Genomic DNA, 72,089 nt, shown 5'->3' on the forward strand with positions numbered 1-72,089 from the left:
GGGAACAAGAGGGAACACAAGAAACAGATTGTATAATCAGCCAAGCCAGAGAGGGATTGATTATTTTCAGGTTCTGTCATTGCATAATAAATTGTCAGCCAAATAACGCAATTCTTTTGCTATATGCAATGCTACTTGTCAAGCCTTAGATTCTGCTGTAACTAATGAAATATGGAATGGGGAAATTATGCCAGCGAAAAAAGACTACATTAAAAATAATGTCCTGGCAATGACAATGGTGGAAAAGTCCAGCATTAGCAATCTCAAATACAGCAGTTTAACAAAAGGGCAATGATGTTTTCACACAAACCACCAAAGATGTCCGTTTCACTAATCCCAAGATATGTGAACTTCATTGGGTCTTAAATGCAGCTTAGATTCTTGTCCTCCTCTTGTCATTGTCATCAGTTGTCAGAAATTGTATGGTGAGGCTGGATGAGCTCCCCAGATCATGACAATGATTAATAAATAATAACGGTGAGATCAGGGGGACATCGCTGAAGGGCTATTTATAGCCCGGGAACAAATTCAACCTTGACCTCCTTTCGCACAGTGGCCACACTTGCCTTCCTCAAGCCAAGACTCAAACATCATCTTTTCACACTTCACCGTCATCTCATAACTCTGACTTGGATATGAAATATTAAAATCCTGCACTGCCTACTGTGTTAGGCGGTGCTTTTCCTCCTCAGGAGCTTCACAGACTGTGTGCTTTGTCTCAGAGAGAGCTTGTCGCTAGCACCTGTGCACTGTACATACGGGGAGTGCAAAAACACCTGGACACTCAGTATAGTGTGTGCCAGTGAGGGGCTTCATGGGGCATTTCATAGTTTGGGTCATACTGAATCTTACTTGGCTTTGGGCACAACCTGGCGGCATGTGAGACATCTCTGAAAGGTGCAAGAGTCTCCACATACTCAATCTTTTTGGCCTACTGTAATGCCCTGGCCAGCGTTGGGACTAAAATTGAATCTGGGCCAGAGTATGATGTGCGTGCATGTGTATATGTGTGTGTCTGCACAGGTGTGCAGAGGGAGCAAGGCAGGCAGGAAAGCAGACAGGCATACCGGGTGCCTGTGAGGTCAGGGGCTAGGTGGAGTGTTAGCGGGAACGACACCTGACAGCAACTGGGTGGATGCGCCCTGGCAGTTCTGTACGTTCGTGTCACTACTGATAAAAGTCAGCACCCGCTGAGCAGGAGAAACTACAGTGCCAGTGCCACCGGGTCCTCCATACAGGACAAGGGGAGGAGGATGAGAACACTTCCTTCCTCTTGTCCTTCCCTGTCCCTCCAATGCTCACTGAGCAGACACGTCTGGACAGCTGTGATGGCCATTGGTTGGGCAGAGGTGAAGGTGCCAACCTTGTCACTGCCAGAGGTGGGAGCAAAGCTGCTTGGCACCGCCTAATTTGGGCATGGAATACAAAACCTGGGTCTCTCTTTTGGTTGTGTAACAGGCAAGGGCAAAGGCATTTCTACTGAACTTTTTCTGTTATTGCAAACACAATGGGATAGCAAAGTGTGTTGTACTGAGCAGAACTAAACAATCGACTTTGGGGGCTGGACACTTTTATTGAGATTAGGACTACATTGGCTGAAACACCAGCAGTGTTGGTGCTGAGTGTGGAGAGAGTTCAAGACTATATTGTGTAGATACGGTGGCACATGGTGGCTCAGTGGTTAGCACTGTAGACTCACAGATGCTCCAGGTGCTCCGGATTCCTCCGATTGTCCAAAAACATGCAAGTCAGATGGCTTGGAGAATTGAAATTGCCCCTGGGATGAACTGGCAACCTGTCTAGAGTGTCTCTCTGCCTTTCTTTGCTGGGATAGGCTCCTGCCCCCGTGACCCTGAAAAGGATTAAGTAGGTAGAGAAGGTGAATGAACCCAAGAAGTCATCAGATCGGACCCTTGAGTGGCTTGCTTACTTCTTTTACACCTTGCATGGTACAAAGGCAATGACAAACACAATTTTGTTTTATTTGTAAAATCCTAGGGGTTTCCCCTTGAGAGGGTCTACACTGAAAGAATGTCCCCATCCCCCATCCACCTTACCCCCCACCTACACACACACACACACACACAAAAGATACCTTATATTGTTCTAAACCTAAGTCTAGGCAGCACAGTAGAGTGCCAAAACTCATTCCCTCATTCTCGAAAGAATGAGGGAAGCAACTCCTGTCTCTGTGTATGGAATATAGAATAAACATAAACAAACAAAGGCACAGGGGCCAAAAATTAAAGCCAAAACAATTAAGATCGGATGTACCTCGGGCTGTCTTGGCAAGCCTCAGCCCGTTCAAAAAGATCTGTTTTGCCATCCATGTTCTGACTTGACCATCTACGAGAGTCAGTGAAGAAAAAGGAACAACTGCCCTCTCAAACAAAAAACACAAAACAAAAGCAAAGCACACCACAGCACATCCCAACCTGGGTTACCTGGACCTGTACAATATGTCAAAGTGCACCCAAAACACCCCTGCATAATGGCATGGTTAGGAAAAAGCCAGATACTGCCACCTAGTGTTCATGTGTTGGTACAAAGAGGGAAACCCCTTCACATTCAACTGCTGCTGTATTTACCATTCTGCAAATGTAATCTAAGTCCAAATTCAAAATTAAAGTTTAATTTGAAACAATGGCAGGGACTGGAAATGGTGAATTCAAATTTCTGCTTATATATGATTTGTATGCACGCTTGCTGAGTGCAAAACAGCCCTACACATTCCCTCTCTTACTTTCCCTTAAGAAAGAGCTGATCTGCAACTTTTCCGTAACCCAGCACGTAACGGAAGCAATTGTCCAACGGGTGGGTTGTTTTTCCACCATTTCGCTTCTCTAAATGACTGCAAATGAGGGCCGGCTCCCAACACTTGGTGCTGTAAGCAAAAACAAACTTAGCATCTCACTCTGTGGTTATACGGTGTGGAAAAACTCACCTTCAGGAGGAGGAGTGGGGCTGTGGAGGGAGGGAGGAGGTGAGAGTGTGTGTGTATATGAAGGAGAGAGGGGGTAGTGGAAGAAGAGAGAGTGTGTGTGTGTGTGTGTGTGTGTGTGTGTGTGTGCGTGTGTGTGTGGTGGGGAGAGAGGGGGGGTACAAGGAAGGGAGGCAAAGTCGGACGCATGTGCTGTGAATTAGGCTTTCGCGGGCAGCCCTTGTGGTGGGAGTAACCAAGGAGACTGAGTGCGGGTGTTTCTGCATGGCTGCAGACTGCTGCGCCTTGGGGGCTCACTGACCCGGGTGCGAGCGGTGGAAGAAAGACAGTGAGGCTGAGACCAACACTCGCAATTTCCCTCTTTCTTTCTTTCTTTCTCTCTCCCTCCCTCCCTCGCTCTTTTGCCCCATCCGTGGCCCCTGGGGAGCCCTTGCACGCACCTCCAGCCAGCCTCTGTACGTTCACTCCCCATGTGTGAGTCTTCAATCTCTCTGCCCTTATATAAGGCCTCTTTCCCCCCCTCTACATATGTTTCAGGCCCTCAATCTTTCTTTCAGCCACTGTGGAAGGCCCAGCTTCCTTTCTCTCTATGTGGGAGTCCACAGCTCGCACTGAAAACAAGCCACATATACAGTATATACCTCATTTTCAAAGGAAGGTATTCAAATATCTTCCAAACAAGTTCTCTTGATTCCTAGGTTTTTTAGTTTTACTTCTCCCCTTAACTGAAAAAAATGTGGATCTCAAATTTAGGTTGGGGATGTCTGCTTCTTCCAATTGATATGAGGAATTTGACATGTGAGGGATTTGACATATGTGGAAGCTACACTGAAGATAAAGTGCTTGAGTAGACCTCCGCAGGGGCATAAAATCAAACTTCATGGCACTGAAATTCTTTCCAGGTCCTCCATCCTTCCCTCTCTTGACAACATACAGTATACACACAGCTTACATATGCATACAGTAGTGTTAGTAATCAGGACAGGATTGAAGGGCAGTTTGACACTGATTTGAGTTTATTCACACATCACATACTACAGTGGGTAATGTATTCAAGAAACATTGAACAGCGCTGCCATATATGACACAGAAAAACAAAAGACGTTGAATCCTTTCTTCGCCGTTATATAAAAATAGTGTTGCTACAAAAGTATAAATTAGGCTTACTAATAAGACAACTCAGATCTGAATCTACACAAGAATCTGCTGCCAAAGTGCGATAAAAAAGACAAATCAATAGAATCAAATAAATTTTTTGCATTTTAGCAGAGTATAAAAGGAAGAAATGCCTGTAAAATAGGATGAAAGCAACACTGATTTCTTAACCTGATTTGATAATACAGACTATAATCCATACTAAAACATAACAGATCTCCATGTTAGCATTCTTATACCATATTTTACACTTTTAAGTTTATTATTTGAATAAGTTAAATCCTGAAACAAAATAAACCTTAAAACTGAATTCAGTTTTCTAATAACAGTATCTAGCTTGAGTTTTTATCATATCAAAACCTTTTGAAATGCTACTGTAGAAAAAAGAGGTATGGTGTTATTGGTGCTCCCTATCTCTGAAATGAAGGCGCCCCCTTGTGGCATAAAAACAGCAGTTCTCTTGTATTTACACAATGCATCCTCTGAAAATGGATGATGTCACCCCATAAACACCAACCCAGGATCAGTGTCGCTTTCCCCCTCATAAGGTTACAATTCAGACCGGGGATGCTTATCTGATTGTAGATGAGATCTACTTGTAGATGATCATCTACTCAGAGCCAACATGAATCACTTCCATTTTATAAGAAACACTCTGGCTTATAACTTTATAGATCAGTACTCTTATTAAAAGCATGCATATCTTAGTTATAATTCTCATTTCACCAACAAAAGAATGTTATAGGTAACTTAAGTTGTGTTGACATCATTACGTCAACAATGGCATTTTGTCCCAGAGCATATCCTATTTGAAATACTAATTTAAAAACTACAATAAAAATCCATTCACTTCAATTCAACACTTCAATTGAGGACCATTGCTAAAGCCCAAAACCAATGTACAGCATTTTTACCATTTCTGCGACCAGGCTTAAGTTTTGTATTAACAGCTGAATTCCAATTCATGCTAAAACCGCAATATCAATCCTGTGTATTGATAAATGCCTCTCACGACTGAGGTACAACATTTGATCTGTAATTTAAAATCAAGTTTAAAACAAATGGATCATTTACAACCAATGTTTACCAAAATGTAAACGTGTGATATTAATCAATTTCAAAACGTCAGTATACATCTTGACTTCAGGACTTCAAATTATCACAATGCAATGATGTGTATCTTGGGGCAGCCTTTTGCTATTAAAATGTTCCTCTGAATCAATAGTCATTCTTCTGCTTCACAGAGAAACATCAGATGAGCAAAATATAAAACTATATTTAAGTGTAACCAAATCAACTCACACATCAAGAATTAATTCAGTGCATAAATTAAACTACAAACAGCCACATGAGCCTAGCTCTTTTGTCAATTTGATTGTGGATATTGTAAAGAAACTGTAAAAAAAAAAAGGAAAGAGGGGGCATTTATGACACATTAATAAATACAACATATCAGACAGATTGAACATAACAAAGGATGCCTTTTATATTCAGTATTAAAGTACGCTTAAAAGGACAGTTCAAGTTTTCAAGAAGCCTATTTGATATTTCATGAAATTAGAATCCTTTAGGTCCATCCAAAAAGCATTTCCATTAGTATATTTGGTCATTTAGATATTGTAAGCAGGAGTTGGTTAGCACTTGTTAGCAATGCTAGTGGAGATCAAAGGGGGTTAAATCAATTTATCAGAAAAAAAACCCCTTCTCCTACATAGTTGTGAAACAGGAAACGGTTTGGACCTTGCAGTCTTTGACTTTTCAACTGACGAAGTTTGTTATCGTAATAATCAACACAGCTGCTTTTGGGTGGACTAAAAAGATTCTCAGTTTAGTAAAACTGCAACCTGTTCTTGACTTGACATTGCACTTTGTTCACTGGAGGTCTAATCCTATCAAGTAGTCCTTTAATTTCCAAAGTGCATATTCTTCTGACTTCACAACTCGTATAATGTATGTCCGCACAACCGAAGTTATACTGCGACCCTGATGAAGACCTGCTAGACTGATAAACGCTTGTCCGGTTTTCAATCTACTATGGAGCCAGTTCAATACAGGCTTTACACAGTGGGCAGCTGTGCCTAGGCATTTTATTTTGGAGGGTCAAGATTTTTTATTTTATTGGTTTTATAAACCAAGAGTTGACTTCAAAGCATGCATACCTTTCCTAAATTGGTTAGGTCTCTTAAAAATCTGAACTATTCCTTTAAGATGGATTAGGACCACATTTAGTGGTATATTCATGTATAAGAAATTGAAAAGTTATTCTTAATGTTTGCTTATTTTGAGTTTGGATTCTGGAACTAGTAATTCCCAATCACAACAGAGCAATGTTATTTTTCAGTTTCCCCTTGGCTATATATGCTTCATGCTTAATAACAAGCTCATACATAAAACTCTATCTTAAATGTAACTTTGGGATAAAAAGCATTAGTCCAATGGCACAGTTGTCAATGACTGAAAGGTCCACATTAAACCACCAGAGGACACTGTTTCCAACTGCCAGCCATAAGTCCCTTTAGGTCTACAGGAAAAAACACTACTGTATTGTCAAACAACTACAAGCTGTAGAAGAGATTGTGAACAGAAGGCCATTAAATAACAATGTAAAGGCATGATGTTGGTTCTAACTGTAGGGATCAAGGTGATCACGAGAGAGAGCGACTTAAGGCCCAATGACAGAGATGACAAACTAGTACTTGACTAACTAGTACCAGATGCAACAAACAAATTCACATATTTTGATGCAAGTCATTTTAAGAGCTACAAGCTCAGGTAATTTTATTTTCATTAAATCAATTCCTAAAAGGATAAATAACTTGACTTCAATAGTATGTGTCCGCTTGGTGAATCATGTAATGACTGCATAACTGTTTTCCGTGTCCTAGTTTATTTCTGAAAACTGAAATTGTTAAAACCTCAGTGATCCGTTTTTGGTTTGTTGCAAATGGCACTAATTGTATTAGGGGTGGAACGATTCACAAAAGTCACGGTTCAGTACATACCTCGGCATTGAGGTCACAGTTTAGTACGTTTTCGGTACAGTGGGGAAAAAGTGTCAGTGCCTGCTGGTTGCGCTCATTCCTGAGAAAATCCCCATTAATTTGACTAACAGAAAATAATTTTTAATTAATAATTAACTGCAGGACCTTTACCAGAACAGTCATTTTTGAATAGATAAGGTTGTAAACTAAAACCTACAATAAAGCTTATTGCCTTAAAACACAGTGAAAACTCAATTTTAAGTTGCTCGCATGAAGGAAGACTATTTTAATATGGAAATAATGGGATATATATTTTCAACTTCCCTATGGACAAGACAAGCCTTTTCTCACCGAGCTTTGAACACAACAAAAAGATGGCGACTATGGAAACATTTAATGCAGATATCAGTAGCCTATTTTCTGTTGACACCACTAGCTCACACAAGTGATGGCTAGCAAACATTACTTTTCATCTGATGGCACAGCACAGGGAAAACATCTTCAGTGGTACAAACAAATGAATTTACTTAGACTGTGCTGTTTGCGTGTGACAATTTAACTGCTTATTAATATGCCTCTATTCACAAAGCTGATTGACATGGTATTTCTGAATTACCACGCTGGTGAAGAAGGCTAGCAATGTTGTTTAGTTGACCTGGAAGCTTCCACCGAGCCAGCCCTAACAGCCTCATGTCCCCATTATCATAATGTATTTACTGACATAAAGTATATTAAGGCTGAATGCAATCAGTGTTAAATCTTGGAGGATATCCTGACAATGTGTCATGCAGCAAAACTCGGCAGGTCAAAAACTGACTCTGATATAATGCCTTCCTCTTTGTGGATAGAAAAAACAACTACTGTATATGTAAAGAAAGTCACTCAAAAGTTGGATTTTGTTTTTGTCCCAAAATTAACTTAGTAAGTCTTACAACATGGACAGCTTGGCCATTCTTTGCAACTGCAGCATTGACCAATGCTTGACTTACATACCTAGCAGTCTAAGACTTACTAAGTTAATTTTGGAAATAAATCAAACTGTTGGGTGACTTTTCATACATCCAACATACATCCAAGGAGGAAGGCATCATGTCAGAATCCACTTTGGACTAGCTGCTTTTTGCCACAGTGTGATTGGATTCAAGATGTGTCAGTACATGCAAATGAATAGCAACTATATTTTGAGGCCCTTGAAGCTACCACCAAACTGGCTCCCAGTTATCTGCTCAGTCCTCATGGCCAAATATCACACATGGGGTAGAATTATAATTCTCAGTGGTGCATGGCAATGAGCTTTCACTGCTTGAATTTACTGCCATACACCACTGAAAATTATAATTCTACCAGATGTATGATATTTACTGCCATACCCCTTATGGCAAAATATACACAATGTTACATTACAATGTTGCCATGTCATGAAAATAATAGCATATAGCCTTAAAGTAGTTAAGTTATTAGGCTGGAGTTATTCAAATCTCTGGCCATTAGACCGAAAGTTATCCTGCTCACATGTGCATCCCAAACCGAGGGTGGCGTACCAAACAGGACAATTTTTTGACAAATACCGTTCCACCCCTAAATCTTGTCCACAGTACTTTATGATTATCCTTGCCCACATACAGTATTTAACTAGCCTTATTGTTTTATGGATGTTTGCAACCTCTACAGTTTGCATTTTCCTGTAAGTATTTGTCTCGAGGAGTACTCAATGTCCATACACATTTATGTTTACAGTTGGTCTAAAACCTATATAAATATAAATAGTCTTGAGTCATTGGTTGGAGGTGGATGTTTGGTTAGGGTTGGTTGGTTCTCTTCTAGCCCATGTTGGAGCGAAGGAAAATGAGTTTGTTCATCTCCTCAGCCGTTACCTGCTGCCTCCTCTTCATAACCAGGCTCTGCTCACACACAGTCACGCACTCGCTGCGTACTCCCACAGCAGGCACAGCAAGTAGCCACAGTGCCAGGCGAGCTAGCTTAGGGAACTTCTCACCAACTGCTGAGCTCCAGTACTGGAAGAGGTCGGGTGTGCCCTGAAGAAGAGGCTCAGCCAGGTACTGAAAAATCTCTTGTCTAACTTGGCTCTGACTCTCATCATTACCAGACATTGTGCAAGATGATGACGTGGTCCCCCTGGAGTTCCCGCCATTGCTTCCGGCCCCATCTATGCGGCCTCTTTTAGGAGTCGCGCGGCCATCGGCATCCCGCTCTTCGCCTCCTGATCCACCGCCAGCACTTATACCCCCGTCCCGGGTTTCAGTGGCCATTTCGCACGCACGGGAGATGATGTCCTCATGCTGGTAGGCTGGCACTGAACGCAGCTTCAGCTGTGGGTCCAGGACCATGGCCACTTGGTGGGCTCGCTCCACCTAGAGACAGAGAGACAGATTGAAAGTGCTTCCTATCTTAAAATAGTTCTGGATATGCATTCATTGTACATCAAGGTCTCCTTACAAAATGAAAAAAGTGGAATATTATGAAGCATTTTTTGTCTCTTAACATAAGACTGGTTTAAGAAATCAGATAAATGCAATTTTGTCAGTGATGTTCTGAGGTTAGATCCAATTATGTGACTAAATTACTAAACATGACTGAACACTTTAATACCTTGAAGTTTTCCTTGAGTGCTTCCAGGAAATAGTGGCAGAGTTTGCTAGCAGTGCCAGTTCCTGCCTCCCCAGCTTTGGATGTGAAGAGCTTCTCCAGGCGTAGGTAGACTGGCAGCACCTGCTGTAGGGTTGGTCTCCTCTGGCTGCTCAGCTCCAGAGCTGCCAGGCGCAGAGGTGCCAGCAGACAGGCCAGCGTCCCCAGCAGGTGCTTGTTAAGACCTTGGAGGATTGGAGCTGTGGCCTTACTGCGCCCATAAGCCTCACAAATCTGTTCAAAGTGAGCATGTACCTGCAGAAGGGCTTCAGCCGTACGATCCCAGCAAGGGGGTGTGGGGCATTGGGCAGGAGTGCCCTGTGTACCCTCCTCAGTTGCGTTTGTGGATGTGTTGGTAGAATGTTCCTCACGAAGGGCCAGGCTGGTGGAGGAGGCAATATCTCGGCACGTTGACAGAAGCTCAGCCAACTCATGGAGGCCCCGTGCCTGGAGGCTGCGCTTCCCGAGGACCGCCTGGACTACTGCACCAAGTGAACATCCTGCACATCGCAAGCATACCCTCCCCCGCCCACCACCTCCCAGTGGTGAACCCCCAAGTCCCGCTGCCCACACCCTGGGCTCTGACACGTACACTGTGCGGATGTCTGACATCACAAACTCTGACAGCACATTCTGCACCCAGTGGTGCACCTGATCAGGCCCCTCCCTTAGCTCAGCCTCCCTGACACCTAGCACATAGCGCTTCAGTCTTGACCCCTCCACCTGGTAGGCAGTTAGCACATAACAGGCATCTGGCCCCGCTGTCTGGGAGTGGCAGGTGACAGCGATGCCAAGTGAAGCATTGGAGCCTAGGGCACACGTGACCTTGACCTTGACCTGGTTGTACATGCGGGGCAGCTGGCGCAGCGCCAAGGCACTCATGTTGCCAAGGGCATCACGGGTGGAATAGGCACCATGACGAGCACCCGTATCCACCAGGGTCTGTGCCAGCTTGAGGAAGTCCTTGCTGTTGAGCACATTGAGCATGCTCAGATCTGAGCACATTACCCGCAGGAGGCGCTCTGCCACCTGCTGCCGCTCCTTCTCAGGTAGTCCGTTATTCTCTGTCAGCAAATATGGCAGATGGATGGATGGATAGAAAGAAAAAAGAGAAGAAACACACATTACAGGGAATTGCCTTTATAGAATGTGATAATGGTAACTTATACATTGACTTTTTGGCATCTACATGGGGTATTCCCATCATGCTGATCTCAAACAAGATTGGAGTCCTAATGAGAAAAAAAACCATGTTAATTTTAATGACGTCTAACAGACAGGTGTTGCAGAGAACATTTTCTTCTTGTGCCATCTATAGCAAATAGCTTTTATTTGTGTAAAAAATGTTTCTCACTACTTCAAGCTTTATGCTACTTATTAATGAGTAGAAAGACTGCAAATAACAAAAGACTGTATTGCAGAGTTTACTTGAAAAGATTATAGCCAGTCCTGTTGTTCTGTCCTGCAATATGAATTGGTTTCACTTTTTTTGCCAGCTTGGGGAGGCAAATAGTATTACAGCAATATTTTCTTTTGCTAAATCATTAGCACTATTTAGCACATTTATGTGCTATAAGTTCAAGGAACATTGAACCACAAATGGACTCTTTCCCAAAGAAAACATATTCAGCCACAAGCTTCTGTGCATTTTCTTTGCTCTGAATTATCTCCCATTGTTTGAAAAAGTACTTTAAAATCCATGTTCTTAACACAAACTGTACGACTACAGTGATTGACGTCCTTTTATCAATGTATTTTATATATTTGTGTTTTGTAATACTTTGTAAAAATTATTATTATTATTATTAGTAGTAGTAGTAGATGTAGTGCCATAATAGTAGTAGTAGTAGTATTGTTAGGTAATAATTTATTGTTTATACAGTGCAATAATACCTGTAGTAAGGGCCCATTGTTTGTTTGCATGTTCAAAATAGAAGTTATAAGTAGCCTATACCAAGTTTTATGAAGTGACCCTGAGTTATAAGAACTGTTATAGGCCTTACCTATGGAGGCTCTAGTGTGCCTAGTTCAGCGATTATTATCAATAGATACATTTAAAATTTTATGAAGCGATTCATTACTCGGGTCTCCTGCTTGAGAGTCTGCAGTCTAACTCCCCGCGGGCCACGTGACCATAAAGTGGTGAACAGAGCGACCAACCAACCGTCTATACCATCCATTGAGCCCCTGCTGTCATGGGGTCTTTTGTCTACTGCTCTACTATTTACACTTCATGCTTGGGCCACGCTTTATTTTTAGATGACCAACAGCATTAGAGTAAATCCAGTGGACGGTAAGAGCTAGCATTAGCCATCAGCTGGTGGTAAACTTTAGCTTGCCACCATTAATTAGCTTATGAGCTACCTAGCTTCGACTAGCACATCAGCAAAGACCAATTTCTCAAAAGAACCATCTATAAGATAATTTCACCCTACTGACTTACAATGGCCTAAATTTATATTACTGCTAAGAGGTTTTGAGAAGCTGGGATTTGTTCAGTATGCTGGTAGTAGCTTGACAGCTTGCAAGCTAATCTCTGGTGGTAAACTAAAGTCAACCCTGCTGCTATTGTACAAACTGTGGTAGACATTAAGGTAAGTTATTGATAGGCCACACTCTCTCTCTGGTAGGCATATTGTGGATCCCTGTGGGCCTGTTTCACTTTTAATGAATGCCAGTCCAATTATAGAATGTACAAAGTTTCATCAATATAAGATGCACTGTGTTGGTGTTGTGACATTTTAAACTTTTCAAATTTTATCTGAAATTGCAGTGCCTCTATGAGGCCCGTTGGAGTAAAGTAATGGTTCCTTTTTGTTCTACAATCCCACTAAATTCACTGCTGTATTGAACAGTTTCTAAGACATTTTAGTAGATGGATAAACAAGAAAACACCAACACATGCAACGCATGCAAGCAAACAACAAACACAAAACACCTCTGCAGATGTGGGACATAATAGGCCTAAGCAATGTGTGATGTCGTGAAGCCTGCCTCGTTTCTCTTTTTTATACCACTTCATGCCCTCACACTCACTAGCATTCAAACACTACTCTGAATACACCGCATACAAGTCTGAGGGCTCAGTGCTCTGGCCAGAGGCTGGACAGTGAGATTCCATCTTTTGCCTTGACTTATTCTGCATAGGGAGCAGGTACAGCAGTGGTCACGCGTGCCGCTCTGGTGGTCAGAGTACCGCATAGCAACGCAAAATTGAACAAATTGAACCGAAATTTCATTGAAAGTAATTCTAAATCACATTTACCACCCCGTGTGATGGGCTGGCGACCTGTCTAGGATGTTTCCCTGCCTTCCACCAAATGCATGCTGGGTTAGGTTCCAGCCCCCTGTGACCCTGAATAGAGATATGTGGGGAAAGAAAATGAATAAATGAATGAATTTACCACCCCTAAATTATTACTTTCCTGTTTTGGCAGCCCGAAATTACACTTTGATGACCTACATTCTACATTCAACATTCTATTAAAAAACACTTGGCTATAGTATCAGCTGATGCTACGCATCCCATCAACAATCTAGCCATTAAACTATGTGACGTCTGGTCCCTTAAGACTTGGGTTCTTTTTATGGCTTCTTTTATGGTTCTTTTTATATAAAGTGAGCCATGTGGCAGCTCACTTTTCTAGCATGTGTACTCTTTGCCATATAATTTTGGCATATGAACTCTTGCATCAACAGATATTTTGATTGTTCACCTTAATTGGACTTGTGTGTTACCATGGGCAGTTCTACGAATGAGACTTGGCCCATTACCATGTTAGGTTGTTTCTGCCTATTATGTGTTCGGTTAGTTTGCCATGTCATAGCATTTTGGGTGTCTGAACCACACTATATGTTTCCTAAGGGACCCCTTTGGAGTTTGTGGCATTTTGGACAAAAAAAAAAAGGACAATGAAGCTTCTGTACTCTAATCGGATATTCTTCTGACAGTTTCTGACCAATCAGTTAACAAGATCTAAGGAGTATTCTGCAATACAGTTCCTTTAAGTCACAAACTTTTTTCAGCAATAGAGGTGTAGTTTTTAAACTATTTTCCTGAGCAATGAAACTGAACAGAGTGATAAAGAATGTGCAGAAGATTGTGGCTTAAGTTTCCATGGGGCAGCTATTTCTGTGGTTCATTGGAAAATTAAATATCACTTTTAATAACATGAAATGTATTACAGTTGTACTTTTGCTTGACCAACTTTTGACTGGCTAGATTAGCTTTTGAAAGTGTTAAACTGGAGCATGTGTGTGGTGCAGGAGCGGTGTTTGGGCACATGCAGCAGAGCAGAGAAAAGAGAGTGTGTATTAAGCACAGTGTTAGGAGCTAGTTAACTACATGTGATTTAACTTCTACTTTCACTACTTTGCTACAGTTTAGTGGTAGTTTAACTAAACATGAATCTTATTAGTTTGTTTCTCAGTAGTCAACTACTTCTAGCCATTTAACTTATGTAATGAACTACCTATTATATTTTCCTTACAAAAGTACAAATATCATGTACAAATATAATTTGCACAAATACAGCATCAAAATTACAGATATTAATAATGATTGAGTATGTAGATGTTTTACACTGAAAAGTAAATTCTTAAAAAAGTTTCTCAGTCCTGTTTTATGTTTCAGAAGTACATTTCAGTGACGCAGTGATGCTTTGGCTTCCGATGTGTTCATTTTGCTGTATTTTTATCACTTAAAAAAACATCACCAAAACTTCCCCTTACATATGGGATTGTGCTTCCTGCCACTACAGGTGAAAAAAAAAAAAATTGGGGAAAACAATGTGTATCGAGACTGGCTAACACATGAGAGCCAAAGACAGATCACTATTTTTGTTTATGTTTAGTGGTGAAAAGTCGGATGGCACTCTGAGATCGGTGAAGTTCACAACAGTACTTACGGCTGAGGGTATGGTTCCTCTGGGGATGACTATGAGTCTGGACCTGTAGCTGAACTGAGGAGTGGGCCTGGGCCTGGGCCTGGGAGCCTCTCCACAGCGGCTCCTGAGGGCCAGAGGCTGGGGAGGTTTTTGGAGAGTCCCCTTTGGTGTGGTTCTCATTGTCCGCTGTGGAGACACAAAGATGAATCATGAGCCACAGGTGACAATATTGTAAGGTTTTGGCGGGCAAAGTGTATGTGGAATGTTTTGAATGGAGGAAAATGTAATCAAATTAGAAATAAACATAAAAATACATAAGGTTAAAAAAAACAAAAAGCCAAAGAAAAGATGAAAATACACTGCTAAGCCTCGCTCCCCATGTCTCTTAATATTTTCAACAAACTGTGCCATCAAAACCGGGTGTGAAAACTTGCTAAGGGAAGACCTTGAATTGAATTATTACCTCAGTGTTGTTATTATATAATGGAAATTTAGTAACCCCCACAACTAGGAAACTGACGGCCGTCATCCATTTCCTTGCTCTAATCTCACGGCAGAGTCCTTCTGTGTCAGTAGTCAGTCAGTCAGGAGATGCTTAACTTGAGTCTTGCAGGGTATGGCATTAAGTGTTGGTCGTCTCACAGCAATAATTCCGAAAACCAGCGCTTAAGGACAATGACGAACAGCAAAAGGTGATTTATTGACCAAAGTATTTTAAGAGATTGTTTGGATGTATGATTGATGATTATGATCACAAACAAGGATCGCCAACATGACTCCTTGATTTTTCCTAAAATTGCTGGTCTGTAATAGGTAAGCGTTGCAATACAACAAATTTCCTGACAAACTGTAATTCAAACAATGTAGTAGACCTAAAACTCTCCAAAAACAGCATATATACAGGCACAGATGTGATGCTTTTGAAGCACACAAGACATTTCTCCAGCAACCTCAGAACCAGACCAGCTCCCACCTCATTACAACACTCTATTGCTTGCAACTCAAACAGACAGAAGATTACAACAGATAACAGATGAAGAATTTATAAAGCCTGCCTATGTAGTTGTAGCTCTCAATCCCTTGACAAACCCCCCACATGGCCACAAAAAACTGTTTTGGCCTTGGGTATTCAGGCTACTATGAATATACTCAAAGTCAAAGCGCATGTATTTTTGGAGTATTTATTGCCATTTATACCTAGCTAAACACGCATGCTTCCTGACATAGAGTACAGCAAGTGTATAAAACGCCTACACCTCAAAAAACAGAAGGATTATGCAGGACCACCGTCATATGCACTGGCGCCACCGTGGGTCTGTACTCGTTTGCCTATCTAGCTTAACATGCATCTATGTGCAGCGGACTCACCAGCGTGGGACTGCATGTGCTCCAGCAGGTTGTTGTAGAACTGGAACTGGATGCCACAGGCGCCACAAGTGTAGGGTTCTAGAAAATCACAAGGCCCAGAAGAGGGTTCACTTTGTCAAAGGCATTCTACAAAAATGCAGAGACATCTGTGGATCTGCCGACCCTGTATCCCCGATTTGTACTTGATCTAGGCCAAATGCAGCAGCTATAACAAAATGTTTAATTCTAAATATGTGACTTAGAAAAAAAAAAAAAATATGGGCACATTTCATTTTATCTCTTAACACTGGGATTTTGAGCCTATTCAATAAAATCCTACCTTTGGTAACTATAGCATTAAGATAGTCATTTTGTACTTAAGCCTGAGGAGGTTTGGTCGTGAGCCATTAAGGAGACACTTTCCTTAAAAGTTCGTTTGACAATTTTTTTTGTCCCACTCGGTCTATATTTGCAAAAAGAAAATTAATGTTTACACTATTGAATAAATGGGTTTTGATGTCTGCCAGCAGCTTTTCCAACAATCTTGCTCCCCTGAGACAACAAAAACGGCTTAGAAGAGTATCAGTCGGTAAATTTCCAGCAGTCAGTCATAACGGAGCTAACCATATCTAAAAACTGTTTAGACACACGATGAGCCTAACATTACCGAGCCTGGGCGGAATTGTCCCTGCAATGCTGCAAATAATTAAATGTAAAGAAAATTATCACACCGAACAAAGAAAGAGAGCCTAACGAAAATGGCAGCATAACAGAAAAAAAGGTGGCATGAAAAAAGGGGGCGGAATGTAAATAATTTTTTCAGCAGGTGGGTGGGGTTGGACTTACTCTGTGATGTGGAGAAGGAGCTCGCCACCAGAGGGCTTGGAGTTCCTGTGGGCAAGACGATGGGAGGAGAGTAAGACTCCAAACACACTGTCTGAAAGTACAAGCACATTCTCTATTGCTTTTCCCCCCCTTGTTTATCCAATCAATGCCTTTAGTGTTTCATGTGGGTTTTTTTATTTTTTTATTTATGCAACCAAAAATGCTTTGCAATAACAGTGCTTACTGTGGATTTCCATTATTTGCCATGGAAAATTGCAAGCCCTCTAAGCAATTTTGATCACAGTGGATGGTGATGGTGAGAATTGAGTACCGTCCATTTGTCAAAGTGATGTATTTTTATATAGTAACACAAAAACATGTTGATTGGTGAATATTTCCTGCACCAGTCCACCAATTTCCGCAAGAATATCATGGGCCTACTGATGTATATGAGAGTGTCGGTAGGTGCAAACAAGAGAGAGAAAGGTCAGTCCGTTAAAAAAAAAAATCCACTCCTTTCTAAGTCTTTATATGCATCGTATCTGGAGTTGTTGGAATATGGGTTTTATACAGAAACAAATGATGCAAGGCAGGTTACACAAACCTCTTAGCATGCCATACTCTACTCCCCATCTATCTGCATTTTCATCCCAGGCATCAGTAGCAAAACATTGTCTACAGAAATGCCTTCTCCATGTTTATTGACATTCACAAGTGATATACTCGCAGAGTAGCAGAGCTGAAAATAATTTTCACTGTGGGAGCAGAAATGATACATTTACACACACAGACACACACAAAACCCACATAAAATAAGAAGTGCCTCACTGCTCACCACTTGAATTCTGCGAGCTGTTCGTGTCAACCAGGCTAGACTGCATCGCACTCTCCATTTTCCGACTGAAAGGACTGTCTATAAACAACAATAGAGTAGAAACAATAAGTGACACGCCCATGCTAAATAACAGATATGATATCAACACCATTTTTTTTATTCAAAATATGAAACTACACTCAACAGTCAAGCTGGAGCTATATCAGTGACATGCAATTTGCACTTCATCATAGCTTGTGTCATTACACATCCATCACACTAACAGCGTTGACAAAGGATCCAAATGTTCATGTTACATTTGAATATGGGCCTAATTCCTCCTCTTCATTCCATCTTTTTGACCCACTTCTAGGATGTGAGTGTGTGCCATGCTTTAAATAGTTCTTTATGGCAGGCTGCTCCTCAGCACAAAGATGGAAGGGGGGGTGATCATGTACCACAAGATACCACAGTCAGGAGAAAACAAAGAAAAGGGATTGATTTGAGATAGTTGTGAAAAAAAGTTGTCGTGGAGCAATGGAGTAAAATGATCTAAAATGATTTATATTATTAGCAGTATTTGTAAAACGTTTCCATAACACAGGCTTTAATGCAAACGCTGAATCTGGAAATCTTCTTCTGCTCAATTTCCATTTGATCTATTATTTTGTTAAAAGACATATAAGACGTATTTTTGATTTGAGTTTTGGGTCACGAGGGAAATAATAAAGCAATAGACGAAGATCATTTGTGTATGAAGGGGCACATTATTTTAAACATAATAATCATAATTTCAATGTGGTTTAGGCCCCAAGGCAATACAAATCAAAAGAAAGGGCAAAACATTCTCAGTGCATTATCCCTTAAAGCGTTCCATTACCCGTTAAAAGTCAATATTCTTCACCAAGGTTGCCACAAACAAGTAAACAGTAAAGGGACCTGGGCTGAAAATGGACACTCGTACCCAATCCTCTGGGTTCTCTAACAGTCAGCTTTACGACTTGAACCTCTTATATGTCAGCAATATGTAAAATTCAGAGTTTCTCAGTAGAGAACGATTTGTGGAAGATGCCAATTCATTCCTTCTGAAGTGGCCCAGTTCCTCTCTGTGCAGCAGCTCAAGATTTTAGATCTTGAAGAAATCATAAGTTCAAGTCTCAGTTCTCTGGTTTCTGACTTTCATGTTCATGTTCACTAGGCTTGGGCCGATTTCTTGTTTCACCAACATCAATCTGAGCTCAGAGTTGACCCAATTTTATTTTTCTACACACCAACGATGCCATCATTTATCATTATGAGATGAGCGGCCAATTACCAAAGTATCCTAGTCCTACATCAGCTAAATTCTATGAATATACTTGAATTTAAAGTATGCAAATAGGGCAAGAATATGTCATCTGTGAAGTTCATAGTTGGCTCTGAGTACAAGAGAAGGATTCACTGCTCTAGGGCTACTTACAGTGCTTTCAAGGTGCAAGAGGGGTGTAGATCAAATTTCAATTAGTCACTGTCCAGAGGGGTCAGTCATGTGTGTGTATTTTGAGAGTATTAGTCTTTGTTTTTAAGATAATGAGGCATGGCACAATAATGGCACAGAGAAAATTGCAACAATATGGCAACATTTTTGATTTATACCCAACACTAATGGGGAGCCTAAAAATTTGGATGAAGCAATTTGCAAACATTGCATGAAGATGATGTTGGCAATAAGTAGATAGATGCATAATACATATAACACATAGAATTTTCATGTACACTAGTGATAAAAAACAATCAATTGCAGCAGATGCGTCCTGCAGTGAAAGGGGGATCCAGGCCCTACATCCACAAGTCAATAATGGGCATTTGCAAAGGCCACCAAATACTTCCAGGACAGTGCACAATGGAGAGAACACAAAAACAATGACTACATTCATTGTCAAAGAGATAATCTCTTCCCGTATGGTGGGCAAGCAGTCATTCAGAGATATGACCCGCTAGAACGAAAGTGCTTTTCACAAGCTACTATCCCCAAGCTGCATATTCATTTGACCAATTGAGAAGCGACGTTCAAGTTTTAATCTCGGAGGGCCACCGTTCTAACTGACAAGTGGTCAAATACAGATGTGACTCCTTATGTCCCCAACCACACGTCATCACCTCAGAATGGCAACTAGTGTTGATGTACCTCCAAACCACCTTCTTCCCTGAAGACCACAAAATGGAGAACTGGGCTGGTGTGTTCAAAGAGTTCCTGCAAGACTGGCAGCTATTACAACTGACAACACAGCCAGTACTGTGGCAGTGATTCGATTGTTGGATTGGCCATGGCTAAAATCCACGGCTCCACACTATAGTTGGTGCCTTTTCACAAAGCTGGCTGAATAAATGGCACAGTTTGGTCTTGTGGATCACTCTGTGATAGCAGAAAGACAGTTGACCTGTCACATTCATATAGGTCAATAAACTTTATACAATAAACTTTTTTAACTATTGCCAAAAGGCTATGCTATTATTACATTTTACATCGTCAGCCAACAGGATTGTCCCACTTGTTGAGGCAAAAGAAAAACATTATTGACTGAGAAGTGGAACATTGCACAACAATCCATCGCATTGTGGCTGCCATGCTCACCTGACAAGGTACTGATGTCCTAGATTCAGTCAACAACGCTCTCGAGCCAGTCAGTGTCAGTATCAGCCAGTCAAATTTGGGCAAAGGCCGATAAAGACACCAATCCAAAACCTAAAAGCTGCCATTGTTGCCTGACTTGAGTCAAAATATGAAAATGAAAGAGAACTGTTGCATTAGTTGATATTTGCTATTGTGGGTATCACAACTCTGGTGTGGAGAATATTAAAGGGATAGTTTGGTTTTGGGGGGATTTGTCTATTTTCCCTACTTACCCATGGATCCTCTCTATGTGCAGTTTGAAGGTATGGGAATGGTTATCTTAGCTCAATTGCTGGAAGTCTAGGGGATCAAGTAGCAGCTCCTCTCAAAAGTAGGGAAATGGACAACATCCAGTGTTATCAGAAAGTCTCGGGAGAAGGAGTGATAGAGACATAAAATGATGCTTACTTTTCTCCTTACCAGTTTGGCTGTGGGCGTATTTACTGATGTCAATGCTGCCACGCTGCTGTACCCGTGGTGACTTCATATCAAAGGAGCGACCTGCATGAAGAGAGACCCGCAGAATCACTTGCAAGTGTGAGAACAGCATTTGAAAATGATATATAAAATCTGACTGTACTACAATTCTTTGTTACAGAGACAATGAAGACTAAGATTGTAAAACTATTCAAAATCTTTCAGTTCAGCTCGAGACCCATCCAGGAATACCACGTTTTGAACAGAATCAAGTTAATGATGGAAAAATGGGATCTCGCACCTCCCCCCTTACAAACTTGACCTCCCATTCTTTTTATTTTGCTTCTCTAGGAATATGAACACAGAAATGAATAATAATAAAATAGAATAATAGAATAATAATAATAAAAAAAAAAAAAAAACAGAAACAACAAAAACACAGAGAGCAAGCTAACAGCTACCCTTGAAGATGAGTTCGAATGTAGCAGCATACAAGATGAACCTTTGGGGCAATAAACCTAGATTCTGTGGTCATTGTTTCTCCAACAGTTTCAAGAAAGCTTGCAGAAAACTAATTCAAAACAGAGCTGCAAACTATTTTTTTCCTCTGGTGGAATCAATGCATGGTTCAACATCAAGGATTACCTGATGGCCCAGGGCCAGTAAGAAGTCAAGTTGGGGCCAGTTACTGCCTCAATTGGGCCACTGCCCCCCAAAAAGTTTGTGGTCTAACCATTTCTCACCAAATGACATTTCTCACCCAGTGAAGTGCATGTTATCTTTGTATCTGCTCTTCTATTTGTTTACACTGCTCTCAGACAGTTGTGTGAAGACGGCACTTCTTCGGCAGCTTCTTCAAATTTTGAAACAAGAAAAAAAAAAGTCTGTTTCTGTCATTGTCGGCGATTTCCAAGTAAGGCTCCATCTGCCTTAGAGAGGCTTATTTTTTGAAGGCACTGAAAATTACTGCAAACACACAGTCAATGCCCATGATAAGAGCTGGCAGCACCTAGCCTGTATGTTGGCAAAGCACGTAGCTGACAACCCCTCATCGAGTTTGATTAATGTTATTGGCAAGACAGATGAATGGAGACTCAACAACCTTATGAATTTCCACTCAGGCTTTTGTTTTTTCTCTGTTACACAGAAAAGCTTCTATCAATTGGTTATGAGGGCTCAACCATGAATACAACAAGTACCTATTTTTAAGGGCTAATACTTTGGAATGTTATTGACAGATTAATTTTCAGATAGTTCTGTTGTATATTGTTAAAATGTTATAGTAGTAATTTACCTACAATTATAATAGAGTGGTTATTTTCATTTTGTCTCCTGGGCCAATAAAAACACAAGTGAAGCTCTGATCTATTGGCCCAACTGGGCAAGTGAATTCTTTTTTTGTTTGTTTGTTTGTTTTTTTATTACAGACTATTGCTTTGTTTTTTTTTATATTTTGACCACAGATTTTTTGTATAGTATGGAATTTTAAGGTTACCATGGAATTTTAAGATTCTTAATCATTAGTGTATGCAATGGGACAAGAGTGTAAATGGTCGATTGTACTCAAGAATGAACATGCTTTGAGCATGAGCATAACCTTGACTCTTGTTTTTGCTTTATTTTACCTAAAGTAAGTTTGTAGGTTATTGTGTTTATTGTACTAACAATAGTTTTCTGCTGCTATGCGTACAATGTGAGCTGATCTCTATCTCTGTAAATTACAATAAAACATTACTACTAACCCTGCGCTGCCACCCCCATTTTGTTCTGGAGACTGCTTCACATGAGCCCCTTTCACACATGAAACCTAAAAAAAGCGTGTGTGAAAGGGGCTATGCAGTAACAAGTAAATAGGCTAGAATAAAGCAGCTCCGTTCACATACCAGATTTTGGATGGAGGAGATGGTCTCCCTCATGACAGACCTCAGAAAAACCTATTTCACACAGAATACAAACTGACACTACAGGTAGGCCAAATCTCTGCGATAGCGTGATTAACAGAGAAGCAATAGGCATGGGGCTGTTTTACATTAGTGATCAATGTACTGTCCTGTCTGACAACTATGAAACCTCTTAAATTGGGTTCCATTATTGCATAATGCATTCATGTTATACATCAACAGATCAAAATGAGCATGCACCGAAACAGAAACTGATTCATAGATAACTACACAGCCGTCTCAGCTATGCTTTCAATGTCTCCCCATGAGCTTATCGTTCTGAGTTCTGGCATCTTCAATACAACATGACATGTATTTAAGTGCTTTGGGTCAAAAAGAATAACAAAATGGACCCTATAACAAAAGTAGATTTCAGTGGCTGTTGTTTTATTTAAAAAAATAAATAAATAAATCAAGTGGCACAGAGATACTTTGTGCTGCAGCAGAATGAAGAAAGGAAAATGCACATCAGGCATGTAGTTGATGCTTTAATATTATTAGCGAAAGGGTTGGTTACCTAGTCAAACCAGTAAATGAAAAGTCTCATCCAAATGAAACTTTTGAAAACAGCCTTTTACACAAATCGACCAGTGGTTGGGCTATGGTAAACGAGAGGTCACATTCCACTATGTGCACACACGCACTTTGTGATCACACACACGGTTTGGCAGTAATGCAGGTGCGGCTGTTGTGTAGTAGTATATTGAAGAGCACGCACAGCAGCCCTGTGGCTGGGATTGGTGTTACAGTGTAAGAATGCCTTTTTGCTGCTACTCCCACACAACTTTTTGTCGCACACAGTACAGAAGCACGCACCCAGTTCTCTAAGTTTGTAGTTAGCAGTTTCCCGTCTCCATCCATTTGATCTATCCATGCCCTTCTCTCAACTGAAACTGTGTCTTCACCAGCTTTTAATATCCTTGCTTCCATCTTTTGGTCTGATGCAAGCTACACCTCCATGCCAGTGACTCACAGGCATAAGACTGAAAGCAGGTTGCTCCTGATTGGTTAAGACATTGCTGCACTCGCATACCATTGGACATTGTGAAATATTGCTTTGCATGACTGTATGTGATTGGATAAGCAGCAGCTACAACAGCAACCCACGTATAGCAGGGTCTTGCTGCTATGGTGACAAAGTTGAATCAAATGGGCAAATCATTTTGTGAATCTAAAGTGGCATCTACTGAACGCTTAAACAGCTGATCAAAATTAGGCACTGCAAGCACAGGAGCACCAGATAACAGGGTTTTCACTTGTTCAAAGGCCAACTGATACATGCCAAACCAACTGAGCCTGACCTTTGGGCTCAGTAAGTCAGTGAGAGGCGCAGCACAAGCAGAAAAATTATTGTAAAATCACCCATAATACCCAGCCATCCTCAGAAAACGGCGTAGTTCGGTTCTGGAGGTAGGAGCAGGATGTGCTAGAATAGCCTCCACTTTAGAACTGACAGGGCAAACCTGATCTCAACCCACAACTTCACCTAGATACCGACAGTGGCTTGAGTAAACTAACATTTTGCAAGATTGAATGACATCTGGCGCAGTGCAGGAGAACTTTAAGCCCTGCGTACCAACACAATATTAACATATAGGCTATCACTTTTACCATTAGCTCTTCACACAGCTTCTCTCTACCCCCTAAATGTCATATGTCCGAAAAACTTGGGTAGCACGGAATATTCCAACAAATATTTCCCAGCCATATTTAGCAATTAAGATAATTCTAACGGCACCTGCTTGCAGCATTACTTTCAGGAAAGGTTTTGCTCAAATCCAAAAACCAGTTCTCCATAACAAGTTCTCAAAAGCAGATTCTCCATATCACCTCTAGCTAATTATGACACTTTTCCTAATCTTAAATCATGGCAGAGATAAATTATTATTATTAACCTGTGCAAGTTCCTTTCTTTGTTTATTGACAAAGTAAAACAAATGTAATTCAGTGAATGTCTGCTTTGGGTTGTAGAGGATAAAACTGCAGTTATTAACTAGGGATGTTCCTGAATCTGAAGATCGGCAAAGCCCGAATAATGCGTTTAATGGAATATTTGTTCCTTCTGAATTTTTTTAAATATTCAAACTAGCTGGCTTTTCTAATTTAACTCCTAAGAGAGTGGGTTGGGGTTTGAGTTTCAGTCTGCTACACAGTCAGTCTGCTAGTGTTGCTGTTACTGCCTGCCACACATACACAGACAGAAAAAAAAGGAGAAAAAAAAAGAGAGCAAGAGCAAAAGAGAGAGAGAGCTGCTTGTTTGTACACTTTTTGTTTGCTCTGGGATCTGTCAAATTATTTTGATTACTAATTTAGCATTAGTGAGACCGATTCTTCGCTTTTCTTGTCCAGGCGGTTGGTTGAACAAATACAGATACAAATACAAGTAGTACCATCTCCAAACCCCTAACCCCTTGTATTAAGTACGAGCTTTAATGCAAAATCTGAAAAGAACTCCACCAGCTCTGTCATTCTAAAATGGACTGGCATTTACCAGATATAGCCTTTATTCTTTAACAGCTTTAGAAAACACAAAATATTGCTTGAACGTTTTTGTTTTCTTAGGGAAATTCTGAATTCAAATTTCAGAGACTTGGCTTGATTTTTTTTGTCACACTGGTGAGACCAAAGAAAAAATTAAGTGGCATTACAAGAAAAAAAGACTTGTGAAATGCAACCACAAATGTTCACACTCTGGAGCCCTGCATAATAAGTACCCTAATACGGAATGACAGAAAGTGTGTTACATTTGTAAACCGATAAAATATTTATCCTTGATATGAGCCATCTCTTTATAAAACACTATTGCAATACATTTTCAGCATGGAATTAAGAATATCCTGAGATTGATAAACTACAGCTATTCAAATACTGAACACTGACAGTGGAAAAATGTGTAGGACTTTGGACTGTAGCACTGGAAAAGCTTGCATTTTCTCCACTGTGAATCAGCAGCTGTTCTGCCAAACTTTGGGCTGATAGAGAGAAGGGAGCTTTTTTTTTTTAGCAGCCCTCTAGACCATTAGATTTGTGACAAATGACAAAATTAAAACCCATTCAAATGATCCTCAAAACCTCTGAAGATGTGTTAAGTAAACTCATGCTATCCATTTTAATGTATTTTACATACGTTTCATACTTAACAAAAATCTGAAATGGAACTTTGGGTTGTTTGAATAATCTGTTAAAACATTATCATGCTAACAACAAGACTACCAATGCACTTGATAAAGCAGCTCACCCATCGGTGTGTGAAGAGCAACATGCTCCTGGTACGGGTTGAAATACTTGTACTGCTTCCCGCAGAACTCGCACACATAGCTCCCAGTTTCTGAAAAAAAGAAAACACAAAAGCAAACAAGCAAACCTTTGTTTTCATTTTAAAACTGTTCATTTGATATCAGTTAAGCAAAGATCTCATTTGTTGGATGATTTGCGCATAATTAATACAAGCCAATAGACCCTCATTATCCTAATCTCAGACATCTAAACTAACCAAATGGGCAGAATGAACAAAGTATGCAACATGTGACATATTTTCGACCAACTGTGCTGCTCATACATGCAATTACGCCGTCCAACTGCAAATTACACTGCACAGGGTGCATAATTTGGAATGCATGTGCAAGGAGAAGTCATACAGAAACTATTCAACCCCCTTGACTTTTTCTGGTGTTGTAGCCTGAATATTCAACCCCGAGTCAAACCTTTGTAGAGTCACCTGTGGCAATGATTACGACTTCTTCAAGTCTTCTATCAGCTTGGCACATCTGGATTTTGTCATTAGACAGATTTTCAATGTGATTCAAGTCTGGGCTTTGGCTGGGCCACTCAAGGACATTCAGACTCTTGTTCTGAAGCCGTTCCAGTGTTGAGGTAACTGTATGCTTAGGCTCATTGTTCTGATAGAACATAAATCATCACCCCAATCTAAGGCCTTTCATTCAAATCATGTCCAATCAGCTGAAATGGCCACAGGTGGACTCCAATCAAGTTGCAGAGACATCTGAAGGACATTCAAAGGAATTTGTATGCATCATAACACGATCTGTGAAAATTAATTAATTTGTGAAAATAAACTAAATAAATAGTAAGTCAAGGGGGTTGAATATTTTCTGTAAGCTTTGATCTTGTATTGCAAATGTATTTCAGTCTTAATTTTAATTTCCACACTCTAAAACAAATATGTCCTAAACAAGAATATTAAACAGTCTTACTTGGTCCAATTTTCTGATAGGGTTCAACTGGCTCCTCCTCTTTAAGGTCATCAACAGGTAACACTACCTGCTCATATGGATCTAAGAAAGATAAGAAGGTATAGAATGGGGTATTTAGTTCCTTACTGAATACTTATTCGTATGCAAAATGTAACTAATGAAACAACCTGACGGAGATGAAGAAAAACTCAATATTGAATGAAAAAAAAAATTAAATTTAGCTTTAATTTAGAAAAGTTGAAAGAACATGGAGGCTAGTTACCATCAACTGCGTGCAGGTCACGGTGCTCCTGGAAACAGCTGTAGTACTTGTACTTCTTGCCACAGATGTCACAGGAGTAACGGAAGCTACCTATAGACACACAGAGAAAGACCAGCACTGTTTATCTGTGTGACACACACATACACAGGCAATCAATGACTTCATATTTGGAAACTCACAACCAGTGTTTTGTGGATGACAAAAATACAATCTGGGCCGATTACTGATTGCTCTACTGGACAGTTTACAGTAGAGAGAGACGTTGTGGGTACATAGTATGCACCTTAGCCAGCCAAGCCCCCAGTAAGAATATACTTTTTAATATTACTTTGAGTTCCATGAACTGTCCTTGAGTGTTCTTACGCTGCAGTTAACATTTAAAACCAGTTTGATAGTCTATTTTTTACCCTTGACAAGCTAAGCATGCCAATGCTTGCCAATATGTGGCGTGCCCTTTAAGCAGAAGCCCCAACATGCAGTGCATAGCACACAAGAAACACAAGAGTTGCACTACTTTTCCTGCAGGTAACTATGAAATCATAATAAGGTCAGAGAAGCTATAAGAGGTCAATATTGGCCTTTATGCCCAGAGGTGTTTAACTGCTTCTCACTCTGATTCTCCCGAAAAGTATTTCATTGTGCCACAGAAGAAGGGGTGGATAGGGCAGACAATTGTATGTGGATTTCAGCCATTCTGCTTTTTGAAAAAGATGTATATAGATAGATAAGATAAATAGGATATACTAAAATATATAGGATAAGATTAGATAGTATAAGGACAGACAGACAGGCAGGCAGAGAGTTAGGCTAAACAAGATTAACAAAGAAAGAAAGACAGACAGGCACACAGACAGACCGGCAAACGAGAAAGGATAAAGATTCTTCATTAATCCCTGGAGGAAAATACATGGGAAATTATTTTTATGACTAAGATACATACACACACAAACAATGCTAAAACAAAAGAAATATATGCAAACAATCATCTCAACAACATCAATAATAATAATAATATAAAATACAAAATGATACAAACTTTGACTTATTTGACATGACATACTTCACAGTAACATTTACAGATGACCAGATGACAGTGCTCAGCTCTATGGAAGTGTATAGTTAACTTTATCAAAATAGTTTGAAATGTTGCCAACATTTTGGGGCTTTCGGATTCTGTCCAGATCCCTTTTTTTCAGCTATGGAAAAATGAATGGGATTTTTGGATTCTGTTTGCCAAACATTCTGTTCTTAAAATGGGTGAAATAATGCAAGTAGAAATGAGCTATGATGAAGTTATTACATATTTTAAATTGTTACTGAATTCTTAAAAAATGTTTTGCTAACAACCATGGTGTGGACGTTGCATTATCTTTGCCTATGGCAGGCAATCTTTTGTTTTTTCCATTGTTTTTCCAGGACTTAGTGGACAGTTAAAGGCAATCATTTTACACCCATATTCATTTTCATGTTAGACTGAAAGAGGGCAGGAGAGCAGAATTACCAGAATCCCTTATTTGGGCTGAAAAATGATGCCACGCTTGAGAAGACAATGTTAATGCAAATTGGAGAAAATGAGCATGTTGGTAATGATAATGCAAAAGTATTTGTCATTGCCATTTAATTTTGGTGTATAAATGGCATGAGAATGTGGAAATATAATTGTAAATGGGCCCAACGCTTTTCTCTTTTCTTTCACATTTAAATGCAAGAAGGGCAAGTCTTTGAAAATGAAATGTCAAATAAATGTTTTCCCTGTCCATTTTAATTTGTCAGAGAACGTGCATACCAATACATCAAAATTTAAACGCAAAATAGTTTACTGAATTACATTTTTAATCACTTAAATGCTGTACATAGAAGTACACAGAAAATAAGTATTTTATTGAATTTCAGTTTTCACATCTGAATTATTATCTGCATATTGTTAACCATGAAGCAGGCCAAGCCTTTAAAAATGAAATGTAAAATGGCCTTTGCATTTCATTTGCAATTTGTCAAAGACTGTGCATACTAGTACATGAAAATTCAAACGCAAATTGGATTATTGAATTTAAATTTCACTATGACAAAATGTATGCATACATAAGTAGATTTCCAATTTGCATTAATGTTTCAATAAAGTTAACTATTCACTTCCATAAGCCCCTTCTTGCTGGATGAGGTTGTAGAGGGGTAAGAAGGGACAGAGGACAGAAGAAGAGGTTGTAGAGGGGTAAGAAGGGACAGAGGACAGAGGAAAAGCTTGTAGAGGGGTAAGAAGGGACAGAGGACAGAGGATAGTACATTATGAGTACATAACAAAACCAACATGGGGATCCTGGTGGATCAGTGGTTTAAGGCGTGTACCATGAAAATGCAACGTCCTGGGTTCGAATCTGCTCCAGGACTTTTGTCAACTCAACATGTCAATTCCCTCTCTCCCAATCGTTCCTGTCTCTCTCTCATTTGAACTCTATTATAATAAATGCAAAAATGCAAAAAAAAAAAAAGACATCTCAACAGTCTCCAAGCTATCTAAAGCCAGGAGCGCCTAAAGTGCTCCCTGGCACACCTCAGTCTCATGAGTCACTGTCTGAAGGCAATCTGTGGCACTGACAGCATGACACAGAGCAGGTCAAGGACATTGTCCATAATAGCAGAGTTTTATCAACATATTTTTCTCCAATACAACCACCAGTTAGTTCAGGCTCAGCCTTATGACAGTGCTGGCCTTTTTCACCAAAGTAATCTGCCTGTGTGCATCCCACTTGTTGTTGCTGCAACAAGAGCACCCAGGATGGTGCATCACCTCTATTCTGTTGAACACATCCGAGTGACAATGTTTTATCATTTATTAATTATTTGTGCTTATAACTGCTTTATTATTCTTAAATGTTGCAGCCATCCAATTAAAATTGATTTCACTTGCTTGGTAAACTAAGCTAGGGGCCTTGGGACCATCCCCTGCTACACAGTCGGCCAAATCACACCTGTTAGTGATTGTACTCATGGGAAAGCTAGCAAACTCATGTTCCCCACCCCCCAATTTCTTTATTATTATTTTTCTGGACTCAAAGTGCTTCTACCTACTTTCAGCTAGTCTATTCAAACTTTAAAATGTTCAGGAGATATGCAGAAGTATTCAAATTTATTAAACACTTTTAAAAGATTAACACTTTCTAATGAATTCAACTTTTTAACCATTCAAGCTGAAACCTGCACACTTCCAGCAGGTTTCAGCTAGCCAACATATGTTCTCCAGAAATGTTCTTTTCTGGTTTTCTGGTAATGGCATAACTGGGCCTCAGGCCCATACAGTAGTAGAAGGAAGACAGCCACATCAAACACTCATCTTTGACACTCAGGCCCAGATCCACTAAAGGTTTGTACAGGGAAGAGTGCACACTATATAAAAAAAAAAGATCAAATCAGAATACCATGCTATTCAGAAACCGTCTGCAATGAGCGGACAGTGTGCCTAATAGTGCTGGTAAAAAAAAAAAAACGTGCTTGTCATGGTTTTGCATATGTAAATTATATGTAAATATCATTATTTGGCCAACATAATATTATTTGTCAGAGAGGCCATGTAAATTGAGATTATGCCCAATTCAATAATTCGTCACAACACAAACTCCTCCAAATTATCGTAGTGCATATAAGATTTTTTGAAAAGTGTGGAAAAGTCTCGGAGCAATGAGCCATTCTGAATGTCCCAAACTGTTTGTGTAAAGACTGGTCTTCTTGTGTTTTGCATACACTGGTCAGACATGACCAGCAAACACACCGGGGAGGTCTGGCACCATGTAGTTCCTAGAGCAGATCAGATCAGCACTCCAATTATAAAGGGTGCTTTAGGGCGAAAGGGTTCCAACCTTGGTGGATTAGTCTTACAGCTGAAGCATGCAATTTGTGCATGCAATTTGTGATGAAGGGGGCTATTTGCTTGTGAAGTGCTCTTTTTAAGCACTATCTGCATAGTCCATCAAGCGAGGCCATGACACTGCCTATTTGTATTTATTTTATTTTCTACCCTCCTGTTCTCTTCTTAGAACTTCTATCTCCACAGCATGTACTTAAATTCTATCACTCTACTCTTCTTGCAATTTACGGTGACGGGGAAATCCACCATCATCGCACTGTATCCGACCTCATCCATCCATCTAGGACTCCTTGCACTCAGACCATCGTCTAGCAAGGCCTGTGCATTGGTAGTCCATAAGTGCATGTTCATCTCAGCCTAGATCTCCCTCCTTCTTCTGCCTTTCCTTATTGTCTAGGATCACCTCAGTGAACACAGCAACACCCACTGCCCTCTTAGCTGCATACAGTTTCATGTTTTCAGGTTGTGGTGGTGTCACAAGTTTACTCATCTCTTCTGAGTGGGAATTCATTGTTACACCTCTTTCACATGTCAATTTCTTCATTTGCACATTTGAATTCCTTGCTCTCACTGTAACCCACCCCGACCTCTTTCACACTGTTGTCCTTCATCCCTTCCACTCTTCTTTCTTTACACTAGATCACTTGGCTCTTGTCCTCACATCCCATAACTTCTCCTACTATTGCTTTACTGATGACACTCAACTCTTTTCTGTCCTCTAAGGGCCGGTTCATATGCGGCACCCTAAAACGCTTGGAAAACATGAGGCGCACTGCTTGCATCATTTTATCAAGGGCACTTAGAAGGTTGCAACCAAAACCAACCAGGACTTCAGCTAAAATAATGGATTACCATCGGCGTAAAACCCTCGCAGTAGCTCACCAGTTGCCCCAAGTTCTGAGCATATATTCCTCCAGGAATTGTTCTGTCCAGTAAACATTATTTTGACTTGAACAGACGGGTCATACAGCTCCGGGTATGCTTGAACCAAAATTATAAGTCTCTCCTGTCTCCTCCTGCAGCTGATTGGTTATGTCCCATCACGTGACTTTTGGTGCGTTTGCGGAGTTCCAAAAAAGTTGAGATATTTTTATCTCAGTACGGCATGGTCGCGGCCGAGTACGCATGTGCGTCACGTCCACATCGCTCTCATGTTTGTGCATGTCTGCAGTGCGCCCATATTGAAATTTGCGCTCAAAAGACGCCGCATGTGAACCGGCCCTAACACTCATTACATATCTCCGCTTTCCACTTCAAACAGCTTAGTCAAGACTAAGCTGCTCTGTTCCCTTGCCCTCTACAAGAGCTTTCCATCACCACTGACAACAACATGGTGGCACCTCCCAGATTGAGAAGAATCTTGGTGTGATTCTAGACAACCAATCGTTGTGCAAAGTTCACACTGCAGCCAAGACTCAATCTTGCAGGTTTACACTCTACAAGATCTGCCGAATCAGGTATTTCCTCACCTCTGCTCAGAATTACTGCAACTCCCACCTAATCACACTCTCCACTCCACTTCATGGGGTCTTTAAGTGTGGGCCAAGCAGAAAGTAGAAACAGTAAAGCAGGAGACAAATGAACTGCCAGATGGAAAATTAATAGGAAAAAACATTAGCAAATGGAATAACACAGTAAGTAAAATTTAAAAGCCTTTTTAATAAAATTCATTTTTCAAATCCATTTATAAATTCAGTAATGTATTCATCATTTAAAGACTTGAATTGACACATTTACTGAACATGTTATTACTTTCTTTTTAGCAACAGCTTTTTTAATTGCATTATTTTAATTTGAATTTAATTAATCACTTCATAAAATGTTTTTTTTTAAGGTATCTATTAATTAATCAATAATAATTCATCACTGAACTAGTCTATAATAATTAGGTTGGCACACTAGAGTGGACCTGTGTCTCTACATTCTATCTAGAACTTTAGTGTTAATGTTCTTTTCGATGGTAAAGCTGTTCAATTATGTTAATTTGCACTGTAAAAGGAAAGATCATTTATGTGATGAGATTCCCACTATACTAGTTTATGTTGGAAGTTAATTACTGCTAGCATGTGGTACCTTTGGTTTAGGTAGCAGCAGCTTAATAGCATGTCAACCTCTCTGGGGTAAACTCAAAAAGTTTCAAGCAGTAACACAGTGCAATCATTGTATAGTGATAAGGTCATTGATCTGTACATTACATAATTGCATAAAATCAAGAAAAATAATGCAAACATAAATAGAATAATTAATCAGAAATGTGTTTTTACTTCCACATTCATCAGTAAGGCCACTAACATACACATATAGCCCATTTAATAAATATTCAAGAGACTCAAGTTATCTTGATTATGAGGAACCCGAAGAGTTTGGTATAGACCGTTATATAGGCCGACTTTCAAAAATCCATCCTTTTCTACAGGCAGTTTCAGTCAAACTCCAGTAAATGCATCACAACTGGACTTGGTCCTGATTGGCTCCCCTCACTAAAGAATTACTAAAATCCTTCCAATCAGGCCAGTTTGTAGAATTTTAGCTGACACACCCACTGGAAAGCCTCCACTAAGCAGGTTTACCTAATTTGAATTAGAGGAGCTGGAGTTGTCGACCAATAAGGTTCCAGCATTGTAACTGTTCTGCCTGTGATGACTTAGTCAATTCAACTTTTAACTTAACTACATTTATAGAGTTGAGGCAAGGGCGTGAAGACATGGGCATGACTATTTCCAGGTTCTGGAAGCAACCATCCCATTCATCTTTTGCATAAACATTGTCACCTGACATGCCATTCGGAGTGTTACAAAAGCTGAATGAACTGAACCGCTACATGATTATCCATCAGCTCAAATGAATAGCAGCTGCATCGAAAAAAGTAGGATAAATGGAAAAAAAAAGACTAGGGTACAAATGGTACATATGGTCGTTAGGAGGTAAATAAACTACTCATCCCAGAGAGAATTGTGCCATTGAAGCCCCCGAGTTACAGAGTTCAGAGAGCACAGTAACTTGTCGCTCTGTCATCTTGTCATGTGGGAGAGACAAAGTATATCTAGAGCTAGTCATACAAGAAATACCTAACGTTACAACCACAGACTGTAAAGGGTTACAACATTAACGGCAAAGTAGCGGTGGATGCGACGGATTAGGTAAGTTTAATGAACGTCTTATCAAAGCAGGTATCAGAGAACTGTTAGCTAGCTCACTGGTGCACATGTACTACACAGCTGGCATCTCTATAGCAACATGACACTATACTGAAGGTTTATATTCTGTGAAAAACTTGCATACTTTCTATAATTCTATGTCAATGTGCTTGATACACATACCAAATCGGCGTTGTCACCGAGTTTGTTGTGCTATCACCATAGTAACGGCCTCTAAGGGTATTGTAGGGTTTGGTGCCATTTGAACCGAATGTCTCAACTCTATTTGCAAAATAACACAAAGAACATTATTCTCATCCTGAGCCATAATATATTTGAAAACAAAATCCTGAAAATGGAATAATATGGGACCTTTTAATGTAAAATGTCCCACTGGCATTTGGCCAGTGCCCCCAACTGACCCCTTTCAAATCACAGGCAACAGACACTTATATAAATACAGTTTGCACTGAGCATTGCTTTTTAGGGATGCAAAAGTGTTCTTCACTGCAAACTTTCTCACAGCCAATCTCTGTCAGTGTTGTTCACCTTTACTTGTGATTGGCAGATCAGCAACATGCTGTACATTTACAGGCATGACTGCTGGCTGCATGCCAGACACACAACCCACTCCAACCAACTCAGAACAAGACACTCTGTTTTGGTGCAAATGTTAACTCGGAAGGACGTTTCCAAAATGCCACAAGAGAATCTGATGAAGATGAGAGATGCAAAAACCCATATAAAACCCATAAGTACCGTAACAAGTGGACTTGCGCTTTTTAGGTGCTGGGGGGGTATGAATGATAGGAGTGAAACTATGTTGACAAAAAACTCCACTTGTTAAAGGAATAGTTCACCCAAAAATGAAAATTCTGTCATCATCTACTCACCCTCATGCCAGTTGAAACACAGGTGAAGTTTGTCCATATAACACACAGGGAGGTTGCCAGCACAACTCCATAGCAGCCTTCTCCAAAACAACTGAAGTCAGTGGGGACCAGTTCCTCAGAGTTCCAAAAAGACCTACAGTATATTTACACCATAATTTAGTGCAAATCTTAACTACAGCTGATTGATTTGCAACAAATAATGGTGTATAGGCCTTTCTATTCCCAGTGTGATTGTTTGGCTGTTTTTGTTTTGGAACTCTAAAGAACAGGTCCCCATTGACTTCAGTTGTTTTGGAGAAGGCTGCTACCAAGTTGTGCTGGCAACCTCCCTGTGTGTTATATGGACTAACAAATTTAACCTGTGTTTCATTCACCAAAGTGCTGTGTTAGCACTTTGTGTTGTTGTATCTAAGAGAAACATTGAACAAAATATTGAATTAATGTGGTGACTTACCCGCAAGAAAATCACTGAGCTACTTTCCTGCTTGTTTGAGTTCTACCATACTACCTGGTGTACGAGCACACACTGTATTTCCCTTAAGCAGGACTCTAAACAGCGCATACCATAATGCCTCCAAGCACTGCACAAGACGATCGAACACACACACACAGTGCTTAGTCCAGTGATTGATGGCATTTCTGCTTTATTGGATAGTCACAAAGCAGAAATAGTCAGGAAGGATGGGAGACAAAGAGGGGCTTGGCATGCGACAAAGGTCCTGGGCCAGATGTGACATTGCGGGTTCATTGTGCTGTATGTGCCTTAGCTTACTGAGTCACATGGACGCCCCGTGAAATTGTTTTTTTAGAGATATGATGTAAGTTATGAATTGTGGTGGCTTGGTTTCAATCAGACTGCATAGAAAAGATGTGTATTAATATGAAATAATGATCAACTGTTAAATGAGCCAAGTATGAAATAAACAGCTTGTGCTGGCATGTTAATAAACATGAGTGTGTTGAATAGATGAGTGTGCAGAAGTCTACTCACTGTTGGGAGTCTGGGGTGCACCATCTCCAACCATGCTCTCTGATTCTGCAGAGGGAAAAACAGAAAAAAATACAATCATACAGAAATCTGTGATTAGATGAGTGCTAAGGCCTGTAGTAACAGCTTCTCACAGTTTCTAACCTATGCTAAAAAATGCCAAGATAATTCAGATATTAAACCAAAGAAAGAAAAATCACCATTTTAACTGCTAGTAAGTGAATGCACCAAAATTATGGCAAACACAACAATCTGCTACAAATCAAATTCTGACGAAAATAGGTCTCGAATGACTCATCTATATACTGTAAGCGTATAATTTTAGGCCCATACTGTCATCCAAGAGAAAATTGTTAAAAATAGAGACTATTTTGAGTTAATTGCTCTGTGGCCTTTTGTAAAGAACCAATACACACATACAAATCTACAGTGTCTTACCTCTGTGTGCCCTGACATGTGTCTGAAAGCAGTTATAGTACTTGTACTTCTTCCCACATACCCCACACACATAGGAACCTGCATGAGAAGGCAAAACAATGTTATAAAAACAAGGTGACAGTATTAACAAGAGTGCATAAATGTAACTAATTTGGCTGTCATATCAAATGTCAACTTCAGGAGAATTTAAGACATTGGTTCTATCTTGTCTCCTAAGAGAAAGAGTCATCTCTGTCATAACTACCATGAACATCTACCCGGCAATTACCTCTCTGAATATACACTGAAATAATTACCTAACAATCACTTAACGTTGTAATCAAGCTCCTTCTCATATAGTAGCATGCTTTCACAAGTAGTCCTTTTTAAATAAACCAATCTCAATAATCAGGGACGTAATCAGGAATGTGAAAAAGCAGGAAAAAAACAAAAAACAGGGATATCCATTAGAAATGAATGGAAACTATACATCCTTAAAGTACCTCTAAAATACTGAAATGTCACATTTATGAGTATACTTACTGTAAGTATACAGATAAACTCAATTCTCTATGCTTTCACGCCACCTTGACTGTTCCTGTGTCCAGGCTAAAGACTAAAGGCCCCTAGGCTTTGAAACAACTTGCCTAAGAAGCTCAGGCTGGTTGAGTCGGTTTCGTCTCTTAAATCACTTCTCAAAACTTACCGTTATCGTAAGGTCTTTCTATAATCTTGCACTTTTATTCATTTTAGCCTTGTTGTCTGTTAATGTTTTTTTTTGCCTTATCCTTATGGCTGGAATATGGCTGCAATAAATATGACATAAAATAAATTTGGTTTTCTATGTCTTTATTGTGTATAGATACACCCTAAAGTCAAAATAGTGTTTTTCCACACTTCACAGACATAAACGGCTCAGGCAAAAATACACAGAACCGTAAACAGAACAGAACGGTGACTCCTGTCTGGCTCACATGCCGCGACCGCTGGACACAGCAACACTAGATAAAATGGCCCCTGTGTCGGCTCCAACACACACACATCTAAATGCCAGATCAAATGTCTGGTGGACATTGGCCTTGAACCCAGGATCTCTGGCGTGGCATACTTATGCTTTATCAAACGAGCCAAACTCAAAGTGATGCAGCAATAAGGCTCTTTGAAATTTTTGGGACCGACTGACTCATACTTTCTGCTGGTCTCAGCTAAAAAGCTTATACTTAAGTCATAAGACCCTCATGTAATTTCATCAGTGACATCAACAGCTAAATCTGATTAGGTAGATCATAGGTAGGTCATAGTCTGTTTAAAACATTAAGCTATAAACTGTTTCAATAGAATAATCACACCCATTATTTTTCTCCAATACATAAAGTTTAAAAAAAATTACAACATGCTTTTCATCCAGTCTTTTCATAGAAAGTATGAGGATTGAGTATGAAAATATATTTTGTGCAATATATTTAGATAAATGGGACTAATAGGAAAAATGCAATATATTAATCAATGATGTCATGTGAGTCATTTTCATTTCATCAGTAAAAAACTTCCTGTGCCCTAATAAATCTCACCAAAAAGAGAGAGCTTAATGTTCACAAATGAGTGCCAAGCACACTCAAAAGTGTCCAAAACTCAGGCCACCTCTTGAGGAGGTCTGTGTTTGGTTTATTTAAGCAGAGGTCAAGTTTATTTTAAGCTTTCAAAAGTGCAAACAGTGATGAAATAACTCTTGGAAAATATAGCCCAATTAGGTGTAAATAATGGCAGGTGCAAAGGATGTCCTTATCGAGTTGTTTCAACAGGCAGAAAAGTTGTGCACCTCCATAACGCAAGGTCAAGTGTCGATAAGCCAAACATGATTGCAGTCAGGAAAAGCATGTATATATATTCACACACCTATGCATGAGTCTGTGCTCTTCGTTGGGGGAGGAGTACCAAGGGCAAACATACCCTGGGTCTGAGATCCACGGGATCCACCTCCACTTCCTCTTCCATCATTTCCTCCAATGACCACACAGATCTCAGCAGGGTTGGCATCCCCAACCTTCCCATTACTGGTCCCCGGGGTCCCAGGCTCTTTCTTTACTGTGACAGTTGGTGGGCTAGTGCTAGTGGTGGTGGCGGCTGAGGTGGATGAGGGGCCATCATTGGCCACACTTCCAGCATCCACCTGCTCCTTCCCAGGATTGGGCGCCTCTTGTGCACTCATGACTCTGCCTCCTCTGGGCCCGTGCAACTGCAAAGAAGGGAATAACGACATAAACAGACACAGACTTTACCTTACTGTTCTTTAACAATATGTAGTCTTGATATTTCGAACTAGCCTGATAAATCTATGAACAACAAAAACCCATGTTTTCACACTGCCATGGCTAAACATCCAACATCCAGGAATATAGAGATATAGAGTCGTGCCAAGATGGCAGGTTTGGTGCTATGTTTGACTGAAGTACCTTTGAACGAGCTGCATGAAATAAGTAGTAGCCTCCATTTGGTACCTATTCCAAAAGTCTAACAAGAACCAATTTGCTTGACAACCGCTCCTCTTTCCTCTAAATATAGAGTCAAGAGGCTTGTGAGTGGGGATGACATCTTATGGTTTTCAAAAGCAAACTAACCATCAAAATGTACAGGACACATAACGGAGACATCAGTCACATGGTGATTTCATATACAGAGGAAAACACACAAAAATAACATGTATTATCTGTTGTTAGCCATGAGGAACAGCGTGGCTTTACTGTTTACAGGTGACCTTTGGTGACAATAAGTTCCACAGCTTTGGGGTACCCAAGTGCTCTAATTTCAGAAATATCCAAATTATCCAACTTGCTACTTCAGCACAAGACTATAAAGGAGCAAGGCCTTGTCAAGAGAATGTGCTCAAAATGCAACCAAGCAAAACAGAGTTATGCCAGGATGACTGATTTTGTGGAAAGAGGGAAAATTAGTCTTCTAATAATAGCACACCAATACAGCAACAATGAGCCTTTTCATAGCCCAAACACACCTTTCCTTGGAAATGACATGACTAACCAAGTAACTACAACAATACTCAGCAAACAGGCCCAAGAATTAGATAATGCTGACACTAATTATAAACCACCATTTCAGGTTTTCAGTCCAGCTAAGGCATTATCTTTTTTGTATAAAGCAAAGAGCAGGTAGGAGCTGACCGATACGGCAACGCATTGGTTGGAAGAACTGATGGTGTGTAGCAGGATAATTGATTAAGTGCTTGACTGAATTTAAACAGAAAACGTCACCCTGAAGCTAATTCAGGTTGTTTCCAGCTAGGTGTCACTGTAGCTGGGACCCATCATTTACAATCTAACGTTCATATATGTGTCCGCTCTAATTGATAATGGGCTTATTGGAGTTAGGCTATGCTTTGCTTTTCACACGTCTGGCAGCTAGTGGTGGGTGATATCCATTTATTCTAAAAGAAAATCATGATATGCATCACAATATTTTTCATTTTGTACATGCCAACAAGAAAAAAAAAAAACTTTGAGTCAATCAGTCAAAGTAGGTTTTCCAATCTACCTTTTGAGATTCATTAAAATAAACAAGCACTTGTCTTCAACTCCAGCAAACCAGGTTCAATTCTTATTTAACATGACCAAAAACCTTTCCCTAGCCTTAATCAAATTGTTTAATCTAATCTTAAAACGTTGTCTAGTTTTAGTTGCCCAACCTTAACCATGACCTTAACGCAATGAGACAAACATTTTGGTAGAAAACGGATCCAGAACTTTTTTTTTTCACCTGTTGGTAAGTCAATATATAAGATAAACATGGGAGAGAAAAAAATAAATAAATATGTCTATGTATATGTATATGTCTATGTAAATGCATATATAAATAAATTAGTTCCCAGGTTACCAAGATCTTTCAAAATTTTTTAAGTTTAATTTTGTGGTGCAAATAAAACCTAAGATTCATCATTAAAAATTTGGAGAAAGTTTTCAGATATCTAACACTTCATATCTGCTCTATTCATCAATACTACTTTTATCAAAGGGTTTTACAAGCACATACAGCGGTGTATTATTGGCATAACAATGAAAAGAAATATGTTTCCAAATTATATGACTGAGAGAACATGTCAATACAGAACAAAAATGGATCCCTCATTGAACCTTGATATACTCCACAGCTAAACTGTGCTGACCGACACAAGATTACTCAATCCAACAGAGAAGTATGAGAAAAAAGGTATAAACCTATAAAGATCAGTGTCTTCAATTCACACCAGTATCTGCTGTTTGTTTTTGTTTATTGACTTCAAGTAAAGCAATTTCTGTACTATGTTTAGAATGGAAACCAAAATGGAATTTTTCCCCAATAAAAGATTTCTGCTCATGTATGCAGTAAATTGCTTATAAACAACTTTTTCTTACACTTTAGGGAGGGTAAAAATAGGTTTATAATTACTGAGAATGGGAAGGTCCAAACTAACTTCTTAAGAGGAGTGTTTGCATTTTGATGGTGCAATCTTTTGTGCCATAATCCAGGGTAAAGCATGATGTTCTAACCCACAAATGGTGACTATAGACATCATAAATGTACAGGACCATCAGACAGGTTTTGGTGCATTTTTTTTTACCTGGGTATGTACTTGTCTTTTTATCCCACAATGTTTTGATAATGTATTACATGACTATTTATTATTTTTTTCTTTTTTATCTCATGATGTGTACCTTTTAAATTAGATATTATTGTGATATTATTGTGATTATGTATTTCAGATCACTTCTCAGCTGCCATGCGAGTACTTAATAAACTTAAACTTAGACAGGCAGCACCATTCACGAGCCACCTAGTCTAAATATTATATAGTGTGTGATATGCATATTATAGTGTGTAAGTGCGGGTATGACTAGGGTTATCAAGTGGGCCCCTCCCATCACAGATGTTTAGTTGAATTAGGCTCACAACACCTCCAGAAGGTTCAACAGTGATTTCTGGCGTTAACAGAACCAACACCCCCGACACCGGCTCTCAACATCAAATACAGCTTATGCAGCTAAAATCGCCTACACTACCCCATACCTATGCTTGAGCTTATCCTTAGTTTCCACCAGAAATAATAACATCAATAATTTCTGAACTCACTATTGATTTCAATGACAATAAGCTAATGGGACGGCTGACACTGCTGGCTTGGAACTGTCCGCTCAACAGTTCAGAAACCAAACTGCATCAACAATTAGCATATAAATTCTATCAGCAATAGGCCAGAGGGATGGCTGATTCTTCTGGCTGGAGAGACAATCGATGATGAAACTGATGACTGTGCGTAGTCAGTATTGTATTTAAGTGACATGATAAGAATTGCATGTCCCTAATCTATATGTTAATGCCATGCTGGTATTTGCTTTAAGGAAGTTAACGATGTGCTCATTTGGGAGCCTTGAAAGCTGTATGATCTCACAAGTTGATCACAGTGTGAGACACATCTGAAGTCCCTGTTGCTTCCAACAATTTAATACGGGGGAGTTGCTGCATCACATTATGCTTACTGAACAGACCAATCAATAGGAGTGGGACAGAGTCACACTTGCTTGAGTCACAAGTCATACGGTCCAGGTCTCAAATGTCAAAGGGCTCAAGTCTCAAGTGTTAAAGATGGGGAATGCAACTTTGGAGAAATGAGCAAGGACTTGAAAGTATACAACAAAAAAATCCTCCTCCTCCCTCTCTGCTCTGCTCCCCCCCTCCCTCCCTCCGGTAACTCCTCCCTCCGGTAACTCCTCCCTCCCTCCAGTAACTCCTCCCTCCAGTAACTCCTCTCTCCAAACAAGGCTCAGGCACATGCATCAAACTTAATAAATGCAAAATCTTTTACACAAAACACTGCTCTACTTGCTCAATCTATTTTTAACTATAACGATACTAAACAATTTTTGGCAGCAAAGATTAGCCATTGCTACAAACCTTGGACAAGCGAGGTTCACTCTACACCGGAGATAGAGCGCCATAGAGCTGTCTTGGGCAAACTTGATAAATTTCAAACCTTTTATGCAAAACACAGTTCTGCTAGCTCACTCTGGTTGTTAATGGAATATTTGCCAGCAAAACAAATATTTTTTTGTCACTCATCGATTAGCTACTGCAGTTTCAAAGCCATAGCTTCCTAACACCGGTTGACTGACTGACCTGAATGTGGCTCCTTCCTGATGAACAGTCTGGTGCACTGGGGAAAATAACACAACACACACTTACACAAGTGTATTCCAGTCCAAATATTCAGTTTGGATTATGGCTGTTTCACCTCATCTCTTCTGTGGATATATGTGTTTTCTCTCTGCAGTTTGCAGGCTGGTCAGAACTAGACTGAGCTATGCGTGCATGTGATTGACAGGCAGTAGGGATGCCTCCTAGGAGAGAGCTGTCCTGATTGGTTGTTAAGATCCAGGGACACTGAGAATTTGGAGTGGCTGATAACAGGGCCTGGGACAGCAACAGAGACCGGATTTTTTCTCAGGGCATTTGATTTATTTATAGCTGTCTGGATGTTAAGAGAATTTCACCAAATATTACCAAAATGATTGTACAAAAAAAACTGCCTACCCCAGCTTTAATTCCTGATAAAAGTCAAGACAAGTCGGTTCATGCATACAATTGAGTCAAATGAAGTCAACTTTAGCTTAAAGCTATTTGGATGTCAGTTTAGAATTAAAAGGAAAACAGGCTCTTTGAATAATGTGTTAGACTTAGCACTATAGAGGTACTACACATAATATGACACTGTAGTGAAAATACAAATAAAGCTGTACCTAGCAAGCATAGCTACTCATCTAACTAGTATCCCTTCCTGCTGTTCAGACTTTCAGAAGGTATGTGTGTGCTTAACCCACATTTCTTTGAGTAGTGAAAGTCTGAAAGTTTGTTTGACCGATACCATGCGCACCATCATAGGTCCAACACAACTATGGTCACTATGGTTCACTAACACTGTCGGTGTTTGACAGCATTAAGTTGCACCCAAAGCATCATCACAGCACCCTGACTAAATATAAAACAATAATTTATTAGAGTGGCTCTTAATTTACCTAGACCGGCCATTCAAATATAATAATAATAATATAGCTTAATATTTGGAAAACACTCAATAGCCCATCAAAATACATTAGAATGGTAATGCGACAAGCACTGCATTGTAAAGATCATTGCCTGGGTCCCATGATATTTCATTCCTAGGCCAAGATCGTCCCTGATAAATCAAAACAACAAAAACGAGCAATTCATGGAGCTGGATCACAGGTAGCTCTCAATAATGATACCAAAAAATATGTTTTTCCTTACAATCTTAACTGCAATATTGAATTCTGCATCAATTGATTTATTAATAAAAAAAGACATCAAGATTACTACTTACGACTCTAAATAGCATGGTGTCCTCATTCAACCATGAATCGCCTTTGAAACTTAATATAAGACAAGAAACATCTTTATCTTTTTCATTTTCATTTATCCTTTACTTAATGATAGTCTCATTGAGATTGAGATATTTTTGTAAAGAGAGAAAAAACAACAAATATATATATATATATATGTGTTCGGGGGTGTGTGTGTGTGTGTGTGTGTGTGTGTGTGTGTGTGTGTGTGTGTGTGTGTGTGTGTGTATATATATATATATATATATATATATATATATATATATACACACACACATATATATATATATATATATATATATATATATATATATATATATATATATATATTACTTAAAAATATAAACGCAACACTTTTGTTTTTGCTCCCATTTTCATGAGTTGAAATAAAAGATCTAAGACTTTTTCTATGCACACAAAAGGCTTATTTCTCTCAAATTTTGTTCACAAATTTGTTTAAATCCGTGTTAGTGAGCACTTCTCCTTTGCCAAGATAATCCATCCACCTGACAGGTGTGGCATATCAAGATGCTGATTAAACAGCATGATTATTGCACAGGTGTGCCTAGGGCTGGTCACAATAAAAGGCCACTCTAAAATGTGCAGTTTTATTACACAACACAATGCTACAGATGTCGCAAGTTTTGAGGGAGCGTGCAATTGGCATTCTGACTGCAGGAATGTCCACCAGAGCTCATGTTGCAGCGTGATAATGCACGGCCCCATGTTGCACGGATCTGTACACAATTCCTGGAAGCTGAAAACATCCCAGTTCTTGCATGGCCTGCATACTCACCAGACATGTCACCCATTGAGCATGTTTGGGATGCTCTGGATCGGCGTGTACGACAGCGTGTTCCAATTCCTGCCGATATCCAGCAACTTCGAGTGGACCAACCTTCCACAGCCCACAATCAACAACCTGATCAACTCTATGCGAAGGACATGTGTCGCACTGCATGAGGCAAATGGTGGTCACACCAGATACTGACTGGTTTTCAAAAAATGCTGTAGCCATGCAAGTAGTCATGTGAGATCCATAGTTCAGTGCCTAATAAATGTCTTTTTTCAAGATAAAACTGCTCATTTTAGAGTGGCCTTTTATTGTGACCAGCCCTAGGCACACCTGTGCAATAATCATGCTGTTTAATCAGCATCTTGATATGCCACACCTGTCAGGTGGATGGATTATCTTGGCAAAGGAGAAGTGCTCACTAACACGGATTTAAACAAATTTGTGAACAAAATTTGAGAGAAATAAGCCTTTTGTGTGCATAGAAAAAGTCTTAGATCTTTTATTTCAACTCATGAAAAATGGGAGCAAAAACAAAAGTGTTGCGTTTATATTTTTGTTCAGTATAGTTGGCAATGGAGCTGCAGAACTCACAGCGCCAAATACAAATACACATCACTGTAGGTGCGTAGGCCAAAAATAGGTCAATGAGTGTCATGGTGAAAAGCCTGAACACTATTTGCAAAAAAGAGGACTTAAAAAAGAAGAGGAAGATTATTGCAAAAACAGCAAAAACAAGGAAGGAAGATTATTGCAAAAACAGCAAAAACAAAAATGTTGCGTTTATATTTGTTTCTTTATCGATTTTTTTAATATATATATATATATATATATATATATATATATATATATATATATATAGAAGAAACACAATTCAGTCACTGAGGGTCGTTAACTTTTCCTGGCCACTTGTCTCTGGCAGCAAATTTACACCTGTCTAACGGGTGAATCTACTTACTAAAAATTGGCTTCCATGCAAAAACAAACCATATTTATATCCATTACAACCAATTGTGTAATTTAATAGGTCAACAAAACTTGGCAGCATTACAGAAATCATATCAAATGTTAAAGTAAACAACACAATACTATTGTCTTATCATAATTCTTTTTATTTTTATCTCTACTGCTTATTGTAAGCACCTTGTCAACGGATGGCCGTGATAGGCAACCACGTACCATGGAGGGCTGAGAGTCTGCAGGTTTACACAGACACAGGGTGACTTCACTGATTAACACACCGTCAACCAGAGAGGGGAAACTACTTAATGAAATCATCTGGTGTAGTGTTTGGTTGGAACGAAAACCTGCAGCCTCTCTGCCCTCCATGGCACACGGTCACCTATCCCTGATGTATGCATTCTTTTTTCTAACTTAATTAACCTAACTTAAAAGACTACAGCCTAGACAACAGGCTGAACTTGTCTACACAACAGACAGGCAGGCACAGAAACACAGGCGGACAGAACAGGATACACAGATTGGAGTAACCAGTCCTTCAGCTCTGCATCCTCTTACACAGTGTGATAGTGGTGTCATACTTCTTAGTGAAGAGGACACATTGATACATACAGTCACATGGAGAGAACATACGCCTCATTTCAGATCAGAGAACTTGTTTTTTTGTTTTACCCATACAATTGTATTATTTCTTTTTTTTTCACTTCGCTAAATATTTTTTCCACCTGTCCCAGGCAACCGGACAACCATTAATGTCATACACTGGTCACATGTTCCAGCAGTCCAACAGTCAGAAACATAAAGGGACATACACTATAAATCACAGACATTGTAGAGAATGTGATATCTTTGCTGTAAAAATCAGTGAGGGGGACAACAAATTCTAATTTCAAATTGCTTTGCAGTCTGTTCTATTTGTAAGATGCACAGTACCAGGAACTGGTCTTACAAAGTCATTTATGTGTGGAGTTTGTGGGTTGTGACATGTGGGTTTCAGGTAGAATTTCTGTAAATCTGACTTTTGACATTTAAAAAAATTCTTGCAGTTTGGTGAAAAACAAGACGTGCTAAAAAAAAAAATAGATGGGTTACAGGCACATAATTCCTTTACCTCTGAACTGTTAAAACCTACAACAGCACGTGTGTGTTTGTGAGCGTGTGTGTGTGTGTGTGTGTGTGTGTGTGTGTGTGTGTGTGTGTGTCGAAAATGAAAACTGCTATACCAAAGTGACCCTAAACCTAAACCTAACCCTAGTGTGGATCAATCCAACTTCAGTTCTAGTCATTTATTTGCTGCATCTTCAAGGATAACTAAGATTATGGACATACTTGGCAAACCTTAAATCTCAGTGCGCAGAGTTAATATTTATGGAAAACCAGCGTGCCAACATAGAAGAAGGGAAATCTGCATTTAGATGTTGTCCTTAACTGTATGGGAAAGTCTGCAGAGCTTACACACTGTTTACCAGCAACTCCCTGCTTCACATTTAAATAGTTACACATCCACACCTGGAAGCTGCCCAGTCTGTCTAAACTGTACAATACTTGTGTCTCTGCAATGCATATTTGTATGCATTTGTTTTATTGTTTAAATGTTAATATATATTTTAGCATTGATATTGCAGAGCACATCTGCAATTAAATATTTGTTCTTGTTGTGTTTATCTCTAAATAAAGATTGCCAAATTGAATTTTTGACTGTGTGAGAGAGACATAATGGGCTATTATGAAGTGGTCACCCTGTTGTCTCTAGCTGTCTCCACCTGACAGCTAAATGGCTTCTAAAAATAGATATTTTTATTTTATAATTCCATCCATTGTCAAAATGAAACATAAGGTGGCACCATATGTTGTTCACAATTTCTACTTTTCGGATATGTCAGGGTGTTGCACACTCTAAAAGGAGCCATGAAAGTGCCCCCTCAAAAAAAAAAACAGTAATGTGTCATTGCTTAAAAGTATGAAAGACTTGGCGAAGACCTTCTGTCAGCTTAAATGCCAGCCAAAACAAATGAAGACAGCACAAATACAAGAACTCTGCACTTGTAAAACCCATAGAAAATGGCACACTGCATTTGGCCATTGGCTATAAAACAATTACCATGCTAGAAGAGATGCATTGATCTCCTCACCTCCTGTCGGGTTGAAACTGTTAGAAATCAACCAATGGCCAAAAGGTTTTATATTGAGCAGGTTTTTATATCAAAAGAGCTGTGCAAAGCTTTTGAGCAAAGGTCATATTGCTGGGGATAAGAATTAGGAAGCAATGCGTCTCGCCACCTCCTAAAACAAGAATTCACTGACCTAAATTCTTTCCTTTTTCATCTGTAATCAAATGAAATTATGGCGAGGACACATCTGAATTTTGATCAATCACTCTGTTATCCATGAAACATTTCCTGTCCAATATTTTGAATGCATACCCTGCATGAATAAGTAAAGTGCAGGCTGTTGCCTTTTTTCCCCTAATCAAAGTCAAAATGCAAAACTAGCCATCTGGCCCTCTGTTCTTTTATGGTCACTGAGGCTTTCGATATCAAGATGTTGTAACCTACAGTACCACAGCGCTACTTAAGGACATAAACCAGATGCACGTTTGCACTGATGTTGCTCACAACTACACCGCAAGCTAATCAACCAAAACCAAAAGTCAATAGAAAAGCTTATCAATTTCTCAAGGCCCTATCAACCAAGGTTATACTATTCCATCAAATTTCATTTGCACCTGAACATTTCAACAACTTATAGCAAGCATCATTCTAAAAAGCTTAAGAGTTTGCAGAGTGTGTAGATGGGATTGTGGGTGTTTATTATGCCCATTTATGAAACTAGTTTTGCGACAGACAAGCACATTTGGAATAGCCTAGACTGTTCTCATGATTCAGGCCAGCTGTTTTGTGAAATGTCAGTGAATGGATATTAGCCACAACGTGTTAAACCACTGCACTCAGCTTATCTAGAGTTAAAGAGTAAGGAGGCTAGCATGCAAGGAAAACATCTCTAGGACGTACCTCTATTCAGAATTCTGCACTTAGTGGAGGTACTTAAAATAATTGGCCTATATGTGGGCAGTACTGTGTCTGCCTCTGCACAACAATGAAGTAAATCAATCACTGCGCTTGGTTAAACCTAATTTGTTCCTGTGTTTCTAACTTATATTAAGAGGTTTCCTTTTATTTCCTTAGATTTTTCTTAACTTCAACAAAATCATTGTGCTTTGCATGGGAGGCAGATCGGAATAGAAATTCCAAACAAACAAAACAGAAGTATGTGTAAGGCTCACGATAATGTTACTATTCCTGAGGGATTAAAAATAGGAATCAGCTGAAACGGGGGGTGGAGGGGTCACTTCACTGCCTCACTGGTTTCACTGCATGTTTGTAATATCCAGAGAAGAGTCAGTGGCGAGTAGCAAGGGATGACCAAAACCTGTTTCACACTAAATGCTTTGCTTTCCCTCTTTCCTTAATCAAATGCACATTTTGCTGTCCTCTGTAATAAATGTCTTCCAAGACGGTCTACGACCAATGATTTCAAAAAGCAATAATGCAGAGAAATGGATAAATCCCCCCCACCCCCTCACCCCACCCCACCCGACACACACACACCCAGAATGCTCTGGAAAAAGAAACTGTGTCGTCTAGTAAAATTCCATCCGCGTACACTCCAAAACCCCCATAAAAACCTTTTCAATCTATATGTTAATGCCATGAATTAAAATTTAATAACAAGAGATATTGAAAAGCAGACTCGAATTATACAAAAATAAATCCTGAAAGATCAGGCCCCTAAAATTAGAAATTCAGGGCGGCATCCGGTCTGCTGCTAAACCCTTGTAGGCTGGCAGATTAAATTTTTGATGAAAATCAAAATTACACTGCAGACTGAGGCAGGCGCAGCAAACCTGGCACTATTGTGATTTATGGATTCATTAAACCCGCGGGAGTTTCACCCCTCCCCTTTTCACTCAAAGAAATGAGATTTGCTTTGCTGAAAATTTGTATTTTCAGAAAAGCTACTCAGGCTCTGCTCTACCTTCAGAAAATGGTCAAGGAAAAAAGAAGCTTCTGTGTACATAACCACTGCACGTAAACAGGCCTAATTTTCGTTGCTGCAGCAATTGAACGTCCTTATGCATTATTCATGAGACCAATAAGGTTCATTTTTAAAAAGGAAGAGGCAGGCAAAATATGTGCAGAATGCACAGAATTTTTTTAATGCAGCATACCCAAACCCTGAAAAGCATTCCCTTGAGTCTAATTTAAGTGATGCCATTTTCGGACATTTTCAACATGCCACTGAGAATACAAAAACTACAGGAACATAAGGTGTTCTGGTAGGTTTGAAAGGGTTGAATGTTTCTTCAGACACAGCTGAGTCCAAATAATAGGGTTGGAATTGTACTTAAACAAAGAGGAATTGGCATGACATCCAGGATAGTGACTACTTGTGCCATACACCTTACTGTTTAAACAGAACACATGTACCAAATCCAGTTTCACACATCAGCCCAGAGGCTGTGGTACCAGCCTCACCATGCTGTGTCCATCAGGGTCTGGAGGGAAGAGTTTCACCTCTGTCCAAACTATTCTCTCCAAATAACCTGAGTGTAACAGGGCTTTTGTTTGTTTAACTGTTGATAGACCAGCAGCAATCATGTTGCCTTCCTTAACACCAGGACACTCCCAATGTCCGACATGACAGCTCCCAACAACTGAATCATCACAGTTTAAGGTGTCTTTCACTGAAACACTGCATCATTATTCCTGAGAGCTTTATAACTTATTACTTGGTTATTCTGGCATTCTGCATATAAACATTTCCATCACTCATATGGTGCACACATCCAACCCTATTAAACTCATGGAATTGGTTGCCGCTCTCCAATTTCGTAATACAACTGAGACTCCTACTATGTTTTGATTAGTATTACTGCGGAAAGGTCATAATTTACACCCTGATTTTGCATACAAAACATACAATTTCCACTAACTCTTTAAATTTATACAGATTTGAAGGTCAACATTAAAATTACCAACGGCAAAATGGCTCCCACAGATTCCCTTACATTACAATAAAAGCAAGCCATGCAAGATGGGAAACTGTTTGGCATCTGCAGGATTAATATAAACAGTGGAGACACTGGTTGTGATTGTTTTTCCTGTCCTCAAATTGTGCTGACATGGTCATCCTTCTTTCAGTGCTGTTCAGTTCACTTTTGTTAGTTCAATTTTTTTCCTTTAACATTTCCAAGTTCTAGAAATATGAGTGTAGATTGCTCCATGTTGACCAAACACATATGCATACCCATGACACACACATGCACACACACACAGGTAGCCTACACAAGGAGAAACACACATACAGTTAGTGAATGTGTTTGCTGTAGTTCAGCCAAAAACAGAATAATCTGACAATATTCAGGATGGATTTGTTGCATCTTTTTTCTTTTCTTTATCTTTATGTAGGCTACAGGCATATTAATTAAAAGACTCCTCAAATGACAGATCAAATATTTTTCTAACATTCTAAAAATGCTTAAAAGATTAGCAAAATAATTGCAGGCCACAATAAAAGAAAACGTAATAAAGAACAGAATTAACTTGCTCACTGCTTTGAATACTAGTTTAAAATCGGTTTGCACTATTTTGCATGAAAAGCAGGAGGTAGTGTTCATTTTCATTCGAGGAAACGTCAAAACATCGATTACGGGTGATGACTACCTATGTCAAAGGCGCTTTGACATGTGTTTGCATTCGCATAAACGGCCATTCGCTTTAATAAACAAGTCTCAAACTAGTCTAATTACAATTTCTTAATTTCCCCAAAATGACTGCCTACAGGTGGCGCCAATTACACAAAGAAAAGATTGAAATCCTGAATCTTTTTGAAAATAGAAGTAAAAAAAATATTTGACATGGCGATATTCTATGCGTTTTTCCCGTTAATGTACAGTACATTGTGATCAGATGTGGTAAAAGTGCTGCCATGCGAGTTTATGGGATGAACTGCGGAGCCCTGGTCAAATTTGCAGGAAAATTCACAAAACATGGCTGCAGGAGGTTTTTGTGTTTCAGATTGTTCCTCCCCTCATCGTCCTTCATGTTGCCACTATCGCTTGTTCCCTTGCTCTGTCGGACTACAAACCGTATCTCCTAAGTGCTTTAAATGAACAACCTGGGTGCACAGTCGACCAGTTAGCAGTTAGACGAAAACTTTATTTCGAAATTTCTGTCAAAAAAAAAAAAAAATCAACAGATTAGGTCTATTTCGGATAGCTTCAAACGCCTGCACCCCGGTTTAGTGGCAACATTTCGTGCATTAGTGCAAAAGACCGCCACATCTCATTATTCCGGAGGGATGAGAAAACTTAACAGCCGCCTCCGAGAATTTAAAATTTACGATTTCTAATTCAGAAAAAAAAAATACAAAAGAGTGGTTTGACGTACCTCCCAAAACGATGCAGCTCATGCGAGTCGGCTCCCGCTCCACAAATCTTCCTCCCCCGACCAGAGGTGACTGCACAACTGCTTCCTCAAAATTGTAAATTAGTTATTAGAAATTCCAAATGTTAAATTTCTCAAGAGCTTTATTTCCGCAACGCCGCTACGTTACATTTTCAGTAAGGGTTGTGGCGTATTGTGGATCCAGGGTTTTCGCGAGGTTTTCTTCGGTCCGTGCAGGCTCTCCGTTTCTGCCTTGCACAGGGGTTTGTGTTGCGGTTCCTCCTGTGGAAATTTTCGTCCGCCATATACAAGGGCAGATTCCGAAATTGCAGCGCCGGCCAGCTATATTAGCCTACATGAAAAAATATTCTGGGAAGAAGGCAGAAAAAAACGGGCTGCGCGACTATAAAGTTACGCCGGGAAAGGAGAGACTGGAAATTGCCCAAAGGAAAACATTCTCATGTGAAACTTAAAACTGGAGTATGCCACTGTAACAGCAGGCAGCAGCGCTACACTGTACACAGCTTATTAAGCAATATTTGCATATTTCCATCTTTATTCCTGAAAAGACATTAGAATTATTTAGCTAACGAGCCATTGTTTCCTGAATAGAGATACCATGTATGTAAAGTTGTAGATATATTTTTACCAGGCTTGGTAAATAGTTTCAGAAATGTTTTCATGCCCCATTATTCTGAAATCTTACACAGTTATCGATAATCATAACGTATATGTTATGATTATTGGTGTCAAACAGAGGCGCTGGTTTTGTTTATTTCCAATATTGCTACATTCCCTGTCCGGAATGCTGAGTTTGCCCAAATGAACGCAACTATTTATTGGCAGTCATTGACCAAAAACAGGGGAAATGGTCCACCAAAGCCAGTGTTTGTGGTTGTTGTTATGTTTAGCCTATTACTGCCGAGTCACCACAGATTTGACATTTGTTTAAAATGTCTTAATCTCGGCTATAACTTTGTTGGGTATTAGCATGATATCAATCAATAGCCTACTGTTTTTCAAGGGTAGGATTTTGTTTGGCCAACATTTTTTTATTTCAAAACCCTAAATACTCAGAATTAACCTTCCAATGTAAGTTTTTCAGTTTAGTTCAGTTTTTATTAGAAGTTCTGCAGATATGGTTTTTAAAGCACGAGCTTTGCTTGAGCTGTCAAATCAAAGTCTAAATAATCAGTTAAACAGGCTACTGTAGTGCGCAGGTAGAAGTGAGTCAGGTATGTCTGAGTTGCTTGCAGACGAATAATTAACATAAAACACAAAACTACAATTTTATGTAGGCTACAAGCCACTACAAGACGTGACTTCGTTTATAAGATCCCACAAGCATGCAGAAGCATCAGCCGTGAAATTAGTTAGTGACATAATCTTGTAGACTATTAAAAACCCTGGCTGTTACTACGTTTTTCCACAATGCTGTTAAATGACTCTGGCCGGACAGGACGTGTAGCCTGCATGTGGGAGGCGTCAGACATTCAACCCTGCTTAAAGAAATAACACAGCGCTTTTAGTTTTATTGTAGCCCAGAGTTTGTTTACTCATGCCGCCTTAATTCATCCAAACGAATAAATTCTACTCAACTGCCTCGGAACAGTTCCGATTCTGCAAACAGGAAGCTCTAGTTCTGCCTCACCTGGGGATTGTAGTTCTTTTAACTAAAGAGCGGTTGTTTTCCTGAGCACTTCCTTATTTTCATACAATGATTCTCAGAGCACTTTGTGACTTGGGAAGTACTGCAGTAGGCTGCCTACTTACATTACTGTCAACTTTATCACTTTTTAATTGTCATACTAAGCTTGTAGGCTATTGTAGGATAGCCCTAAATTGCTTTAGGGTTAGTTTTGTAAAGATTGGCTGATAAGCTATCTGTATGTTTGGAATGGGATTGATGCTCCGGATGGTTTCTGCATCCTTTTGTATGTTAACTTTTTAGGAGTGTGTACTGTATGTATGCTATTTTGGAGTTTTCCTATCCATTATTACACTCATGGAAGTCTTATATGACTCCTATATTAAACCTGTGAGGACTTTATCAATCTGCCAGAATCGAATGGCTTGAGACATTGTGGCTATATAGGCTACGTGAGGTTTTTAGAGATTTAAGCCTTTCGTGGTCCTATACTGAACTATTAGAGCCTCACTAATTCAAGCAGTGGTAAGCACAAGGTGGAATGGGTAGGCGGGGTGCGGTGGGCGGCTTTGCCCTTTCTGTTCAAGGTGCGCAAGTGACCCTTTCAGATAGAGCAAACATTTCATAAGCGATGTTCAATCATCTGAAGCAAACACTAAGGAAAGGCAAGCTGCAATCAAATTATCGGTCTGAAGGGCACTTTTAAACTCTAATTTTGCCTGAAGATCACACCCCGAGAAAATTATTGTTTTTGCAACATTAGAGGAAACCTAAAGGGACAATTTGACTTTTTATTGTTATGGCTGTGAGGGACAAAGCCAGCCAGTCACCCACTCACAGGGCAGGGTGCAGGCTCATGTGGGAGGGATAGTAGAGGGTGCTCAGGGGTGGTTGCCCTTTTAGAATAATGTAACAGACAGAATGAGAGCAGTGTCTGGTCTTGGTATTCACTGGACCCATTTAATTAAAAATATGGCCACAAGCCCCTCATCTATATGTTGAAACTCGTTTTGTTTGTTTTTTCTTCAAAGAGCGTGACATGTGGATGTGTATGCACACATTTATTGGGTATGTGTAGCCTACATTCTCAAATGTTAGAGATGGAAAATACTTTTTTGAAACTTTTCATTACCCTAGTAAAATTCCCAATTGTTCACATGGCAGTGCATACAGAGGCCTTGAAAATAAAACTCTTTTTAAAATAAAGTTTTGCAAATTTCTTCAAAAATTCACCCTCTAAATTGGTGATTCTTGAGAACTGAGGCAAAAATTGTCCCATAGAGAAAAGTGTTTGTTATTACAGAAAATGAATAAATGATGATTGCAATAGTAATCAAAATATTAAAAATGAGGGTTATGATATTATCAGTTATGATAGGTGACATATTTTGAATTCCATTTTGAATTTGTTTTCATATCTGATCTCTACCTGTAAAACCAGTTGTCCTGAGACAACTGAATACAAGTTGAAACTGTCCAAACAAGGTAAATGAGGCGTTCCGGTGTCTCTGTTGGCTAAGGCGTGTACTATGTAACCGTCCTGGATTCAAATCCGGCCTGGGACCGGACTGTTGCATGTCATCCCTCTCTCTCTTCCCCCTCTCCTGTCTCTTTCCACTGTACTGTCCAATAAAGTAGAAATGCCATTACAAAAACAAGGTGACACTTTTTTTTCCCTCCTCTGACACAGAAGTGAAGCATCTCACACTGAAATATGTGTGTGAATTTTCAACTTTGCACTAAAAAGTAAAAATGTATCAGTCTCTTGCCTTCAGGTGGTGTTACAGATTGCCATTATGTTCAGATAATATAATCGCAAATCAGGTTTATGTTCCTATTTTTAGCCTTCTATGAAATTATGATGAGGTGATGCATTTATCTTTTTATTGACATCTCGGTGGTGCCACAGCGCCCCACAATGATTCTGCAATTGCACTATACAGGATTTTGTTCAGCTATATAAAACAGTAGTAACAATGTTGCAAATACAAATCATTAAACTGATGTCTTTATCATAATTTTGTCTCTTTTCATTGTGTTTGTGAGCAACATCAGATCTTTTCATCACCATCAGATAAGTTAGGATCATTAGATGGGCTGTGATTGTGATCAATTTTTTAAGAAATATTCCTGTTGATTTATTACAAGGCTTACTATTCCAACCTTTCATTCAATCATTTTCTCTACCCGCCTAATCGTTTTCATGGTCATGTGGGACTCAATGCTATCCCAGCATGCTTTGGGGCGGAAGGCAGGGAGAAACCCTGGTGCCAGTCCATCACAGAGGTAATACAAACAGACAGACACACACTCATACCTACGGGGAATTTAGTGTTTTTCCAGTGGGTGATAACTTTACTCTTTTCCTACAGCATGAGCAAAGTCTTCCATGTCTTTGCAAAGGGCCGGAGATTGAACCCAGAACTTGTGTGCTGTGATGCGACACTGGTAACCACCATGCCACTCTCTAAATGTCTTTGTAAAAGACAAAAGTTTTTGTTAATGACCAGATGTATTATGTTGTGTCTTTGATTTAAATAGTATACTTATAAAGTGTGGACAGTTGGAAAAAAGGGCTTTTTTGGATAAAATAATACAGATTAATATCATTTCATTACATCTGTTGGCACTGACAAAATCCAGGCAATATTCTGAAAAATACATTGTCTTATAAATACATTTATTAGATGCAGGAGGTTGTACAGAAATATGGTTTGATAGATAAGAGCATGAAGTGTCTATCTGGCGGTGTGGGGGTTTGTAAGCTGTTTCTTTATTTTACTTTTGAAAAGTCCCCCACTATTTCCAAGAATCCCTTGTCAAGAATCCCTGAAGTACATTGAAAACATGATTGAACATGACATATTGTTATCCCTTTTATCAAGAACGCTGTTCACAAATGTAATTAATACCCTTTCAAGATCAGAGAGCAGTGACAGTACTGACATAATTTAATGAATCATCTTTTACAGTTATAATATTGGCACAGGCTAATAAAGACATTCAGCCAATTTAAAAACAGGTTTGACAGTGAAACATTAAATCTAGCAGGGCTGGGAGACTACATGCAGCAATAACACAGACAAAGGGTTCATAGATTTTCAGACCAGATACTTTCCCTCTGCTATCAGGGTGGCATAGTTTTGATCAGTGACACAGTATTTTTTTTGTATCCTATCAGGTAATGTACATGGGATTTAGTAATTTCTGTGTATGTGATTTATTGCAGCAGTGATGTATATAACTTGTTTGACTTATGTGTTGAGTTAGGGTTAGAGGGTTAGAGTCTCTCTCTCTCTCTCTCTCTCTCTCTCTCTCTCTCTCTCTCTCTCTCTCTCTCTCTCTCTCTCTCTCTCTCTCTCTCTCTCTCTCTCTCTCTCTCTCTCTCTCTCTCTCTCTCTCTCTCTCTCCAGTATCTTCTTTGTCCAGCAGAGAGCACCAACACACCATTGAATGGTTTCTTCCTCTGCTCCCATAAAGCAGTGGTTCTCAAACTTTTTCACGTCAAGGACCCCTAAACTGACACAAATTATACCACGGACCCCCATTTGATAAGATTTTGTCCCAGGGTCCCCCATCTGATAAGATTTTTGCTTTTAGATGTTTTATTACAGAAAGGGTATGAAACCCATGACCAAAATAGTCATACATTCTGTCATTGTGTTACTTATGGATGGAATTATAGTGAAAATACATTATTCCCCTTTTTGCTGGGGACCCCCTTGAACCCCCTGGAACCCCCTCAAGGACCCCTGGGGGTCCCCGGACCCCACTTTGAGAACCACTGCCATAAAGAAGTCAGGCTCTATAGCTGATGTATGGAGAATTTCTGTACATTGGTATCCGCATCATTTTGCTCTCTGCTTCCCTCTGCTGTCATCTTTTGCAAACATACATGTGATATCAACTATATTGGTATTTTTGTGACTCTCTTATAACAACATGGAGGATGGACATAAGTATCATGAGTCATAAAATAAGGAGATGATTACTGTCATCTCTACGACTCCAGTATGAACTCACTTGCTATCCCTTGATCTGCAGTGCTGTGCATTGCAGTGTTTTTGTGTATGTGTGTGTGTTGTTAAGTCTATTTTAAACTCTGGTTAAGTCTATATGTCTAACTTTGTAAAACCGCTGTCATGTCATTTAGGACATGGATGACTTTTACTGGATGTCTTTTTTGCAATGGACTGCTTTATTGATTACATTGATTTCCTATGCAAATTGTTATCTATAAGGAAACTACTCCTTCAGGGTTACAAATTGAAGAGCCGCTATCATATAGAAACTGAAAATGCTGTTTTTGTAGTATCCTATAAGAATCTCTTTATTTACCAAAGGTATTTACCAAAGTTTGTCTTGGTGATATTGGTGTACATTAGCTTGGGTGCATGCTTCACAGTTTGCTTGCAGATTAAAAAAACAGCTCACTTGCAGAAAAAAAATAAAGATAGACTGAGCTTTCTTCTTTTCCAGAGCAATTATCAACAATAAAAACAATTAACAATAAAGATATGTACTTGACAATGAATAGACAAGACACTGCACTTCAGCTGCATGCTTCACCGTTAGTCATTGCTGTGTAGAAAAATGGGAATTAAACACTTAGACATGGAACAACCACAAAACTATTTTGACTAGCTAAGTGGCTGACATTCCTCTACAGTAAAAAAAAATCGACAAATGCATGAGTTTATTGACAAAATAATACAGACCAATGCTTACAACATGACTTACCGCTTGCAGACAAAAAAAACAGACTGGGAAGAGGCAAACGGTGCCACTTCCCCATATCTGCAACCATAGCGTGCAACCATCTGACCAATGGCAAGATAGGTAACTGAACCCCTTTCCCCACCTTAGTCAGCTTGGGCACGTACAGCTGTAATGTTAAGGTCAGTGTCTGCAGAGTGGTGAACAGTAGACAGCTTCAAAGGTCTAATCCCATCTGTCAGTGCATAAACAGTTCCAGAGAGACTGCTGTTGAAGTCTGTCCTGTTACATCCGCACAATGGTGTGTATTCTGAGACTCACGTCAGGGTGAGACAACCTGCACTTCTGAGAGCTGTCCAATCTCCTTCGCCGACTCTGACATCCTATCCAAGGAAAATTCCCTCATGAGTTCAGACACCCACACACTTGTCCGTTGTATGAATCCATCTCGTCCACAAATAGTTCTCCAATACTCATACTCTGCACTTCACTGTCCAACCCATTTACCATCTAAGTATGTGTGTCACAAAGGGACAAGAAAAACACAAACATAATACTTTGATGACTGCATGGTAAATTAGACCAGAATTACTCATGATTTGATTATGTAGTCCTTTGTACCATAATCCAAGGTGGGCATTCATGCAGAAGTCCAATTCAGATGTCTAAGGAATGATGTACTAGTGACTGTAGAGGACATCAGGCTGTGCTGTCATAAAACTATAGGACCATCAGACAGGCAGCACCATTGACTAGCCACCTAATCTAAGTGTTATAGGGTGGAGTGTGTGAGTGCAGTGGTCTCCTCCCCTCACAGATGTTTTGTTGAATTTGGCCCACGACACCTCCAGAAGGCTTAGTAGTAAATTCTTGCGTCCCAGAACCAATCCCCTCGACACCCGCTCTCAACACCAAATACAGCTAAAGTTGCCTGTGCTACTCTGAACACAGTCTGGCTTATCCTTAGTTCCTAACGTCTCTCAGTAGTTTTATAACTCGCTATTTACTGGGCTTCTTCATTTGTTGCAGGCAGAACATCCTTTGGTGGGCTCTCAAGCAGGAGATGTTCTTTTTTTATAGACCCTAAGAACTTCAGCAACTCAGCTGAGTTTATAAATGAGCATTGATCTCTAGGGGGTGATGGCCAGGCGGGTTCCTTCAGAAGCAAACCTAATCTCCAGTTTTGAGTGTGTTCAGTTCCAGGTTGTTAGTTGCACACTATGATGTGAGATGTGTCAGGTCTGACAGTTCCTGGTGAGACTATCAGGCTCTGTGGTTTATTTGATGTTTTGCTGCAGATAAAGGTTTTCTACTTCCTCTTCAGTGATGAAAAGGATGACACTGTATTCTGAGGTCTGGGGACTATTATGCAAATTTGGGATAAAATCTAGCAAGCATGGTGTCCACAATATTCAAAAGCACACCCTGAGTTATGGAAAGATACTGTATATAATTCAGTCGTAATATGGTCACTGCACTCAGACTTGTCGGTGCTGTCACAAATAACTCAAATAATAATGCAAATGTAAACAAAACACACATTTGGGAATGGTGTTCAGGTACTGAGGAAGGTCGCTTGAGACTGAAACGTCTGCATTTGCACTCTGCACCTCTTTATTAAAGCATGATCCCGCAATAATCTTCCTCTTCTTTTTTAAGTCCTCTTTTTTGCAAATAGCATTCAGACTTTCAAAAAAAAAAAAAAAAAAAAAAAAAAAACTATATGCAAGGCAAAAGTTGTATTTAATAATTTAATGATCAAAAAAGATCCTGAAAAAAAAATAAAAATACATACAATACATACAAGCTGTCAAGATGTTTCCAAGGTGTTGCCTTCCTGTAGCTGTTGAGGCAAGGGAGCAGCAAGAGAGCAGTATGTCGACATCGAAGGATCCCGCCAGGTTGGGTGGAATGAGTTACCGCAATGGATCGGGATCCCAGGACCTAACACCAGCATCAGGAAGAGAGCAGAGAGAACAATCACAGGATCAAAAGTAGTTTCATTTACACTAAAGTAGTGGTGGGCGATATTGCAAAATATATTTATAAATAAAAGGACACTCTCAAACACCTATTTTTGGCTACATTTTTACTATAGTAAGGCCTGTCGTGGGTTATAATTACTTGCCAATGACAGCATTGTCTCTAGCTGAATCAATGGTAAACAGGGGGCAATATGGCTGTCTTTGCCCAGCACTTATGAGTGTTGAACAGTTTTAAGCATCTATGATAACTAAAAAGTGTTGAATTACTCTCTACAAACACCATTAAATGCAATGCAAATTTGGAGCAAACTGTAGAATTTTAAGTTTCACTTTAGCTTTCACAATGGAAGGCTCTGCTGGATGGAGTGCAACGCTACTGGTTCACTGGTCTGTGCATCGCCAAATGACAGTTGCACAGCCAGCTGTTCAATGCACAGAAGAACAAGCACAGATCCTGTGCAGACCCACGCCGCGCCCATCTGACGAAGCACAGGCTCCGTGCAAACCATCCCTGAGTGAGTGAGTGACCTGAATTTGCCACTTTCTGCCCCCGGCCGCATGGTGCGTCATGGGAAAAATTATTTTCCACTTGATGATTATATGACGTGTCAATATAGACTCTGCTAGCAGTTGGGGTAATGTCACTTCGCAGACGGTAACATCCCAAAAAAGAAGTTAAGTTATTGTGACTATTAAAACTGATTAGTGGCCCGCAGTTCCATTTCTAAATCTTTACTAAATCTCTACTGGCAGAAACATTTCTAACAGTGCACAGTATATACCACTACACTAAAGTCAATATGTACTGAAAGTGTGTATGATAGAAAACCTGTTTGTGTGGAATCACTCACCATAAATGTCCTGACTGAATGAAGAAACAGGTCCACACTGAAGGATCAGGGAGGAGAACTTCCAGCAGCAGGACAACGCTGAGTGGAACTTGATAGTTTTAGACTGGGCCAAGGAGTTTTGGGGGATTTTTTTTTTTACAGTTGAATCATTTCAATCAATCAACTATCTCTAGACTTATATATCTTACCTGGAGAGGTAATAATGTCAAGATAATGTCAGTTGAGGACCACTCAATTTCGGGACCACTGGACATGTTTGGCTCGGCCTATTGGAAGAGGGAAACAATACTTGAGACTCAGAATGAAAATCCGATGTATATAAATGATGGATTTTAAATATGCAGCCAACTTACCAGCTCAGTTCTTTAATCGTGCCATCAGGGGAAACACAGAGCTTCAGCCAGACTAGAGTATTTTGAGCGTAAATTGATGTTTTAAAGTGCTCAATGTACCTAGTAGCCATAAAAAACCTATACATCTTACATTTTGAAATAAAGAAAAGCTTCTACATTTCTATGAAACCGTAAGCAGCAAAGGTTTGGAATTTTACTTCATAAATCACAAAAACAATTACAACCTCAATAACTGTAAGAGAAAATTATCATCTAAGAAATTCCTAGAACTGTGCTGCATACTGCCTCAACTAGTATGCAGCACAAATCCATTGACCTCATTCAGTTAAGCTGAACATGTACCTTTACAAACTGTACCAGACACTTTTCAAGGAAAGGTTTACATTGGCTTTCAGAGCAATGAACCTGTTAATTTCAATGTACTTGTACTACTTTGTACAATTTGAACAACAAAATACCTATCTACAGTATATGCACCATGCAATATACCTTAACACACTGTCCCAAAACACTCATCCGTAAAGGGTTATGGTTAGTCTATGTCCACTCATGGTCTGCAAGGTCTGCAATCAGAGTGAGGACTCTGGGATTGACTGAGAGTACTTTCTTTTTTTTTCTTCCACTCGACTATATCTATATATATATTTAAGCAATAGCTCACGACAGGCCGTGGTATATGGTTATATGGTATATTATATCACAGCTAAGGGGCGGGCCGAACAATGCTGTGATATAATAACCATATACCACGGCCTGAAGTGAACTATTGCTTTTATTTTTGAGATTTTGGATACTTGGCCACCATTCTTTTGCCTATCTCTGTAGTGTTGCGTTTGGTTGGATTATTACACATCTTCATAATTTCAGAAACCACAATCCTTACCATCTCTCGTCATAGTCGCGGAGACTAGGTCTTCTCTCCCTTTCCAAACTCTTCAGGGAGCTTCTGCCATGGTATCTGGAAATTGTCTACCCAGTTTGGCACAAAAGTGGAACAGCCTCCCGAGGGTGATGAGGTGGTTGTGGATGATGCTGGTGAGGGAGAGGCCGAGGGTGGAGAGGAACAGACGGACACTGGAGAGGGACACGCTGAGGTTGGAGTTGGAGTGGTGGAGTCTGTAACAGAAGAACAAAAGAGATTTAAAAACATTAAACCCTGAATGATATTATGCTGCTCTGTTGAAAATGTAATGTATTGATAAATTACTATAGACAGTTTGTGCTCTGGTGTGATGGCAATTTTTAAATGTTATGAAATTGTGTTAATTTCAATACACTTACTGTTCTGGGCCCAGGCAACAACAAGTTTTCTGGCTTGGATTGGCTTCAACACTGGCAGCAAGTCTCCTTCTGTAATGTACTGCAGATCATCTGTGGTCGCTGCACCAAGTGCCTTCAAAGTATCTTCTACTGAATTTAGAACTGCGACAGGAAGATCTGGCAACACTGCAGCAATGGCACTGCTTATCTTCTGTATCTGTGATTTGGCCATATCTGGTAGATACACAAGCACAAAAAAAGAATTTGGCCTTTACTGACATCTAAGCATCTACTCTGACAATACACTGTGCTTCAATGGGACTACCTGGTATCCATTTTTCATGTAAGATGATAATGGCCACATGTCAATCAGTTCAGTAATGTGTAGGCATTGCAATCTTCCACTTTCATTTTTCACTGAGTACATGTGGTAGTATGGAAGGAATTCTGCTGAGTATACTCTCATCAGAAAATGAAGTGCAGAATCATCTTTCACTACAACGAGGATGAGCTCACCAAACTCCACTGAGTCATCAGTCCTAGTGACAACAAATTGGCCCTTCTTATATGTTATCCCATTATATTGCACATCTACAGGAATCTTTGTATTTATTTACACAGCCAAAATTTTGTGCTTCTTTTTTGCAGAACCACCTCAGATGCATCCTGGTATAAGACCAGCTTAAGACAAGTTGGGTTTTCCTGAAAAAAGGTGTTGGATTTCAACATCTTAGTCTCACGGCTGTTACAGAGAACATCTGGTATGGAAACATCATTAGGATGTACTGACATGAGCCCCAGCCAAAAATCTGACTCTAGCATACTCTTCAAAGTGTTTAACACAGGAAGATAATATGCAAATCTTTCTGTTCTGTTCTCATCTCAGCCCAAAAATACCCTTTTGGGATCAACATATTTAAACATTTCTTTAAAGCACTGTGCTAGAGTATGCTGTTCTCATAGGCCCTGTGTGGCAAGCTGAGAACAAGTCAGATTCTTTCATTGTATCACAGATTTTTACAATGTCTTCATCCAATACTGACAAATCTTTCAGAAGCAAGTTTAATCTATTCAAAGTATATGTCTGTCCCAACTCATGTATATTCTGATCTCTTCAACAATGTTCTGAATAGTAGATGCTGGAATAAGATGTTGTCCCTGTAATTTTATGTAAAACATACACACATTTCTGAGATACAAGTCACTGAAATTAGATTGTCCGCAATAGTTTCCTCAGCATCTGACACACTGGCAGTTTCCTGTATGGTAGTGGCACTATGCTCACTTGTGGAAGGACATTCGGAATTTGCATCTTTGTATGAGCCACAAATCACATTTACAGAACAATGTCTGTGTTTTCTGGACATATGGGAAGTAAATGAAGATTTTACAGTGAACACAGTTCTGCATCCTCTCACTGGGCAGTTCACAGGATGTCCCTCTACTATGTGCTCCTTTAGGTGAGCAACCAACTCTTTGACTCCATCACACTGGCGTTCACAAAGTGAAACTGTGCATTTTAATGTTACTAAAGCCATATCCTCAGAAACCGACGACGTGCCATTATGGTGGCGATAGAAGTGAGATTTTAATGCTGCATATCCAGAAAACACCTGCTTACAACCAATTCCAACACACTTGAAAATACAACAGGGTTCATTGCAATGCAGTTTGCAATGTACAACATACGCCTTTAGAGATTGTACAGATTCTCCACAAATGCAACAGGAATACATCTTAAACATTGGTCAAACAGGTATATCCACCATAAAACCCAACTGGAGCAAAAACAAACATTGTACCTAACATTACCATGGCACTTTAGCCTGAAACATGTTTTTTTAGCCACCCTGTATGTTTTGGTTTGATACCATGACCCACACTTTCTTGTATAGAACTTTCTCAAGCAGCCAGTCTCACTCAAAATATACTTCTTATTGTATATAATGCATTATTTGGAGTGAAATTACCATCACCAGCTGTACTTCATCCCATTTAAGATGTATGTTCAAGACATACATACCAAAAATAACGTTCTTCTACAATTTCTTACAGCTCAAGGTTGGCCTGACCTCCTCTCAGCCTACTTTTTGGGCCATGTTCTTTCAAGTGGCAGAAAAACCAACAGGTAAGAGGGGCTGACAACAAGGATGCTATTTTTTCACTCTGACCTACATGGGCTTGAGAGCTGCCAGACCTTCACTGCATGCTCAAGAGCTTGGCATACATCAGGGGACAGTTCCCTGCACATTGATGTTCCCACAAGAAGGTTTTACAAAAGCTGGCATAAGATAACATGCGTAGACAACTTACAAAACAGAAAAGGCTGTTTTGTATCAAGAGAAGAAGTATGTAGCTTTATAGAGGCCAAGGTAAATATATGTAGAAGTTATGCTGCTATTTTGGCACGCAAATGTGTTATTGTGTTGTGTTGTGTCTATATGTGTTATATGTATATTATCTGAAGTAGTTTCCATTCACCTTTATAGGCCACAGATTGTCACCAGATTGTTGCAACAAAAACGTGTCATTATGTGTTATGTCTGAAGAGTTATATATATGTTATTTCCCCCTCAAGACTTCTAAAGCTATGAGTGAAAGATGTACAGGACTTGAGGGGGATATCAATTCTCTTGCACAAAACTGATCGAAGGACATGCATCTATATATGATATAGTGTTAATGAGATAAGTCTCAAAAACAACAACATTCCCTCCGTGAAGAGGCAGTTTCCCTTCATGTGACTCCCATCCTGGCCTTGATGATCACTTTTTTGACAGGATTTTCATATTAGACAACAGAGGAAAGCAGGGCAATAATCCTTCAGGGCTTTCTGTCCCCATTGTTTATAGTTGAATGATGAGGCTGAGCTATTTTGATGATGATTTCTGAACACAGACACATAGACACATGTACAAGCACAGGCCACTCATGGCCCAGATGCAAACAAACGCACACACCAAGAAAGGCAAGATGAAATTCAGCATCTGAGCACACATGGCCATAAGTGCAGAAATGAAAATAGACAACTCTTCTTACACCATCAAATATACATGTGTGAATATTTGTGCACACTACATGCAGACATGCATACACAAAAAAAGCATGAATACACTCACACTGACCTTGTAAAATTCAAAGGTTCTATCTGAAAAGTTAAATTAGTTCTTTATATAATGTGGATCTACAACCAGCATATTTACAAATCTTTGCATAGATTCACCACTAAAAACCTCTCATATGGATAAAAGTAGAAACATACAAACACAATAATGTTGGTCAGTGAGATCATTTGGTTGTTTGTTTGATATGTGGTTTAAATATTTCCTAGGTCCCAAATTGTGTTGGTTTTTCTCTGCCTCTGCAATGTTTATATTCCATATCATGGTTTTTAACATCTGTGTCAGATAGTCTTATCTGGATTGTTTTTTGTTTGTCTTGTTTAGTCTCTTTTGCTTGCTTCACTACTTTCCCCTCACCCTACAAGAGGACCTTTGGCCAGGCCGTCACTGTAAATAAGAATTTGTTCTTAACTGACCTGCCTGGTTAAATAAAGGTTAAATAAAAAATAAAAATCATAACAGCACAGAGCTTCCCAGAGACCTCCTTCTACTCATCATTATATGTTATGATGGCCACTCTAAATTACATGAATATTAGTATACCTGCAGTGAAGTAAAAGGGCTGGTACCTTGCAATTTTTATCATTAGCTTATTTTACCATTGGGTGTCACTATATCACACACCAAAATTCCCCTCAAATACCTACTCATGGCAATATGTAAGAATGCACTGCAACACATCAAGTTTTTGTTTTTATAAATCCCAGGCCTGGCATGGAAATGTGTGTGTGCTTTTTGTGCATACACAACATATATATGAAGCCTGGGGTACATAAATGTGGTTCAAGTTAGATGTTTGAAAATGTTTATTTAAATGGATAAAACATATAAATCGCAAACAGATTAGTTTTGCATTGGATGTGAAACCGTTAATGCTCAATGTCTCTAAAGTACTCACATATGGAACCTTATCACACACACACACACACACACACACACACACAGGGAGGCCTGGATGAGAGGCCAGTCACAGTGGATGCACACAGACAAAGACAGAAAAGTATGGACATGCATGCACACATGCACACATAGATATACACTATTATTAGGTGTTGTTGTTTGTGTGGAGATCAACTTGCAAATACAGCAGATGTCCAATTAAATCCGTAGCTGAATGGGGGAAGCGCAGGTTTACGTGATAACAACAGTTACAGTATATAGTGCTGGCATGATCAGTAAACAGTATGAAGTCCAACAATCTCTGGACTTAAAAAAACAAGCACTTCAGTCCACACTGTTATTACAGTTCAACAGTTCATTCTTTACCTAATTTGTGTTGTTAGTGCAAGAAAATAGTAATTGTTGGCTGACCAGAGAAAAACAGAAGCAAGTGAGAATCTTGGCTGTTGTCTGTTACCTTGACACTGTTGGTGTCTGGTAATTGCAGGTTTTTATCAAAGGCCACCTAAAAGCCCACATGTGTCCATGTGCAACATGTTATTTGGCAAGACGCAATCTATCAAATTAAACTAAAGCTGACCTCAAACTGAAAATAGAAAATTTTGTTATACTCAGCTGACAGGCTGGGACAGGAGGTCAAAATACTCCAGAAAAGTTATACTAAAACACTGATTAATGTTTTAATGGCTAAGGGGATAGTAACCTTGCCATGTTTGCCTATTGATGTGCTGACTGCTTATATGTGAAGTTTTATATCGCGAACCCATAATTATAGTATAGAGTTAGCATTGTACCAAAAACATCATAGCATGAGTAGCACTTCACCTATTTTGAGACAAATCTGTTGTGACCTCAACCTTCAGGCAATCAAAGGCTTTTGGTTGTTTTGTTCCTTGACTGATTGCTAACCATGACACAAGAGCACTGCAAAAAGGCCATAATTGCTTTAATTCCATGTCTACACTTATATTGTGAACAGTTGATTTGGGGAAGAGGGGTGAGTAATGCCATTGTAGTTATGACAGGGTAGTATGACCTGACTAAGCTGCCTACGTCTTCATATGCACGAGGAGTCAAGAAAGGTTGAGGAAGAAGCTAAGAATAAAACATAGGCTGATTGAGCAGTAAACCTCAGCTCCCCACAATGATACAAACATATCTTTGATTACAGCAATGCCCTTTCCAAAGCTAATTATAGTTATCCACTGTATGCATTTGGATGTTGTTATTATGTTTGGTTAGAGTAAAGTCACGGCCACAACCTAAAATCAACATCAAGAGGCTGCAAGTATAAGACTGTGCACATGACATGTTTATGATATTAGTCTCTTCATAATAGCACTCAGCTCTAGACAGTGGGAATGAGAGTCAGCGTAGACAGAGGGTGGTGCAGCTCTCCCACTGGGACCTGCGTGAACTTATAGGGCATTTAACCAGTAAGTGGTTTCAGTAAAACTATTAAAACGAATCCTCGGTCTGAATAACAGGCTGGAAATCATAAATAGTGTGGAGAAAAGTATCTGCTTGTCCTTGTCCTTGTTCTGGATCATTGATGAATTAACATACATTTTTATATGCTTCAAATTCGAGAGGTTGAACAATATAATGTAACTGCCAAATCACATTGGTGTCATTTGAAGAGGTTAAAATTGCAGAGGGCCCGATCACAACACTCTTTGCTACTACTATTGGTAACATTTTCTCCAGTTCTCCCCTACCTTCTTTGCCACTTGTCTGCTGCACTGTACCATTATCTTCAAATGGCTGTAAAGCATTAGTGAAGAAAGCTGACATCAAAATCAGCTGCCATTCAAGTCGATAAAGGCTTGTCCGGAAAGAACATAAATCTGTGGCCATCTCCTCTAGGAGTAATGTGGAAGTCCCTTTCTTGGCTGTGGATGATCATGTTGAACAGAGCAGGGAGCCCCTACCACTTTATATATGGTTTGACAAGATATATATATATATATATATATATATATTCCTATTTTAGAATCCATTGTTTAGTGTGTTTCAGTATTCTGCTTACTGGCCCGCATGTTAAACAATACTGAATGAAACTAAATCCAGCCATTACATAATCTAAATCTAAATCCCTTTTACTGGCTCTGCTAAACAAAAAGAAAATACATGAAAAAACCCTTGCTTTCTATTAAAACCTCAAGATATTTCACACTGCAGTTAGCACCGAGGCCAGATGAAACAGAGCTGTCATTCCATTTGCGTCTCCTCTAATTAGAACCAGCAGTGAAACTTTGTGTAACCCCTGCTACCCCCCTTACTTCACTAAGGCGGCCAGAGTCATTGTCAGTGAATTCAAAACCACCAAGTAGGATTAAGGATTAACTTGTCTTGTTTTCATAGCACCTGAGCCAAAACACTGGGAGCTGATTGTATCATCACCATGGAGACGGAAACATTCACATACACAATCAAAGGGAGAAATAGCACATATTTGGATGAGCTATGAGGTATTCTATTACTGGAATCTGTGTTTGGGTTATGTCAAGGCTTTCATCATTATCCGTTGGAAATGATGGTTTGTGTCATTTCCTGCTTTCTCAGCTCTGGCGAACCGCTAGATGAATGGATGCTTGCTCATTGCCTGTGGAGCCCCATTTGAAAATAACTTCAACCCTAATCATTTTCTTCTATTCTTTCCTTTTTTCTCTCTTTCTCTCTCAGGGTGTAACTGCAAGTGAGAGAGCAGCAAGATCGCAACATCACTGTCAGTTGATGCTGTCAGTGTGCACAGATGAGGGACTTCCATCTAGTCAGAAAATAGTAATATGAGGAAAATGAGACCATAAAGCAGTTGAAAGGTTTGATACAGGCTATATTTGGGTGAGTTATGAGGTATTGTATTACCACTATCTGTGTTTGGGTAATGTCAAGATTTCATCATTGTCATTTGGAAATGATGATTTGTCTCATTTCCTGCTTTCTCAGCTGCAGTGAACACCATCTTTACTCATTGCCTGAGTTATCTTCAAGAACGTTGGAATCATAACAAGATTAATAAATTCCATTAACATGAGCAAGACGCTATTTCAGTACAAAATGCCAGCCCTGGCATGATGTCTTGCAGTAATCTATTCAAAAATGTTTCCTTCAGCCTTCCTCATTCAGCCAAACAAGCAAAGATATTCTTGTTTTTTTTTTTGAACAAACAATGCACTTTCTGCACAACACTATATGCTTTTTGCTATACTTGATCATCCTTCATCACAACAGGATGCAAGATATTTGAAGCAAGGCCATACTCTTCCTCACTCTTCCCTCTCTTTCTCTTCTCTCGGTCTCTTTCTCTTTCTGTGTCAGAGATCCAGTCATCTGATCCTTTTTGTTGGGCCATCCAGACTACGCTCTTCGAAATAGAAGGGCTAACTAGAACCATATAGGGTTCTTTGACTTGTCCTCATAGGAGAACCCTTTTTGGCTCTAGGTGGAACCCTTTTTGAAGGTTACACTAAGAACCATGGAACCCTCTAAGAATGATTCAGAAAAGAACCCTCACATGTTCTTGAGGTTCTAACCACAACCGTCCCTCAGGGTTCACCCCTGTTTAATTTGGAGTTCCACTTGGAACCTTTCAGGAAAGTTTCTTCGAGATCTCTTTTATATTCTCAAAGTTCCTCTTGGAACCCTTCCAGGGGATTCTACCCTTATTTTTTAGCTTCCTCTTTGAACCTTTATATGGGATTCTATCAAGATCCCTTTCATATTTTATGTTTTTTACATAATCTATGCAGCAATTACCAATACTACAGTCAAAATCAATTTAATTAAGACGCGTCTGTTTTTTGAGCAATGACAAAGAAGGTGGAGACATTCTCTGAAGATGAGCCAGTTGGATCACAGTGGCTCTGTAGATATTTTTGGCAATTTCTGACACTCCTCATTATGTCATAAATAAGCACAGGAGCCCCTAAAGCAGCAATCTGTCCACACAAGCTCGGCACATCAGATTCTCCTCATGTGGGGAATTCATACAGTCTTCTGCAATTCAAAGAGAGAGAGGAAAAGACGGTTAGTGGCTGCACATTGAGGTCTCCTTAGCACACCAGCTGACGTTCTCTAAGCTGCTTCTACTGTATGTATGATCAGTATAAAGAAATAAAAGGGGCTTAATATGAATAGTAAAAGTATGGGCACATTATGCTGTAGTGTATAGTGACAGTAAAATAGACAAAAAAATATTTCCATAGCTCATTTCTACCCAAAAAAAAAAGAAAAAGAAACAAATTATAATTTAAAGAAATAAACAGTTCTCCTTTCAACACACATCTCTTTTGCTAGACTCAGGCTTGAAGTGTGATGTTAGATAGAGCTTGTTTCTTTGATTTCCTCCTTTTGGAGATCTAGGGTGCGTTCCATTTGATAACGATAACGATAACGATCTCCTCGTCTCGCATCTCCTCCTCGACTCCTCTGTGAAAGGTCATGGTGGAAAAGATGCGAAGAGGAGAGGAAGTGAGTGAGCCGTGTCCTGTCAATTGGAACGTCCTCGCACACGCCACATTGAAGTGGCGTTTGAAGTGTGGCGTTGGTGTCTTTTAACCAATTGGAACATCCTTAATAATGGTGGCTCATTTTTGGATGCCGAGTCAGCAAGGAGACACCATTCTTGATAGCCCAGGGTTCCAGGAACAATTTCTTCCAAACAGGGTTCTTAAAATTAAAAGGGTTATTCATATACCTATTTGTCTAACAGAGAACCCTTGAGGAACCTTTTCACGCAAAAAGGATTCTTCAGAGGAAGTTCTCAGTAGATCCTTGCCCCTCTGCGACAAACTCTTTTGGAACCCTGATTTCTTTTTGGCATTTTTTGAATGAAAGTGGAGAGAGACAAGAAAGATTGAAATTGTAAACGCAACATCCTGGGTTCAAATCCGGCCCAGGGCCTTTGACACCAACACGTTGCGTTTATATGGTACATGCCTTGTAAACGAAAAGCCACCAGGAGGCCGGAACCTTGATTTCGAAGAGCGTATGTTCCAGACCTCATTCATCCAAACAGAAATCTAACAATAACTCCTTTGTCCCTCAGGTGAAAGACAAAAATGGAAAATGAACTTCTCCCTCAAACACATCTGAGGACTACCACAGCTAGTGATTTGCAGTTCAAACTTCATTTTCTGAGGATGAAGAGTGTGACGGGCTGGCAGTGGTCACACTGATGTGTTATCTTCTCTAATTGACAGGTTGGAAGGAGCATGCCAGAGGAAGTGTGACAGACCAGATGACTAGACCAGAACCTTTTGTCCTTATTCT

At 39.6% G+C, this 72,089-nt stretch overlaps 1 protein-coding gene across 2 annotated transcripts; it reads right to left on the minus strand.

The window, feature by feature from the left end:
- Positions 1 to 3,986: 3,986 nt before the first annotated feature.
- znf618 (zinc finger protein 618) lies at positions 3,987 to 52,033 on the minus strand. Of its 2 annotated transcripts, none has more exons than XM_071517912.1 (14): positions 51,984 to 52,033; positions 38,275 to 38,614; positions 36,400 to 36,477; positions 35,965 to 36,009; positions 27,082 to 27,171; positions 26,820 to 26,900; positions 25,844 to 25,933; positions 20,669 to 20,749; positions 17,617 to 17,694; positions 16,803 to 16,847; positions 15,978 to 16,055; positions 14,631 to 14,795; positions 9,688 to 10,787; positions 3,987 to 9,449 (listed from the first exon to the last, which is right to left on the minus strand). In XM_071517912.1, the coding sequence occupies exons 2-14, from the start codon at positions 38,585 to 38,587 to the stop codon at positions 8,898 to 8,900; spliced, it is 2,796 nt and encodes a 931-aa protein (XP_071374013.1). In that variant the 5' UTR covers positions 38,588 to 38,614; positions 51,984 to 52,033; the 3' UTR covers positions 3,987 to 8,897. The 2 variants fall into 2 exon arrangements, with proteins under 2 accessions (XP_071374013.1, XP_071374011.1); XM_071517910.1 differs by having other exon boundaries at positions 20,657 to 20,749.
- Positions 52,034 to 72,089: the final 20,056 nt, after the last annotated feature.

The sequence above is a fragment of the Centroberyx affinis genome, unplaced genomic scaffold, assembly GCF_046629955.1.
Source record: "Centroberyx affinis isolate AG114_WGS23_722 - 3 ecotype Tasmania unplaced genomic scaffold, CSIRO-AGI_Caff_v1 ptg000539l_1, whole genome shotgun sequence".
NCBI lineage: Eukaryota > Metazoa > Chordata > Actinopteri > Beryciformes > Berycidae > Centroberyx > Centroberyx affinis.

What these genes read in the sequence shown, in the direction of transcription:
- znf618 (XM_071517910.1), bottom strand. Translation starts at nt 38,587, where the DNA reads ATGAGTGCACAAGAGGCGCCCAATCCTGGGAAGGAGCAGGTGGATGCT. An exon ending in TGCTCTTCACACACCGATGG is followed by an intron (nt 20,750 to 25,843) that starts GTGAGCTGCTTT and finishes CTCTTCATGCAG; the next exon opens with GTCGCTCCTTTGATATGAAG. An exon ending in GAGGAACCATACCCTCAGCC is followed by an intron (nt 10,788 to 14,630) that starts GTAAGTACTGTT and finishes ATTTGCTGACAG; the next exon opens with AGAATAACGGACTACCTGAG.